This window comes from Amphiprion ocellaris, chromosome 23, assembly GCF_022539595.1.
Source record: "Amphiprion ocellaris isolate individual 3 ecotype Okinawa chromosome 23, ASM2253959v1, whole genome shotgun sequence".
Classification (NCBI taxonomy): Eukaryota; Metazoa; Chordata; class Actinopteri; family Pomacentridae; genus Amphiprion; species Amphiprion ocellaris.
Genome location: NC_072788.1, coordinates 21061050 through 21133138, shown reverse-complemented (window position 1 = coordinate 21133138; position 72089 = coordinate 21061050). Strand labels below are relative to the sequence as shown.

General features: G+C 39.1%; 2 protein-coding genes across 9 annotated transcripts in view; both read left to right on the top strand.

Annotated features, from left to right (window-relative positions):
• Positions 1-15150, top strand: part of LOC111578288 (hepatocyte growth factor activator) — a 19314-nt gene extending 4164 nt beyond the window's left edge. The window contains exons 4-15 of one of the 4 annotated variants that reach the window (XM_055007464.1): positions 94-167; positions 276-419; positions 3137-3268; positions 6004-6114; positions 6639-6813; positions 8107-8204; positions 9149-9190; positions 9331-9589; positions 11624-11763; positions 12145-12285; positions 13070-13212; positions 14722-15150. In XM_055007464.1, coding sequence (XP_054863439.1) covers positions 94-167; positions 276-419; positions 3137-3268; positions 6004-6114; positions 6639-6813; positions 8107-8204; positions 9149-9190; positions 9331-9589; positions 11624-11763; positions 12145-12285; positions 13070-13212; positions 14722-14895 — 1633 coding nt within the window. In that variant the 3' untranslated portion in view covers positions 14896-15150. The remainder of the gene's footprint in view (positions 1-93; positions 168-275; positions 420-3136; positions 3269-6003; positions 6115-6638; positions 6814-8106; positions 8205-9148; positions 9191-9330; positions 9590-11623; positions 11764-12144; positions 12286-13069; positions 13213-14721) is intronic. The other 3 variants (XM_035955033.2, XM_055007466.1, XM_023284958.3) reach the window with 3 other exon arrangements.
• A 2915-nt stretch (positions 15151-18065) lies between these two features.
• Positions 18066-52865, top strand: LOC111578257 (protein Dok-7-like). 5 transcript variants are annotated; one of them, XM_055007920.1, is made up of 13 exons: positions 18066-18325; positions 18415-18460; positions 20682-20912; positions 24464-24664; positions 28511-28630; positions 32937-33035; positions 33390-34180; positions 36615-36663; positions 36851-37417; positions 40003-40091; positions 43039-43108; positions 47748-47903; positions 49229-51559. In XM_055007920.1, exons 1-13 carry the CDS (start codon positions 18272-18274, stop codon positions 49393-49395), a joined length of 2640 nt encoding a protein of 879 aa, XP_054863895.1. In that variant the 5' UTR covers positions 18066-18271; the 3' UTR covers positions 49396-51559. The 5 variants fall into 5 exon arrangements, with proteins under 5 accessions (XP_054863895.1, XP_054863894.1, XP_054863893.1 ...); XM_055007919.1 differs by having other exon boundaries at positions 18067-18325; positions 36854-37417; positions 47724-47903; XM_055007918.1 differs by having other exon boundaries at positions 18068-18325; positions 47724-47903.
• Positions 52866-72089: the final 19224 nt, after the last annotated feature.

The window sequence follows — 72089 nt, the reverse complement described above, 5'->3', positions numbered from 1 at the left end:
TTTTTGAGTTCATATCACATTGCCCTTGTTTAATTCCACTGTCAATATTTATTCCGTTTGTAATGCAGGTGATTTCTGTTTCCCTCATTTTAGGTGCTCTCTCACACACAATTTTGATCGGGACAGACAGTGGAGCTTCTGTGCGCCCGAGAAAACCCAGCCAGATGGTTTGTTTACAGGACTGGCTGCCCATGTGCATTCCGGTGTTTTATATTGAGAAATTAAAAAAGTTGCTTTCCCTCTAATTGTGTTTTGGCCTTGTTGATGGATTTCAGGTTTTGTCCACACGTCACGCAGAATCACAGATCTGTGTCAGATGAAACCATGTCAGAACGGAGGTGTTTGCACGCCGATCCCACTCAGGCGTTCGTTTGAGTGCACCTGTCCTGAGGACTTTACTGGGAGATTGTGTGAGCAAAGTAGGTTTCGCTGGCTATTACTGTTATTGTATTAGTTTAAAGTGTGCAATTTTTTTTTACATGTACTTGTAAAGTGCTTGTAAACTTGAGTTTTGAATGTCTCTTATAACTCAGAACTTTTCTGATAGAGTCATTGTCCTACAGGTGCAAAAATGCTCTGGCTTGTTTGCATTTCTTTAAACCAATCACAGTCGTTGTGGGTGGAGCTAAGCTAAGGTGCGCCTTTGGTTTTTCCTCAAAATAGTGACTGGTGGAATTTGTGTGGTGTAACGCTTGCATGTAGGGAGAGGAGCAGTGTGATTAAAATGGATCATCTAAGACCCAAATCCTCTGCGAAACTTTCACTTTCATTTTCACTGTGGTAGGACGCAGTCTGAAGCTTAATGTTGTTGTTAACCCTGGCAAAAAAAATTGTAACACACAGACAGCGGAACTGGGGAGAATGCCGACTAATATTATTGACCAATGGCAAGCTTCTACTCACAACCTATCAGAAAAGAAAGACTAGGATGGTCAAGAGTCAGCTAAAATCACCAAAACACAGGTCTGCAATGAAATAAAACCTGCTGGAGCATAGGTGTGAGTGTCCACAGTCAGGTGTGTTTTACATTGCCATGGACTGAGAAGCTACCATGCAGAGGGAAGTCCTTCCTCTAGAAGCGGCATCTTAAGGGCCGCTGATCACACTGAGAAAAGGCCTTCTGGAGGAAAGGTCTGTGATCTATTGTATTTGTAATGCACTTTTCATTTAAGCAAAATCTCAAAGTGCTACACTGAAGATATAAAACGGATAAAAACAAAACAATCATGTAATAAGAAGAAAATAGTCAGATAAACTACCAATATAAAAATAAAACAAATTTCAGGAGCACGTTTAATTAAAAGCTTTGTTAAAAAGAAAGGTCTTTAGGCCTTTTTTTAAAAAACATCCACTGTTTGTGGAGCTCTCAGGTGCTCAGGGAGGGAGTTTCATATGCGAGGGGCAAACAAAGCTTGTGCTATTTGGCCACAATGACCAGAAATAAGACAAAGTGAGGCCCTTAACCCCAAGAACATCATACTACTGTTGAGACAGGTGAGGTGGTACGGGGCTGTTTGATGCTCTGGAGCTTTTCTGGTGTCAGTGGAACTGGTTCTTTACGAAGTAAATGGAACAATGAAGAAGGAGGATTACCTCCACATTCTTAACCCTTTGATGTGCAACATGCGTCAAAAGTGACCCAAATCCAATGGAAAGTGGGTATCTCCTGACCCACAGTGCGCATCAAAGGGTTAAGGAAAACTTAAAATCATGAGCCAGATACTTTGGTCTTGGATGCAGTTCGATGTTCCAACAAGACAATGACCCCAAACACACACCAAAAATGGTAGAGAAAGGGATAAATTAGGCCAGAATTAAGAGTTTAGACTGGTCTCTCCAAAGTCCTGAGTTAAACCTCATCAGGAACCTGTGGACTGTGATGATGACACAAGTGTCTGTTAGAAAACCATCAAATTTAGTTAAAGTGTACCAGTTTTATCAAGAGGAGTAGTTGAAGATACAATTAGAAGCTTGTCAGAAGCTTGTGGACGGCTACATTAAAGCGTCTAGTTATAGTGACATTAAACCAAATGTTACCGTTGCTGTATGCATATTTTTGACTGAGCACATTTTCTCATATATACATAAGACCTTTAATAAATCTATGAAAGAACCAAAATACACAAATGCTTTTGTTCGCAACTGTATGTATGTGCAGCTATTTAACAATTACCCCAATCAGAATATTAACTGTTGAACACATAAAGCCATAAATTTGGTTTTGTCAGATTCTCTTTGGTCTCTACTCCCTGAATAGAGTGTTTTGATATCAAGAGTCAATCTGCTGTACCACTACTCTACTCTACTTTGAACATGATGAAAGGTTGGACTGAAAGTTCACTCCTGACTAACAGTTTGACAAAACTACCTCAAATCAAGCTCCTGTTTGCCAGCTTATTCCTCAGCTTTCAACCACAGCTAATAATCTTTATCAGCAGATAGAATTTGCTTAATTATTTCACTTGAATGTCAACATATAACCCTTGTCATTATAGCAAATGAACCAACAAAATACAACACAGGGAACTCAGTTTCCTGCTATAGACATTGAAATGTGTTTGAAAGCTTGTTCAAATGCTGATTAGCAGACCTTGAGTGAGATTATCATATCTCAAAAAATATGGAAACTGTCTGTGAGTGACCATAAAAAATTATTGGACGTGACGTTCTCCACAAAATAATGAATATAAATAGATAATATTAAAATGTCTTAGTCTTTTCATTTTAAACCTATTTAGCTAAACTGAAATATTCCATATCGACACTTCAAAATGTCAAGTAAATTTGAAATGAAAACTATCAGTTAGCATCGTCATGCCCTCAATGTTGCTTACTTTTATACCTTCGAAAACTTATTTTATATACTTGCAGATTATTTTAATCATTTATAATTGCCTGGTGATTAATAATCTGCAGTGAAAAAAACTGCAGTTTTTTTCACTGAATAGTGGGTTTATGTTCATTTCTTACAGCCAAAACAATCAGACATGAGCAAAAAAATCACAGATTAAAAAAATATGACCACTTTGACTCCATCATGTACTGGTCAGGTCAGATTTGTCCACAGCGTTGAAGCTCTTTAATCTCCACTCATGTTTCAACCTGCTGCCTTTTGTGTGTCCTGTCGGCTTTTCAGAGAAGTGCTATGAAACCGTACACCTGCGCTATTATGACATTGGAGAGTCTTGGGGACGAATTCATCTCCGTAACGTGGAACAATGCACATGTGTGGCGGGGGAAACCAAGTGTGAGAGGGTTCGCTACACAAGTAAGACATGCTTTCAGCTTTCATTGTTCAAGGTTCAACAGCATCTCGTTTTTGTTTTACGGTCTGCTTTTGCTGGAATAACAAGACTAAATCCTAGCATAGAGCAGTACAATGAGTCAGCTGCTGAGCTGTCAGTCAGTTAGCCAACCAAGAATACAGCAGACATTTAACATCTACAAATTTTTGGCGGAGAATGCAACTGGAAATGAGGAAAGTGCAACATGAGCAAACGTATACATGACCAGTCAAAGTTTGGAGACAATTTCATGTTTTCCATGAAAACTCACACTTTTATTCATGTGCTAACATAATTGCACAAGGGTTTTCTAATCAATGAGCCTTTCAACACCATTAGCTAACACAATGTAGCATTAGAACACAGGAGTGATGGTTGCTGGAAATGTTCCTCTGTACCCCTATGGAGATATTCCATTAAAAACCAGCTGTTTCCAGCTACAACAGTCATTTACCACATTAACAATGTCTACACTGGATTTCTCATTCATTTAATGTTATCTTCATTGACAAAACTGTTATTCTGTCCAAAATGAGGACATTTCTAAGTGACCCTGAACTTTTGAATGGTAGTCTATATTGTTTTATTGTTTTTGTAACTTGATTTAATGCCTCAAAAAACACAAATATTTGATATTTCCCTCTCCAAAATTACCTCCTTGCAGAAGATTTGAAAGATAGGCCCTACCCTTTCTTTGATCACAGCTCCATAGCTACAAGAATAACCTCTCCATGGAAGAAAAGACAGATTATATGACTCACCATGAGTCAGAAATGCTGTTTCAGGACACACCCCATGGGTCTGTAAGGTGCTTTCATCTCAACTGGGGGGATGTTCATAGGCATTTATCAGATTCCTTGGAATAAAGGTGAAAGAGGCAGTGAGGTGGTATCATACTCCCTGAAGTGAAATTTGCTTTTGTCATGATGGCAGGAGCTCATCTTACAGTGATCATGGGAAAAAATTCTTGCTTTTAGCTAAATGGATGTACGTATGTTTGGTTTTTCACCCCAAAATGTAACTAGTTTTTAGTTTGTATTGAGATCAACTTCTTCTCTGGTCTCATCTGAACTAAAGCTTTCTTAGAGATGGATTTCTCTGCCAAAACACTTCAGGCACAGAGGGCTGTTCTGATTCAATGAACCCAATGTGCATTGAGCATATTTTTCAGATGTTGCAATGTTACCTTGGGGAATACTCAGGCCAGATACATTACATGTACATTAGAGCACAGAACTTGTGTGTACTGTGCTGTTTATGCAGGAAATTAAGAGAGACATTAAGCTGTAAACACAGTATTTACACATTGTCACCTTTTTGTATATTTGTGATTATGTTAGCACACAGCTGTCCTTTCACATATCTAGCGAGCACAGAACAGTACCATTTGTTTGAAGTCATATTTGTGGCCACATTCCAGCATTTGCCTCTCTTCTAGTGATTTTTTATACTGCTGATTAATCACAAGGAAAGCGTCGTGACTTTGTCTGCTATGTGGTGCTAGACATGTGGCAGAGCATTTAGCAAAAAAACCCAGCTGCCTGTAAGAGCAGTGAGAGTGAACCAAAACCAAACCAAAGCAATGAGATGGAAGATGTTGAAAAGATCCGTAGAACTGGACAGAAATATAGAATTGTGTGAATGTTTGCCACGATGATTGACCTTCACATTACACACACTTTTCAATTCATTATTAATGTAAAATATTGACAAGTACTCCTTTAAATTGGGCATGCTCAGGAACAAAATCGTAATGTAGTGATGACGAATTAAAAGTACTGATTTAAAAAAATATTGATTTACCAACTGACAATCTAAAACATCTGCTTTAGATTGTCAGTTAGAGGAGGACAGAATTTTTTATTTATTTATTTTTTTACAGAATCTGGTTAATTCCAAAGGTTCATTTTTGGCGTTTGGTGAGTTATGTGACGATTGGCGTTGGTTTGTCTGTCTGTCTGTCTGTTCACAACATTACTCAAAATCAGACTAACAGATTTGGATGAAATTTTCAGGGAAAGTCAGAAACAACACAAGGACCAAGTTATTAGATTTTGGTAGAGATGCGGCTTATAGTCTGTATCAGCAGATTTGCTAAAGATTTCTGTATCATTGTGAGATAGTGGCACGGTGTCATTGTATCTATGACAACAAGTGAACACTACGTCAGCTGCCTGCTGACGATCACATGATTGTGATCCTACTACAAATCAACCGCTGCAGACCAAGAATTGTTTGAAGATTTCATCTGTGGGAAATCATACGACTGAGCAGCTTTGGCAGAGTACTGCGCTCTCTGAGTTCTTTTCGTGTTGTAAATGTGACATACATATCAAAAGCGATTTCGAGAAATGTTTAAATGAGACATGTAGAATCAAGTTATTTTGATAAAATGTCCCATTTTAGATTTAGTAAAGTTTTTCGATGGAACAGCATGTGACAGATGAACAGTGTGATGACAGAAAGTTAAAAATCAAACGATTATGCGTTTTTTTGTTTTTTTTTTTACAGTCAATAGCTGATAAATAGCAAAGTAAATACAATGCGTGTGTTTTGAAGTTTAGATGTTTAAAGAGAAATTTTTATTTTAAAACCACATAGTAAGTCATTAAACTAAAACATATTAAAAGAACTAGCGATGTGCAAAAAACACATACAGATTTTATAGTTTCTAGTTAATGGTGGTAAGATATGACATTGTGTGTCTTGATGTCTCCAGTGTGTCGTACAAACCCTTGTCAGAATGATGGAACGTGTCGAATGATCACATCCACTGGCAGAGAAGTGTGTAACTGCAGACGTGGCTACACCGGACCTTACTGTAGCTTTGGTAAGTAGCAGCAAGACTATGATTCTGTTTATCTAATTCAATTACAAAGCATAAGTAAATTCAAATAATGTGTCTGTCAGGCTGAAGATACTCCTGAAAATCAGGTTTTCTGATGGCTGCAGCCTGCATACATTCAGAGTAGTTCTTACATGCATTTATCTGCCAGGTGAAAGACATTCTTTATGTTACCTCTTGTGTGTTTCTCATGCATTCATGTTTATAGAGTGCATGCGTGTTCTTGCTTGTGTGTGATAATAGTTAGCTAATGGTAGCATGTGAAAACATGAGCATGCTGCTAAGCTTGTTCTCAGCTGTTGTCATTAACGCACAGACCGAGGTTAAAGACTTGCTCTAACTGATTTCCAAAGAAAAGCGATTTGTCATCACAGAGATATTCAGCTGCATTCAAAAAAAGTTTGAATTCATATCGTTTACATATCCAAGTTTTACTGTGGAAACGAGACACGTCTGAGACTGTTTTGTATGTTTCTGCCTGTGGTTTGTGGGTATGCATGCATGCACAGAGGCAGAGGCAGAGTGCTACAACAGCAGAGGCACAGATTACAGAGGGGTGGTGGACACCACAATGTCCGGCGCCCAGTGCCTGCCGTGGAACTCAGACCTACTGTTTGACGAGCTCCATGTGGGCACAGTGGTTGCATCAACCTTCAAGGGCCTTGGCGAGCATGCCTACTGCAGGTGTGTGCTGAAACATCTTGCTCAATAACTGCTATTATATGACTACCCAGCAGTATGACATATCCCTAGGATACGGTGTGCATCCTAAAATATACTAAACATCAAGGAAAAGCCAGTTTCAAGCAAACACTGGTATTTAGGCCCACACACACACAGACAGAGTACATATATTCGTTGGAGCTTCAGTAAAATCAACTGGACTTCTCTTGTAGGTTCTTGAAGATGTTTCACTTCTCATCCAAGAGGCTTCTTCAGTTCTAACTGTCTAATGGGGAGTACCAGAGTATATAGTCACTCCAGGTCACATGGCTAGTGGCCCATTAACAACCCAGAACTCATATGTATCCAGGTGTGATTGTTGTGAAATCAGGTGGTCCACCAACAACGACAGCAACCATGGTGATGGGGCAGTCAGTTTACACAACAAAGGGAGTGAATCTCCAAGTCAGGAGTTACTCAAGATGTTAACGATGGCAAAACTTTCTGGGTAGAGACCTAATCACTGCATTATATATATGGCTGTTTGACCTCGATGGCTTCCTTCACTCCTCTCTCAAACCATCTGTGCTCTCTGTCCAAAATGTGGACATTGCTGTCCTCAAAGGAATGTCCTTTGGCTTTCAAAGTGAGTGACTATATATTCTGCTACTCCCCATTAGTCAGTTAGAACTGAACAAGCCTCTTGGATGAAGGTGAAACATCTTTAAGAACCTACAAGCGAAGTCCGGTTGATTTTTACTGAAGCTCCTATGATCACCATGACCTGGAAGACTGAGAATCTTCACACATACGCTACCGTTCAAAGGTTTGGGGTCACACAGGCAATTCCATGTTTTCCATGAAAATTCCCACTTTTATTCATATGCTAACATAACTGCACAAGGGTTTTCTAATCATCAATTAGCCTTTCAACACCATTAGCTAACACAATGTAGCATTAGAACACAGGAGTGATGGTTGCTGGAAATGTTCCTCTGTACCCCTATGTAGATATTCCATTAAAAATCAGCTGTTTCCAGGCAGAATAGTCATTTACCACATTAACAATGTCTAGACTGGATTTCTGATTCATTTAATGTTATCTTCATTGAAAAAAAAAAGATTTTCCTTCAAAAATAAGGACATTTCTCAGTGACCTCAAACATTAGAACGGTAGTGTATGTACATTTATTGTTAGTTTGTTGCTGAAAAAGATGTGTATTATGGCTTTGACACTAAAACATTATTTAAATAAATAAGCTTACTTATAAAAAAACTGATGCTACACTATGTTCACTGTGTTTCTGTGTGCAGAAACCCAGATGGGGACAAAAGGCCGTGGTGCTACACACTAAATGACAGCGCCATCTCCTGGGAGTACTGTGACATCCCTTCATGTATAATGCCTGTGTGTGAGTAAACAGGAGACTAGTTTGCGGTCTTTTTGTTGTTGTTGTTGAGTTATTTTGGGGCTAACTTTGTCAAATTAGAAATGATACAGTGTTTAATGACTTAAATGTATCTGCAGTTATTGGTAAGTTAGTTGTTTTTTCTCACCAAAGAGATGTATTGTGTGTTTTGCCGTGAGATTAAGTCACACATTGGCTACCAGATATTTTTACCAAGCAGCTTGATGTTGCTTTTATCAGTTGCTTCTACTGGGGTTTACCTGCATTTAAGACTTGCTGATTTTAAGGTTTTAGACAACCGCAAAGAAAAATGATGAGCCAAAAAAATAAGAATTGGGAAAAAACATAATTCATTTTTTAAACCAGTTTTGTTGATTGAGGGTTAATTTCGTCTAAGCATAATATACATTTTTGTTCATCAAATGGACAGAAATAATAAGAAAATGCGTATTTTGTCAAATCAGGTAACACAGACTTTTTTCAATATATACTATCCTTAGAACAGGCCACTCTGAAGACTCATTTCAGTTTAAATAACGGCTATTCAAGGTCACTCTGTATATTAATGTCTTTACTCTGTCAGCCTCTGACTAATGAATAATCCAATGTTTGTGATAAAAACAAAACAGTTGAGTGTAGCTCCTCTCAGCTGAGTCACTGCTCTCAGTAGTTAAACTTAGCTTGGCTGTCAGCTTGAGTGAAAGAGCTTTTTTTTCGACCAAGATGCGGCAGGAAAGTAAGGCATGACTCACCCTGAATCAACATGTCATCTCAGGTGGAGTCACATGTTTATGTGGTGAGTGGGATTTGGCGTAGTTGGCTGGTTGTCATGATGCCAGGGGTATGCATAGAATTCACAGGCTGTGTCCTTGACGTATGATCCGCAGCGAGATGCTCCCTTACCCTGACGTTATCACCCTCCAGAACAGCTTTTGTGCTTCTTGCAGGGGGAAATCAGCCAGGGGCAAAATCAAAGATATTCAGAAGAGGTATTTAGGAAGCTAGTAAAAACTTGTAGCTGTTAAACTGATTTGTAGTGGTTTAGTTTCTTGTAGTTTAGAAAGTAGTAGTTTATGCTAGTAACAGTGCTACTAAGTCTTAAATAATCGTCTGTTTTAACTTGTCTAAGCTTCTTCTCGAAGGATTAACTCACTGTTGACCACCATTAAAAAACCCAACTCCTCCAAGTCAGCAAAAAATCCTGTGTGTGGGACAAAGCACAAGAAGAGGTTATCAATAGCCAGGGGGCGGATTCTGGGTGGACACTCGGCCCTGCCTGGTTCTCATCCATGGATGGCAGCCATTTATATTGGCCAGTCAGACTTCTGTGCTGGCAGTCTGATCTCCTCCTGCTGGGTCATCTCTGCAGCACACTGCTTCTTTCGCAAGTATGTAAATGAATTACCTTCGGCTGCACTGAATGTTACATCTGTGCAAGTTGTTCTTTCTTAACAAATGTAAAAAGGTATCAGCAAGTGAGTTAAAGTACATTTTATGTCCTTGGAACCGTTTTCAGTCAGTGTATGAAAAGCAGAAAGAAATCTGACTCAGCTAAATAAATGTAAAACATTTGTTCTGTTGCTGAATAGAGCAGTTTTCTTACCATTGTACACCACCATTCAAAAGTTTGAGGTCACTTAGAAATGTCCTAATTTTTGAAAGAAAAGCTGTTTTTTTTCAATGAATATAACATTAAATGAATGAGAAATGCAGTCTAAACATTGTTAATGTGGTAAATGACTATTCTAGCTGGAAACAGCTGATTTTTAATGGAATATCTCCATAGGGGTACAGAGGAACATTTCCAGCAACCATCACTCCTGTGTTCTAATGCTACATTGTGTTAGCTAATGGTGTTGAAAGGCTGATTGATGATTAGAAAACCCTTGTGCAATTATGTTAACACATGAATAAAAGTGTGAGTTTTCATGGAAAACATGAAATTGTCTGGGTGACCCCAAACTTTTGAATGGTGGTGTAGCTGAGGACAGTCACAGCTTAAAAGTCAAGTGACTTCAGAGGCTTTCACTCTTCAGCTCCACAGCTTTATGGACACAAATAGTTCTTGATGTTTACATGAAAATTCACACTGATGTCAGTTAACAGGCATCTGTTGCCACTGTTCAAAGTCAAATATCGTTATCCAAAGCACTGAATCATCAAACTGGTCTTAATATAAGTAGCAGCTGTTTGAAGAAGATACAGTGTACAATATTTGCAAAGTATACAACATTGTTCAAAAGTTTTGGGTCACCCAGATAATTTCATGTTTTCCATGAAAACGCATGCTTTTATTCATGTGCTAACATAATTGCATAAGGGTTTTCTAATTATCAATTAGCCTTTCAACACCATTAGCTAACACAATGTAGCATTAGAACACAGGAGTGATGGTTGCTGGAAATGTTCCTCTGTACTCAGAGCTAAACCTGTAAAAACTGCAGAAGATCAGGGACGTTTCAGCTCCACTGGGCTGAACTGCAGGCTGTGTTACACAGAGCGGAGTGGAGACAAGGATGGAAACAAATGTAAAGTTGTAAAAAAAATCTCTAGTAGGTAGACCCACCATCTTTTTGCCTTGACTGCTAACAATGTGGACACATGGGAAATTGACATAGTTTAATTTTTTTTTGTTTAACACATAATCAAAGAAAATTCCCTTCTTTTTTTTTAGGGATTTGTGATATTACAACTTTTCATACTGACTGAGCTCGTTCTACGTTTAGCCGTGCTTGTGCTATTTCCACAGAGGTGCTGGACTTTGTATTGAAGCAAAAAATGATCCTGCATTGAAGGAAAATGTCACAGGAGCAGAAGAAATACCAAGAAATTGTTTGGGGTTCACAGGGTTAAAGGAAGCAATATTCATTACGCCCCTAATACAAAAATGTTTCATATAATTGGTGCCATACAAAACATTTAGTCATTTAGTCCGCCAGCTGTTGTGCCAAAGGTATAAGGATTATCCTGAAAGTAGTGCTTGAGAAAAGGCCATGAGAACTACAAAATTAGGTTGAAAGGGTAGTAGATATATTTTAAAGCAATCACCTCATTAGATTTGACCAATTCTTGTGTAAAATTTTAGAGTGGGATGACCCGATGGCAGGGGTTTTAAAGCACATATCAAATAGAGGACATTGTCCTGTGCTGTCATTCCCCACCTTTCCTGTCTATCTCTACTGTGACTTTCCAACAAAAAATGTAACTAACTGTGTTGCTAAAAGAAATGTTGTGGTGGGGTGTTCTGAGGATGAATGTGGATAATGCACAAAACATTTCGAGGAACTTTATCCAATAGTGTTTGAGGCTCTTGATTGAAATGCTGGACAGACTTTTATTATTATTATGAAAAAGTTCATCTTATATTGAGTGTTATGAGTGCATACATTGGCAGATGAGTGACAAAAAAATGTCTCTCACAGCCCCCTGAGGTCTCAAATTCGCGTGGTGCTTGGCCAGCAGAATTTTAACGTCACTGGTCCCAACACCAGGACGTTTGGAGTGGAGGAGTACATCTTTCCAAAACAGTTCTCAGTGTTTAATCCAACCCTACATGACATTGGTAATCATTAAACACACACACACACACACACACACACACACACACACACACACACACACACACACACACACACACACACACACACACACACACACCAGTGACTCACATAAACTTGAAGACCTCCTTTTCGCTCAGAAACACACAAACTCACTTAAGACTCCACTCTGTGTGCACAGCTGTGCGTCAGTGAACAGCTGTGTCGCTGCGCCCCCCCTACATGAACACACACACACACACACACACGCACACACACACACGCACACACACACACACACACACACACACACACGCTGATATTTGGGTGGGGCAGTTTCATGGGGCAACGGAGTCTCCAAATCTACCACTTTGCCAGTTTCATAACATTGTGTTACTGTTTGCCAGTTCTCGTGAAGCTGAAGAAGCAGGACGGGCGGTGTGTGAAGAGAACCCCGTTCATCAGGCCCATCTGTCTACCAGACAAAAGCACAATGTTCCCTGATAACTACTGCTGTGCTATTAGCGGCTGGGGACATATGCATGAGAGTGAGTGATGAGGACATGGTGGTGCTGTATCACTTCACTTTTATCTTGACAACAGCTATTTACACTTGTACGTTGAACATGATCCTAAAGAGCATACTCCAGTCAGGGAATTCCTTAGTTATACCACTATAGGCGAGGATGACAGATTTACTTGCACTGTATTTTTATTTTGAGAAATATCCATCCATTAACTATACACCACTTAATCCTCATTAGGGCTGTGGGAGGCTGGAGTCTATCCCAGCTGACTTAGGGTGAAGGCAGGGGACACCCTGGACAGGTCACCAGTCTATCACAGAGCTACACATAGAGACAAACACTCACATTCACACCTATGGACAATTTAGAATCACCAGCATGTTTTTAGGCTGTGGGAGGAAGCCGGACTATCTGGAGAAAACCCATGTATGCACAGGGAGAACATGCAAACTCCATGCAGAATGCATGAAGTTGAATTTATTTATTTTCAATACATGTAAAATGAATGCTTTGACAATTTAAGAAATACTCAATTATGTTCACATTGAGAGTTAGATGTTAAGATCAGTGTTGCTGTCATAGCCAGCAGCGGATTGGCTTAGCTTAGCTTAGCATAAAGACTACAAACAGAGGGTACATCCATTCTTTAGCAGCAACTCTAAAGTTCACTGAGGACACTGGTCTAGATGTCTAGACCTGGAGTTAGGTACTCATGACCTCAGTATTTCCAAAATCTGGCCCTGATCAAGTTAATTAGGTTTCACTTTTCTGTAATTTCACGAGCTCATTGTGTTTCATCTGACAGAAGCAAAGGGGTACTCGAGTCTGCAGGAGGGGGGAGTGAGGTTGATTCCTCACGACGTTTGTAAGAAACCAGAGGTCTACGGCAACCACGTCACTGCCGACATGATTTGCGCAGGACTAAATGGCTGTGTTGATGCATGCCAGGTAGGAAAACGCAGTTTTTTTTAAAAAAAATTAAATTCAGCTCTGCCGGGTAAGTGCTAGAGTCTTAGAACAGAAACTAAACTGAACCTCTTTACAGTTTAAATGTGATTGCAGGCTTGAGGTTGTTTTTGGAACTACAACAGGTGCTTCTCCCACCTGTTGTAATTCCAAATTACCGCCTGATTCTATCTTAAACTCCACTGTCTTATTGTTTTGATTTGAGGTTATGCTTAAATATTTTTTTTCTGACATTGTTGGCATAGTGCTGTTTAATTCAAGGTATTTCATTGTTTTAAAAAATGTAATTTATGTTCCAGTTGTTATTTCTGTTTTTCATTCTGTTGCTTACTAGCATTTTGATCAAGTTGTAGGACTGATATGTCCAGTATATCCCCTTTTACCTCTTACTCTTCAGTCTTAATAGGTTATTTGTTCATAAGTCAACATTAGCTTTGGTAATTGGTTCCATTAGCAACACAAGAAAAGCACTTAGAGAGCTCAGTACTCCGCCAAGACTGCTCAGTCATTGTATGATTTCCGACATATGAAATCTTTCAAAAATTCGTGGTCCGAAGCCGTCGATTTGTGGTAGAATTGCAATCATGTGATCGTCAGCAGGCAGCTGACGTAGTGTTCACTTGTAGTCATAGTTGCAATGACGCTGTGCCGGTATCTCACAATGATACAGAAATCTCTTTTTTTGCCTTTATAAGACAGGTTAGTGTAGGGAGGCAGACAGGAAAGTAGGGAGAAGAATGGGGGGCCTGCAGCAAAGGGCTGTGAGCTGGAATTGAACCCAGGCCACAGTATCGGGGACCATAGCCCTTGTTTACGGGTTGCCCGTTCAACCAGTTGAACTACCTGAGCGCCCTGAGAACTCTTTAACAAATCCGTGGATTCAGACTATTAGCCAGATCACTGACAAAAACTAATGAGGTGGTCCTTGTGTTATTTCTGACCTTCCCTGAAAATTTCATCCAAATCCGTGAGTCTATTTTTAAGCAATGTTGTGAACAGACAGACAGACAAACCAACGCAGATCGTCACATAACTCCAGTTAGAGCTGGTGCAGCCTGCTCAAGTTTTTTACAATTATGTTTATTCATCAAGTATTCTGAGCAGAATAAACACCCTGAGGCTATATAGCTGTAGTGACCTCCTGCCTCGGCTCTCCAGGGATTGATATCAAAAAATTGAGCTACCAGAATAATGACACATCGCTTAGGAGGGCAACAGGGATTCCCCTGAGAGAAGTGCTGGAGGAAGTCAGTGTGGGTCTGAATCTGTAAGATTCACAGATGTCTGCACCATCCACTCAGCCAGCTGTGTGAAATATTTAAGCTCTTTCCTCTAAATTGAATGTCACAGCTGACTGTTTACCTCATGGCTAGAGTGCAGTTTTTAGTTATATATTAGGTTTCAAGTGTGTGACTCAGCTGTTTGTGTGCCTCCACTTTGATCTGTGTGTATGTTTATGTGTGTGGGCTAACTACTTCTGTGTTTCCCCAGGGTGACTCTGGCGGCCCTCTGGCTTGTGCAAGGAATGATGTCAGCTTCCTGTATGGGATCATCAGCTGGGGAGAGGGCTGCGGCCACTCTAGAAAACCTGGAGTTTACACTAAAGTTGTAAATTATATAGACTGGATCAATTCAGTGATCAAACGCAAACCTAAGGCTTCATAAATGGACAAAACCTGAACATTAGCTTTACAATGTGAGTGTTTTCTTTGTGTTGTTATTGTAATGCTCTTAGAAGTTTATATGCTATGTTTTGTAACTGTGAAATATTTTGAGACTGAATAAACCTTTACTGACTTGATAAAACTTTTGGCATCTTGAGATCAGGGAAAGAACACTGCTTATGACAGTTATACATATTTGACAAAACACTCAGCTCAAGGCCCACTTACCAGCCTTTCAGGAGCACTGAGTTATGGTCGTAATCTGCAGAGGGAGTTTGTTTGGTTGTCGTGAAGACAGATATTCTTAGATGCGAGCTCAGTAGCTGTTTTAATTTCATCCATAAATCGAATAATATTAGATTTAAAACAAAATAAGTCAAGTCAGTGTTCGCTTACTGTACTTTTTAGGATGTTTTAAAAGCATTACTGTCATAAAAACAGGTCTACTTGTAAAATTAATCAAAACTGTTAATAACCCACACTAGCAAAAATCTATGTGTTTTTTTTTTTCTTCGTTAGTATGTCAATATGGTGCTTTTCACAAGCTGGAAAACCATTTTCGATGTGTGTTTTGGGTTCATTGTCTTGCTGGAACACCTGACTGCAACCGTCTTGGCTGATGAGTTTAGGTTTTTCTAAAGAATGTGGAGGTAATCTTCATTCCTCATTATTGAGTTTACTTTGTGTAAAGCACCAGTTCTGGTGGCAGCAAAACACCCTCAGAGAAAATGCTACAGACACCATGCTTGATGCTAGATTTGGTGTTGTTGGGGGAAAAGGCCACACGTTCTTTTCTCCAAACACATTTCTGGTCATTGCAGTCACTGACACCTGTGTTCTAGCAGCGTCTAATTGCAGGCCTGTGTTTTGGTGAGTCTTGTTTGACTCTCGACCTTCCAGACCATTTGTCTCTCAGCAGCAGGTGATAGTTTGTGTTTTCTTCCTCAAGGTGGCAGTCACACGACTGTACCATGAACTTTATTCTCACAACAACAGATGATTTTGGGAACTGGGGCTGCTTTGAAATGTCTCCAAGTGACTTCCCTGGCTTGTTCAAACCAATGATTTTCTTTTTAAGATCTGTGCTGAGCTCCATAGACTTTCCCATTGTGGGGTTTGTGGCTACACCTAATCAATGTATTAAATGAGCTCTATTTAAATTGGCTCTGAGAAGTCATCACCTCAATTGCAATCATTTACAAGAAGTTAACAAGCCATGTTACTAGTCAAATTTGATTAACACAACTGTCTACATCACCAAAACTGATAATTCAAGTTGCTGTATAAGACCCAGAAGATTTTGTCATATTTCCAGAAGACCTATATCATATTCATGAAACAACCAAAGTGAATTTTGTAAGGGGAAGGTGGAGCAAAGACCTGTCAAAATTTACTTTTTTAAAGGTGAAGATATCACAAAATTATACACAGAAAACCAACAAATCCAAAGTTTCCTGTGAATTTCCTTCTGAGCAAGCACTTGGCAACATTGAGCAGAAGAACCCTCCAACAGGTGACTTGGGGCAAAGGTATATAGAGACAATCACACTCACATTCACACTTCGGGACAATTTAAAGTTACCAATTAACCTCAGCATGTTTTTGGACTGTGGGAGGAAGCCGGAGAACCTGGAGTAGACCAACACATGCACAGAGGGAACATGCAAACTCCATGCAGAAAGATCCTGAGAAGGCGAGGACACAAACCGGGGATCTCCTAGCTGCAAGGCAAAAGTGCTAACCACCAAGCCACTGCACGGCCAACCAACAGAACCAGAGAGACAAAAGCAGCCAAGCAATGCACACGAAAACAGTAAACATTTGGGTGGTCAGTGAGGCTAGTAACTGCTGATCAGAGACAAGTAGTTCCAGTCAGATACCTGCAAACAGGACAAAACACAAACTACAGGAGAGGTGGTGACATCTAATTTTAAGGCAGAAAGGGATTATTTTTATGGAAAAAACTTCTAAATATGTAACTTTGGTACACAGAGATGAGCTTTTAGGAGTTTCAGTGCAAAGAGGGATTTTTAAAAATGCTTTTATACAACTGGGTAAACCAAATTCTTTATACTTACTACATGCAGAAATGCTTAGAAAGCATATAAATTTAAAGCCATACATCCATTATTTACATTTGTAGTTTTTCTTTTTGATTTAGTGTAGTATAGTATACTTATCTAAATGTTTACTTTAAATGATGATTTCAAGTCATCCCCAGTAATCTACCACTCCAAAAAATAAAGATAATAAAGAGTACAGGATATTCTGTGTGCGTGGCCTTGACAAGAACTGGGATGAAGAAGTTGCAGACTGGATTTACTGTATATTAATGAACATGGGGACCACACCTCTTGATAAATGTGGACTTTCAATGCCCAAGTGCATGTGATTTGTTCATCTCAAAGTCTCCAAACTTCATGGAGTTCCCTCTAAAATGCTATTTTTCTCTTGTCCCACTCCCCTGATGACCAAATTGAATCTCAAATAAAACACTTAAAATGAAATTTAAATCTCCTTTTTTGATATTATTTTTTCATTGATGTCTCTTGTAATTGTTCAACATTTTTTAAATCAACATAATATTTTAAATAATAATTATTATGCATGGAAGATGTGCCCACAACATGTTAGCACAACCTTTTTAGCAGGTAAAGAAGAAAACAGTGAATCACATGAAAGGCTGGAATTAACATCATCAGTTTTCCTAAAGAATGGGTAGAGCAATGCTATGTCCTCTCTTCTATTATTCATATTTTCCCAACATTGTCAGCCTTCATTGAGTGTCTCACTGTACTTCCTATTTTCAAGATAAAAAGAATTCTTCTGTTTTCCATCAGTCAGTTTGTCCTCTTGGTCTGCAGTAACAGCAGCTAAATATCTAGCTTCTACTGCTGAGAAAAAGCTAACATTAGCATGGATTAGCAACCCTGTTACTGTGATTAGGGTTAGCAAACAACAAATAAAACATGGAATAAGAATGGTACCATTCATGTGTAAGCTGAGCCTATCAAGCCTTTGATAGTTTATGACCTATTATTGATGAATATGGAGCAGAAAATTGTAAAAGACAAGGTTTATTTTTCAAAAATGCTGAAGCCCAAATGTCCTACAGTTATGGAATGACCCATGAAGTGGTTTCGTCGTGTAGTTTTCAGCAGCAGGTGGTGTAGGCCAGCCCAGGTGGCAGGTTGTGAGCCTGACAGACAGACGGACGGACAGACAGACAGACAGACAGACAGACAGTGGTCATGCCATTTTCCATGTGCCTTCCTCGCTGGGGGAGAGTTTGCGCCCCACAAGCGCAGAGCAGCTATTTTGAAAGTGACCCCTCATTCAGGCAGCGACTCTGCAGCTGTCAGGAACCATGACTGAAGATGACGGATTCTGTTGTTGTGGAGGGATATGCCAGGCTCAGAGACGGGAAAAAGGTACCGACTTTGACCTAATAACCGACGGATATGGCAGAAGTACTTCACTGCGCTTTTCCCTGTCGTTAAAAAGTTGTTTTTCTTCACAGTGGAAAACTAGGTGGCTCGTTCTTCGAAAGCCGTCGCCTGTTGCAGGTAAAAACAAAACAAAACATGCGTGTTTACTGGTCAGTTCTGCGCTTTTCTCAGCGGCTTTTTTTTTTTTAACCCAAAATGTGTGTCCGTTCAGTGTAAACAAACCAACGCTGCGCCACATTGGAGCAGAATAGTAAAGTAAACGGTACCAGGAGTTGTCCTGCATGGAGCCTCAGCTTCAGAGGCCTGGAGGACTTTCTGTCCAAAACCTGGGCCTGTGAGTCAGTGCACTCCGATATGGAACAAAAACATGTAAAGCCCGTGAAATAATGCACAGAAATAAGTAGAAAATCTGAAGCCAAGGACACTCAGAACCGACAGACTGAGAAACAGCTTTTATCCACAAGCTGTCACATGTTCTTTCATGATAATGATAATATCACATGCCTAGTAGTGCAATATTCATGTTTCAGTGTAATTTATATTATGTACAATAATCATGCGTAGAGCAGGTCTCTAACCACACAACTTCTGGTCCATATTTGCTCCTTTGTATATATTTCGGCTGTGTATATTATTTAGTCTGTGTTTAATATTGCTTTCTATAGTTTATTTTTACTGCTGCTAATATAGAGAGAGTGCTAAACTGATTTTCATCAACAGTGACAATAGAAACCTATTCTGTTCTATTCAAAACTGCAGTTTTGGTGCGTCTGCGCATGTTTTTACTTGCTGTGGCTCATTTCAACTGTTGTCTTTGGGCGATGCAACAGTTATGTTATAGGGTTAGGGTTAAATGTGTGGTAAAAACATTGAAAAACAACTTGTGAATTTCAAAATATAAGGTGTGGAGAAATATCAACCATAAGGCTACTTAGTGGCTCAGATAAACAGCTGATTGCAGAAGTACAGACTGAAAGCAAACATTTTAAGAACCATTTCAGCAATCATTTTGCCCCAAATGTTAGTTTCACTTTTTTCCTGCTCTGAAATGGAACTTTAACAAAAGCAGGCTTCTCTTTGTGTGGCCTTACTGTTATTATTTTTGACATTTTAATTTATTTTTTTCACCTTTTATTCCTACACATTCACATTGTTGAATTTGTCACACAAAATTTACAAGGTGTACTAAAGCTGATGTACTAGGAGAGGTTTTCAAATTATTTAGTTAAGTTAATGTGTTAGAGTGTGATAGTCTGAAGCTCGCTGTATTTTTAGATGCAACATTAAAGTGAAAAGTCTCGTTTCCCGAGGAGGCTTCAGCTACATTGAAACAGAGTTTAAGATCGTCTAAACCAGGGGTGTCGGACTCATTTTAGTTCCAGGGTCAGTAAAATCACAACATAATAACCTATAAATAATTCCAATTTTCCTTTTGTTTTAGTGCTAAAGAAGTTTAATTCTGAAAATGTTCACATCTTTTTACAAAACATTATGAACAACCTGAAGTTTGGTGAGAAAAACAAGTGAAATTTTAACAATATTATGTCTCAAGTTATCATTTACACATTACAACTTACAGATCACAGAGTATCTACAAAAGGTACAAAACATTTAGTCACAGGTATCTGGAACTGAACGATGTTGTATTTTACTTCATGGTCAAAACCAATTGTCAAGATCTAGAAATAGTTTTATATTTTTACTGTTTTACAAATTTACTATTTCATCCCAAGGGCCTGGTCGGACCCTCTGGTGGGCCACTTTAGGTCTGTGACACCTCTGGCCTATACCCTTAAACTTATCAATTGACTCTTTGTATTTTATGACCAAGAATCTGGATTTCAAGTTTCCAAGTTTCTCTGGATAAGTGGTGCTAAACAGCCTAGCATGCTGCTCCACAGGTTGGACTGAGCTTGAGTGCTGCTCCTCCTCAGATTTTTAATGTCACTGTTGTCACAGCTGTCTGTGCTCATGCCTCAGTTATGTGTGTTAAGACATGCGTTTGAGGGGGAGAGATGCACACACACACACACACACACACACACACACACACACACACACACACACACACACACACACACAGTTGTTTTGTCAGTTGACAGATTGTTTGAAAGGTGCCAAGAAACTAGAGGACACTTTAGCAGTTACTGTGTGTCAGAACACATCTTATTAGTAACCATCAGTGTAACTTGGAACAACAGTTCTGGATTTCAGCTGATACATCTAAAAGAGTACAAAATGCTATCGTTAAATGCACTTTAATGACAGACTTCTCTGAGATTCAAGCAGTGTTTTTCTGTCTGTGACGTGTCTCATGCTAATTGTCTGACTCCTCCAGATTGCCTTGTGCTGCTGGTGTTTAAAGACAAATTAGAAAAAGCCCAGGGTAACAAGGAGAGGGCGAATGTCACCTTGGAGGAGATCTGTGGTCTGGAAGCTGGCCAGTGGTATGAAGGTGTGGCTTTCACTCTGGCCATCCTCTGTCTGAATCAGGCCGCTCTACTTGGCTTTGACACTAAGGAGGCCCTGCAGGCGTGGGACGCCCGCCTACGATACAGCCTCGGAGAAGGTGAGGAGATCCCTGGTTGCTTTGGTGTCTTTGTTTTGCTCTTCAGGTGTTTTATTACTCTGCCAAGGAACGGCGGAGTTAGGTAACGATCGGCGTACGTTTGTCTGTGAATCTGTCTGTCTGTCTGTGTGAAACATTACTCAAAAGCAGACTCATGGATTTGAAAGAAATTTTCAGGGAAGGTCAGAAATGAAAAAATAAAAGCCCAGGACATTAAGAATATGCCTTCAAAATAAAAGCATTGAGAGAATGGTTATTTTAACACTAGCAAAACAAAGGCTTGTCAGAAGTGATGAACTGATCAACAGACCTTTGCAAGAGTAATTTAAATGCAATTGACTTGTATGCTTTTTTTCAGGGCTGATGTCGACATTGATTTAGTGCAGTAAAAGATTAACAAAACAGAAACCAGGGTCGAACATTGTTACTTATCATTTTCCCAAACACTGTTTCAGGGTAAAGCTGCCATGCCAATCCATTTAAGCAGTACGATATTGTGATGTTTCACTTTGGCGTGTGGAGGAAAGTCATACTGCTAACTAGAAATACAATGCTACCATGAAACAATTCCTCTCACTGACTTTCTAGATTACCTGTTATGGCCTCATACAGATGTTGAATAGAGATTCAGATTGGGTCATTGCACTTCAATCATAAGGGACCTTCCGATCAACCATGTCTGGTTTGCTTGAAACGGTTTTGTTTCTCATAAACTATGGATAATTAAAATGATATATGTGAGAGTATATGGGAAAGGTTGAGTTTCTCTGTTTAAAATTTGTGAGGTCTTCAACTTACTTCAACTTCAAGTGCTGTGAGATGACATGTTGTGAAATGGTGCCATCCAGATGAAATTGAATTGAAGTTGGGCTGCAGAGTGGCTTGGTGGTTAGCACTTTCACCTTGCAGCTAGAAGATTCACGGTTCCCATCCCAGCCTTTCCGGGATCTTTCTGCACGGAGTTTGCATGTTCTCCCTGTGCATGCGTGGGTTTTCTCCAGGTTCTCCAGCTTCTTCCCACAGTCCAAAAACATGCTGAGGTTAATTGGTGATTCTAAATGGTCCATAGGTGTGAATGTGAGTGTGATTGTTTGTCTCTATATGTAGTCCTGTGATAGACTGGTGACCTGTCCAGGGTGTCCCCTGCCTTCATCCCAAGTCAGCTGGGATAGACTCCAGCCCTCCGCGACCCTAATGAGGATTAAGTGCTGTATAGATAATCGATGGATGGATGTTTCAGGTTAACCTATAGCTGCCTCCTAGCTTGGCTGTTTGCTAATGTCTGGATTTTTGTGACAGTGGCTTGTTCAGTTTTAGCAGGTTGCATCACAGCTAGAGAGAAGTGAGAGACTGTTAAAGCTAATCTTACTTTATATAGATGTTACGGAACTCCAAACAGCATTAGCATAGGCTAAGAAGCACAGCAAATCTCTTTGCCTTAGCCTAGCACTGTCAGCAAAATAACTACAGTGACTGAAGTGAAGAGAGCTGGCTGCATCAGCGACAAAGTAGCTTATTTAATTTATTTCGCAATAATAAGTCGATAAAAAACTTAATGGTGCCGATCATTGGAAAAAGCCAAACAGCAGCCTTGATAATTGGTCAGGCTGACAATCCTCATCATGAACAGGACGGTGAACCAGGTACATAATTTATTCCAATTTAAGGATTCTTTGATACACTGGCTTGTTTTAAAATCTTTATTCAAAAGACACATAGTTTGTGGGCATGCAGGCTTCACATGTGCAGAGCTAAGGAAGACAAGAACAGTACAATCAGAATCCAAGAAAGAAGATTTGGCTGCAAAAAGAAATGCAACATTAGAGGATGTAAACATTTTGGCTACAGAAAGGGCGACGTTGACCGACAACAGGCAGTATCAATCGCCACTTCATGAACCAACATGTCTAAAGTGTTTGATGTTTTAAATAGACAGAGCTCCATTTGAGTGCAACGCCACATCTGAATGCCATTCAAAGTACAAAAAAACTATTTCAAATGCCTTTGCCAGAGTTTTGCTGGCGTTTCACAGCTTTTTAAAAAGATTTTTTGTTTTCAATACAAATACACTCCTCTACAAAAACACACTTCTAGAATGATGAACACCTTCCAAATATAATTTTTCAAAGCATTTGGCCTTATTTTTTAATTTCACCACTTACATACTGAAAAAACAAAATATGGCAATGTTGTTTTTTTAAAGTGTCATGCAGCTCTGTATTACACATTACACATGGATCGCCTTATAACAACCTTTGACAGTATCATCCACATGCTTGTGATTCACATCCTAGATAAAAACAAATCAGTTTGCATCATGACAAGTGCTGATAATAATGCTTTAAAAGTTTGGCATGAAGATTGTTCATTATACACTTTTTATTGTCAGGTATTTATTTAAACTATACATTTTTTGTCATTGAGAGAGATGGTGTGATTGAGAATGAGAGTATATACTGATTTTTGTTTAGAACTTCAATGCACAGTCAACCAGCCTGAGCTTAAGTGGCATGTATACACTCTAGTGTGTGAACTATTATATAAGTGATAATCATAGGAGCTAATAATAGCACTGGACTGTTCAGCAGGTGGCAGCTGAATTTTAAAGCAGTAGCCAATGATAGTGTTAGGGGGCTTGATTGTGTGGAAGAGGCCATCAACATATGGCTTCACAGTTCTAGTTTCCAATTTGGTGTTTTTTTATGTTAACATATAGGTGTGTGTTTGCTTGTATAGATGCACCTGTGTTTGTTCAGGCTTCCTTGTGTGTTGAGAGAGCTGTGTTTGTGTGTGTGTGTGGCTTTAAGCCACAGTGTGGACTGTGTCCAAGCCAGTGGAAATGTCACCTGCCAGTGTCTGGGCTGAGGGCCACCATTGCGCAGAGCTTTTGTTGTCTCGTGTGACACCACATAAATCTTTCTTAACCTGAGTGATGATCTGACACAGCTGGCCGTCATCACCTCCATCAATCTCACCTGGTCAAGTTTGTTCAGCGCTGCTGCAGGAAATCTACAGATGCTCTGTGTGAAGTTCTGCAGATTTACATGCAGACTTGTTTCCACAGATGTTTGTGACATGCTTTCATTGATTGCGTTCGGCTTCGGCTCTGAGCCTGTTCTGTTCAGAGTTCAGTTTTCTCATTTGTGTGCAGCTGTTTCTCCTTTTTATTTGTGAATGAAATCATTACATGTTGATGCAATTACTGTAAGAACCCTGTGTTCTGCCCCGCATAAAGTTGTTGCTCCAACTATTATCAGTTTACAATACTACCTTAACTATTGCTTTTAACAATTTTTGCTTTTAGTGGTCTATATATTGTAATATTTAATTTTACAAATAGAACTTACAAGTTTCTGTTTAATGGCTTGCATTTCACATGTATTTTTGGTTTTGCTTGTCTAACAATGTGTACACTACTTGGTTGTTTTAAAAAGCGCTTTATAAATCAGTTGATTTGATTTGAATTGTTGGATTATACATAAACATTTGGGTCTTCTGTTTCTGTGGTTGCCCTTCTTTCATTGCTTTTCTTAGTTTCCCTGTTTGGTCAGTTCACAGATTCAGTGTTGGAGTCTTACCAGGGACCAAGTTGGAGAGCGGACCTGCAACACTTCATTTGTGCAACAACTTACTGGCCCTTGCTCGGGAAGTCCCTCCTGTCATTATTGGCCACTGGAACCTCCCAGACCTGCGCAGATATGGACCTGTACCCAATGGATTTGTGTTTGAGGGAGGAACAAGATGTGGTTACTGTAAGTTTACTACTGCTTGTACAGTACGTTGTCATTTTCATGCTACATTTGGGTGTGCTTACTACAGATAAATAGGTCATTAGAATATTTTGTTGGCAGACGGTTCTTTTCAGAATTGAGATAATTGGTGATTAGGCTGCCTGCTCGCAACTGGAAAGCACAAAGGGTATTTAATAAGCTCTGTTTAAATCAAATCAGTCAATACACAGCCAAATGGAGACTGTAAAATATATAATAGTAGTGTTAATATAAGAAAATACGAGAATGAGCTTAACAATCAAGTCAGTGTGAAAATTAAATGAACTTGGTTTTCATGATCTCATAACAGTAATGTCTCTTGTGGAAAAACTGCATTGCATCATTAGAGAACAATGGAGAAGAAACATTAACTTGTGACATGTGCTATGTTTTCTGTAGGTCTTTAACAGATAATAATCACCTGCTGTGATTTTCAGCTGTCATTGAACTGTCTGTGAAGGAGAGGCTCCTCCCTACAATGATGCCATCTCAAAAACACAATCTAGAAAGGAAAATGAAGCTTGACTCTTTAAGACTGAGAATTACGTTGTTCTGACTTACTTTTACACATGTAGTTTGTGAAAAATAAGACTGGACTTTAACCTTTAGAAATTAATGATTTGGTCCAGCAGTCCGGAGAAATTTTGGTCCTGTTTTTAGGTCAAAATGTTTTTGGTGCCAACTTGTCATGCAGTGAAGTAATAGCTTAAGTGTGTTTCATTTTGCAATGCATTTTGAGGAATAATTACTCTGCGAAGGAACAGGGTGGAATTATGTGGCGTTTGGTGTTGGTTTTTGTCTGTTAGCAACATTACTCAAAAACGGACCTTGGATGAAATTTTCAGGGAAGGTCAGACATGACACAAGGATAAAGTGATTAGATTTTGGCAGTGATGCAGCTTATAGTCTGGATCCATGGATTTGTTAAAGATTTCTTTATCATTGTGATCCTACTACAAATCCACTGCTGTGGACTTATCGGGATTTATCTGTCAGAAATGATACAAGGAACAATTGATTAAGTTGTGGGGGTGTTTCCGAGTCCCATTAATTCCCGCCGTCCACTACATATTTAGGTCACACTATTCAGTATCCGTACATAACGTACACATACATAAAACACACCTGTGGTCAGCGCAAGATCATTTTGTTTGTGGATACATCTATATTAAATGGCAACATTCTATGTTGCTGTGATTTCTGATCATCAATAACTAATAAACAAATGCTGCATTTCTGACAATGCAGTATGGGGGAATGAACAGCCTTTGCGTAGCACTGCGCTGTCTGAGTGCTTTTCTTATTTAGTAAATGTAGACAAGAAGGACTAAAAGAATTAAAAACCATTCATCCCTTGCTGCAATCAGGATACCAGTGAAGGTTCTGCAGTTAAAGTCTGACAGCTACAACATTATGAACATTGACAGGTGAAGTGAATAACATTGATCATATTGGTGCTCTGTGGTGTTCTGCTGGAAAACCTTGGATTTTGGCATCTGTGTTGATGAGATTTAGACACCCAAATAAACATTGTCCCAGAACAAGCACAAATGCAAATGGAAATCCTAAATGTCACTGGCCTGCCCCCGCAGGAAACTGCACCCCACCACATCGCTAAAACATCAAACAATCAGGAACATCTTGGGGAACATGACGATTTGACTTCCAAACTTCCAAGACCTCATTCTGATCAAGCATCAACAGGATGCAGTAGAACAAGTCTGATTCATAGAGTACCCAAAAGATCCACTGCAACGTCCCAGTCCAGACCCCATAGGACACCCTGAGAGGTCCTCTGGTCCAGGCCCCGTGGTTCAGAGCTTTTTTGACGACATAAGGGGGACCAACACAATGTTATGCCTGATCGGTGAATGTGAAGTATATTAAATGTAGCTCCTTCTGGTTCAGTCTATTTCTTGGCACATTTTATTTGATGGTGTTCCTGTGTGATGCAATTCTCAGCATCAGGATCCATGATTTGAGCTCAGCCACTGGATGTGTTTTTCTCTGTCTGCTTGTACATCTGGCCTCCCTCAGGCGGAAACAGTAAGACAGATGCAGAGTGGAGTTTTATGAAACAAGAAAACAAGAGCTTTCAGATGTGTTTTATCATTGCCTGAAGGGTGAGCATCAATATGTGCACTTGTCGTAATAAAAGAGACTGTAGGACTTTCAGTAAATCCTAGTTCCTCTGTTTTATTTGTGAGGGTGATAGCAACCTTTATCAGCCAGCTAATAGCCTTCCTTTTCCCTCTGTAGCTGTGTTTTGGTACTGTTTAGTACAGATTTTGCCTCTGAACCCCAAATAAGTTTGGGGTTTTTATTGCTCCTGTTATATTTCTATTCACTGTTTTTAACAGCTTTAGAAAAGTCCCATCAATTCCCTGCTGCCCGCTACATATTTAGGTCACGCAATTCAGTATCAGTACATAAAGTACACATGCGTAACATGTCATTTTGTTTGTGGGTACATCTATATTAAATGGCCATGTTCTATGTTGCCGTGTTTTCTGATCATTAGTAACTAATAATAAACAAGTTTCTGACAATGCAGTATGGGGGAATGAACAGCTTTGGCAGAGTACTGTGCTCTCTTAGTGCTTTTGCTTTTTTCGGATGACAAACTAGGCATAATTTACTGTTTTGCCCTCTTCGATGTCTTTTGTTTAGGGAAATGGGAGTCAGTCTATGTCATTTCAGATATTGATATTGCTCCATTATCTCAGGTTTTGTTCAGAGTTCACTTATTTGTTAGTTAGGATCCAAAATTAAGTTCTGTAAAATAAATTAGGAACAAATATTTTTTTTTCCCAGCAGATCCAAATGATTGAATGAATTAGTTATTGGCCCTTAAAAATAGAAATATGGTGCACAAATGTGAAAGTTTTTTTTTAAGTGTATACATACGCTACCAGCCAAAAGTTTGGGGTCACCCGGACAATCTCATGTTTTCCATGAAAACTCACACTTTTATTCATGTGCTAACATAATTGCACAAGGGTTTTCTAATCATCAATGAGCCTTTCAACACCATTAGCTAACACAATGTAGCATTAGAACACAGGAGTGATGGTTGCTGGAAATGTTCCTCTGTACCTCTATGGAGATATTCCATTAAAAATCAGCTGTTTCCAGCTAGAATAGTCACTTACCACATTAACAATGTCTAGACTGTATTTCTGATTCATTTAATGTTGTCTTCGTTGAAAAAACTGCTTTTCTTTCAAAAATAAGGACATTTCTAAGTGACCCCAAACTTCTGAATGGTAGTGTACATATGTGGGTGAAAATTCATCAAGGCAAAGGTTTATAATAACAAGGCATGTCAGACAGGATATAAATGCTATACTAAAAGCCAAGCAATAAAACAATGCAAAAGAGTTGTAACTCCTCAGTGGATTTACATTTCATTTATTTGTAGAAAGGAAATTCTCAAAAGCCATTTCAAAGCCTCATTTGGTCACTTGAATAGCTGAGACTCACCATGACGAGGATGAAGAGCAGCAGGACGTGAGAGTAAAGTTCATGCACTCAAGTGTGTCAGCTGCATCATTCAAGTGGCCATATCTGATGATATGTTGTTCTTTAGGAAAGTGTAATAGACAATTGTCAATACTGTGAGATATTTATAGCAAAGGGAGCAACTAAACAAAGAACTGATTCTTTAACAACGAATATATGGTTGTTAGTTGCAGCCCACACCAGATATCACTCATCACTTTCTGTGAAGTAAAGTTGTAATTGTAGTCGTAATTACTGATTGTAGATTTTTCAGTGCTGCATAAACAGTTGGGTTTTTTGTTTGTTTCTTTGTTGTTGTTTGTACAGGGGCTGGTGTTTTTCTGCTCGCATCCGCTGAGAGTGAGCAGATCAGCTTTCTGTTCGACTGCATTGTCAGAGGCATCTCCCCCACTCGAGGCCCTTTTGGACTGCAGCCTGTTTTTCCAGGTCAGTACCAGAGGTCTGACATGCCGCTTAGCTGGACACGACTGGAACATCATCCATATTTCAGAGAATGTTCCAAACAGGGACAGTTTGGTTGTAAGAACTATTGCATTAAAGAAAGAAGGTGGGTCTTTATACGATGCTTCTTTGGATAAAAGAAATCTGCTTAATTGCAAGTATGAAGACTTTTTTTATTATTATCCCAGTAGAAAACCCTGTACAACCTCTACTGTTTCTGGAAGAGATTTATCATATCATCTGTGAATGAATGTGCTTTTATCTGACTGAATTATGACTGACAGCTGTTTGTCTGATTATGGAAACAAATTTAATTGTAGTCTATGTATAGTTAAGGGTGTAGTGCTACTGTAGTTCTAAATAGCCCTTAGGTTTTTTTTTAAAACTGTCATTACAGCAAGGTTGTTTGGCTAGATTTCAGTTTGTCAAAGATGCCAAGCACATTAGCAGGTATAAAAAGCTTTAGAGTTTGTAGGATAAACTATTGCAGTACTTAAACTGTTAAGCTACTGCTGTCCTGTTTTCTGCTCAGTTTCTTTGCTAAACAGCTTTCTCAGTGCACAGCTTGGCCTTTTCTTTGTCCAAGTCATCAGCAGGAAACTTTAGTCGAGCCTTAAGGTGCCACTTCCACTGTGCCATATACACTACCGGTCAAAAGTTTTAGAATACCCCAATTTTTCCATTTTGTTATTGGAAATTATGCATGTTCGTATCTCATTGTACTCTGAAATGAAAGCATAGAACAAATAAACAAGTTTAAAAAACTCAATTTAGAAACCAAAATGTATTCTATACTTTGAAAATATAACAGCAAATCAAATATTCTTCAGAAAGTTCTTCCCAACTCTGTTGCAGAAGTTCCCATAAATGTGTGGCACTTGTAGGTTGCTTTGCTTTCACTCTTCTGTCCAGTTCATCCCAAACCAGCTCCATGGGGTTTAAGTCTGGAGACTGTGCTGCCACTCCATGTTTTAAAGCTTACTGTCTTGTTCTTTTTTCCTATGGTAGTTCTGGCATAGCTTGGACTTATGGTTTAGGTCATTATCTTGCTGTAGGATGAACCTCTGACCAACTAGTAACATACCAGAGGGTACTCCATGGAGCTGCAGAATGCTGTTGTAGCCGTTTTGGTTCAGAGTACCTCTCACTCTGTACAAGTCAGCGACCCTGGATCCAGCAAAACAGCCTCAGACCATCACGCTTCCTCCTCCATGTTCTACAGTTGATGTCACACATTGAGGAACCATCCTTTTTCCTACTTGATGGTGTACAAAAATCCTGCATGATGAACAGGCGATTTCAAATTTAGGTTCATACCTTCTTCTAGTTTTCAGTCGTCCATTGGTGGCGTTTCATGACCCAGGAAAGCCTCTTTTTCTGACATCTTAAAAATGGCTTTCTTGCTACAACCCAACCTGTCAAACCTGAAGTTTTCCCTTCACAACTGAAACTGAGACTTCTTACTACAACCACTATAAAGCTGTGCTTGAAGCTGTTGTCCTGTGAGCTCCTATCACACAAACTGTCGACTCTCAGAAACTTGTCTTCTGATTCTGTTTAGGCTTTGGGCCTTACAGACCTCTTCCTGCCAGAGTTTTCTCCAGTTTCCGAGTGACTTTTGATAGTGAAGAAAACTGTACTCACTGACACCTTGACTTTCTTTGCAATTTCTCTGTAGCAAAGACCTACATTTTTAAATGTTATGATGCTCTGTCTCTCTTTTATTGTTAATTGCCTTTTTCTCGCCATTTTAATAGCAACACACTATTTTCTGCAGTACAGTACTGTTCAAATAATTCTCTCAAGGGTATGGTGCCGTGGTGTGTTCCAACACTACTTTTATGCAGACAAAGGGGGTTGTAAGTAAACAAGAAAAGTTGGGACAGCTGTAGGATTTGGTAGCACCAATTTTCGAGGCTTGATCAACTTCAAGTTGTTGTTCCCTGAAAAAGAACTTTTTGTATAATTCTGAAATGTACATTATTTTTCAGCTTTGGGTAACCTTACCTTTTTTTTTTTTTAATCTCTGGCAGTTCACCACTTACCTTTGTACCATTTCACGCTATTCATTGGTCTTGAACTACTTGAATTTTAATAAAAAACTGGAAAAATTGGAATATTCTTGAACTTTTGACCGGTAGTGTACTTTATACACAGATGAATTTGAGAGAAAGATAATGTTCAACTCTTAAATTGCCTTCAGCTCTATAGACATTTTAGCATCTGTCAGCACATTGTTTTGGTTTTAATATCTGCAACATCTGGTCCATTTGCTGTCCATTCTGAGTGCTTAGGGATAGCATCTTTAATGAGGTGATCATATCTCAGTGTTTTCTGTGCAGCTTATTTCTGCTGCCCTCAATGGCCCAGACATCCCCTAATGTAAATAAACTATAAAGTGTTGCTTTGGACATGACAAAGCTGGTTGTATTTTCACACATAAATATTGTTATTGTAAAGCCCATACTGCATACTTTCTTTCAGATTGAAACACACATCCGTGAAGCATTGTATGCAAAACAGTAGAAATGGTCTAAGTTACAGAGAATCATACAGGAACATACTTTTGTCCCTGTATATATTTGATTTCTCCTGTTTGTTTTTAACACATCTGAAGGTTAGATCTAATATTACTAAAGCAGTTTAACCTTACCTGCTCTCCATCTGTCCACTTCAACACCTTTAGCTTCACACGCTTGCAGTTACCGAACAAATCCTCACCCAGTATCCAACTTAACTGGAATTGTACAGTGGGCAGCTGTAGGAGCTTGTGGATATTCTTGGTTTTCACACATCTTGCCGCCCAAATACAGGTTGAGCTCATACTCCTATTATTGTGGGGCATAGTAGAATAAATAGCAGGGAGGATGCTGGAGGGGGAGCGAGGGGTCAAAGTCATAGTTCACACAAGTAGAGCAGCCAAAGCCTCCTAATCACTCCGGGCATGTGTGTAACCTCATCCACAGGATTCCACTCCCCCACCCCCCCACACACCTCCCACTCTGAAACCACACCACCCACAGCTTCAAAGGGTTTCACAGCAATCCAAGAAATACACAGGAAAAAAGGGGGGAAACCTCAGTAGAGAATTACCATCATACATGTTGTATGTACTGACAGACTGAACTAATGATAGTAAAATGACGGTGTTGAGAGACAGAATGAAATATTAGGGAAATAAAGAGTGAATATACATAACAAACCTCTGTTCTTGGTTTGATTAAAAAGATGAAAGGAAGAATTTAAAGTCAACAGAAGGAAATTAGTGGTTTGCCATCATCTAGTAGTTTGTCCAAGTGTGTCCTTTTCACTTTGAGGACACTGCTATAGACTAGAAGTGTGTCATGTATGTACAATGTTAACCTTTGACAGTGTTCTGGTACCTTTACTAGAATGCTGCTGCAGGATCAGATAGATAAATAAAATGATTCAGTATATGAGTTGACCTTGGTGGTCTAAGGTACATTAGATCTTTACCCAGTGTTAAGAATCTTCAGCCACCAGCAGCAGCAGCAGCAGAGCGCGTACCAACAGAGCCACGTGGCAGCGCTATTAATAAAGCCTGTTCTGTTGCACAAATACTGCAAGGTGTTCCCCTTTGTGACCCTTTTTCTCTTCCCCTCCAGCAGCCTGTTGTGCTCACAGGTCAAAAATTGGTTTACACAACATTTTGCAACCATTCAAATGTTTGGGGTCACTTGGAAATGTCCTTATTTTTGAAAGAAAAGCATTTTTTTCAATGAAAATGACATTAAATGAATCAGAAATACAGTCTAGACATTGTTAACATGGTAAATGACTATTCTAGCTGGAAACGACTGCTTTTTAATGGAATATCTCCATAGGGGTACAGAGGAACATTTCCAGCAACCATCACTCCTGTGTTCTAATGCTACATTGTGTTAGCTAATGGTGTTGAAAGGCTAATTGATGATTAGAAAACCCTCATGCAGTTATGTTAGCACATGGATAAAAGTGTGAGTTTTTATATGAAGCATGAAATTGCCTGGGTGACCCCAAGAACGGTAGTGTACTGTTTAAACATTTTTATTTTCACTTGCATCTTATGGCAGTTTGATGCCACCATAGTTTTCATCAAAGATGAGTAAGACGGTTGGAGTTTTGAGTGTCCATTTTTCTCTCCTCTACTTCTCTCATTTCCTCTCTAGAGTACTTGGATGTGCTTTCACAACTGTGGCTGTATTGCACAGAATGTTCAGCCGTGACTTTTCACGCTTGTTAATATGAGCCTTTGTTTGCAAAGTTTTGTTTCGATTACTCTCTTTTACAGACCCCAATGTCAGCCAGATGAATTCAGAGGAGAAACTGAACCTCGAGGCCCAGGAGCTGGAGAAGCGACTGAGCTTGCTTTCTCATGAGAGCAACACAGGTAGAAAACATTACTATAAAAAGCTTTTATTCAACATGGCGTTTCCTGATGTGAATATCTATCTTTTTCATAACCAAGCTATTCCAAAGCACCTATAACCATTCTTCAGCTGCAGTGAGGCTTTCTCCTCTTCAGACATCATTAGTGATACATTGGCTTTTTAATATTGTTTTACTAGGATTTAATTTGAGTTTGCACATTTCACATTACTCACCAGGTGAATAATGGTTCCTGTTATGTGTTGAATAGGAGGGAGAAAAGCAGCATGTTATGATATTATGAAGCCCTATTGATGCAAGCAATGTTTTTGATGATTAAATGTAAAATTTAATGAAGTTCCGCTTTTCTCTGCAGTCCTGTCCACATACTGTCTGTCTGCTGGGGGGGACAACCGCAGCATATCTGGTTCTTCAGACACTTCAGACACCAGCCAGTCAGACTGCAGTTCTGGCAGCCGACTGGCCATTTGGACTGAACCTGCTTCCAACCCACCTGAAAATGTCAGTCACATGGGCTCTAAAGTGGCACAGCAGATTGTCGAGAAACTTTCCGCCAGCCATGCAGGCGGAAATCGGCCTGCTGCAAAGCCTCCCCGGCAGCTTCAGGAAATTGGCCGTCAGAGTTCGTCCGACAGTGGCATTGCTACTGGCAGCCATTCCTCATACTCCGGTAGCTTCTCCTCCTACACAGGCAGCCTGGATATCACCCCTGGAGAGGACTTTGGGTCTGTTTTCAGCTTGCCTCCTCACTTGGCTCAAGACCTGAGCCCTTGCATTTGCCTCACTGTTCCTGGACATGAGTACCAGGTGCCAACATCACTTCGGTATCTCTATGATACTCCCAGGAGTCTGGTACAGGAAGGAAGCGTGGGTGGCAAAGACAATGAACCCTCCACCGCAACTAAAGACACTCCTTCAGGCTTTTCAACAGAAGCAGCAAATAGGGATAAGAGCGGTGCCACAACCACCGAGTGTCACTTAGAAACTACTGAAAGACGGTCAACAAGCGTACAATTGCAGTGCCCTTCAGAGGAGGGGAAAAAAAACAAAGTTGCACCTTCTAGTGACTCCTATCATCTATGCAGCTCTCTCACATCCAGTCCCAAAACCATTGTGACCATTTGTTCAGTGTGTGGTGGATTTAAGGTAAGTAGGAACACATATATCACATACAAACACATATCTGGTTTTTTTGTTTGTTTGAACACAACATTTTGCTAGAACCAGGGTTAAACAAGTGTGGTTTTATCCTCACTGGCATGTGTGTTATTTTTCTCCAAGTTTAAAAAATACCTAACATTTTCATTCCTGTTCACATGGTCTTGTGAACATGCTGTGTTGTATAGCTTGCTGCCATGCAGTGGCAGCTTGTGTGCGCAGGCTTTATCCTCGGTGTGTCATCTGCTCTGTAGCTCGCTGTCAATACGACCTTTGTGGCATTGTGCAGGCCGATGGTGATGTCACTGTGTGTTTCGGTGTCAGAACAACTAAGAGTCCCACGGCCCATCTGTCTGAGTTAGCATTTTCACATAATTGAGTCTGACGCTGTCATTGAATGCAGCAGATTCAGACCTTGCAAGTTCTAAATAACGTGCAGTTTTCACTCCTTTTTACACCTCTACATGTGTAGATTGCACGTTAGAGAACAATGTGTGATTTTGTGTTTTAGATTTATTTACTAAATTTATTTACGCTATTTACTTAAATGTGGTAGTGATTCTCTTCTTTGTGATCAGTATGTGTAAACTTCAGCTTGATTGTACAGAATGGACTTCTGAGGCTCCTTTAGAATGAAAAACTGAATCTATTTGATTCAGTTGTCTTGTTCTATAAGGTGGTTTTACTTTTGCTCTTGGCTGGGCAATCACAGCACTGGTGAGGATTTTATATTCAGTTTTAGTCATTGTTTTAGGGGTGCAATTGACAGTTATTTCCACATCGATTAATCTGCTGAATGTTTTTTTTTCAGTCATTCTGTCCAGGCTGTTGCAGATAATAGTTAAAAATACAGGTCTTTTTTCATGAAAAAAAATGACTTAAACAATGAATTTGTTTTTGGGATAATTGCCCATTAATTTTCATTCACTTGACAGATCAACATATTGTTTGACTTAAGGATAAATCACTTGTTGCCTTTTAAATGTTAGTGTTACATGATGATGTCTTTTTGTATTTGTAGTACAACAAATCATATATAGAAGAGGTGTAATGTAATCACTATTATTTAAATAATGAGGTGCAAAACTAGCTTTTTTTGGAGGCGGAAGTTTTAACATAGAGCTCCACCTACTGGTAGTGCATTCAGTGCATTTAATTATCTCTGTATCAGTGACTGGACAAAATATCAGTTTTTATATTTCCCTTAAGTCAGTCCACAGTGAAATATATTCAACATGAGTCATTGGGCAGAAGCTGATAGATCAGGCATAAATACTGTGGGTGGGCATTTATCGCCTTTAGTCGGAGTAACACAGTCCACAACTGTAGTGTCTATGGGTTCACAGTTAAAGGGCTGGTTCAAAGAAAACACCAAGCATTAACCACTAGATTTGCAGTTACACAGATTCCATAAGGCTTGAACATGCTTGGTCTGGCTACTTCCTCAGCAAATTTACAAGGAAAGCCAAAATACCACTACATGATGTGTAAAAGCATCCGACAGTCACTGGGATAGTCTTTGGTGCATGTTTTCTGATCATTTCAAGTAGTCCCATACCTTTTAGGTTCTCAGAAATTTTACAGTGAACCAAGCTGGAGAGCATGATGCAGCTGCCCAATGCCTGGAGATAAAATGACTGACATCATGATGCAACAATTTAGCAGTGACACTGAAGAAAAAATATTTTTATAACAAATTGTGGTGAATAAAGACCCACAGCAGTTATAAATATTGTTGACTAATTATGAAGCACTCACCAAGGCTGCTCAGTCATTATATCATTTCCAGCAGCTGAAATCTTGATAAAATTTGTGGCAGAAATCACAGCACCATAGAATATGGCCATTTAATATAGATTTACCCACAAACAAAATGACCTTGTGCTAAGCACAGGTGTGTGTTATGCATGTGTATGTTATGTACAGGTACACAGTCACGTGACCTAAATATGTAGTGGGCGGTGGGAATTGATGGGAGTTGGAATAACCCCCACAATTTAATCAATTGTTCCTTCTATCATTTCCCACAGATAAGTCCCGGTAAGTCCACAGTGGTTGATTTGTAGTAGGATCACAATCATGTGATCGTCAGCAGGCAGCTAATGTAGTGTTCACTTGTTGTCATAGTTACAGTGACACCATCCCATTATCTCGCAATGGTGCAGAAATCTTTAACAAATCCGTGGATTCAGACTATAAGCCGCATCACTGTCAAAATCTAATCACTTGGTCCTTGTGTCATTTCTGACCTTCCCTGAAAATTTCATCCAAATCCGTCAGTCCATTTTTAAGTAATGTTGCTATTAGACAAACAGACGGACAAACCAACCTCGATCGACACAGAACTCCGCCGCGTTCCTTGGCGGAGTGAAAGTATAAATAAAAATACTGTATTATTCATATTTTCTTTATTATTTCACAGGGAACACCGTGCATCCCTTCAAGTTCTTCAGTAACACCTGCCATACCAAGTAAGAATAATCAGCTTAAGTCTTCTATCCACACTGCATGGATCTTGTTTTGAATGCATGACCAGAAGTTTTGATGCGTGTTGACAAACACCTTTGATGTAGCAGGCACAACTTGCTGATTTGATTTGGGACACAAATCATAGCTGTTTAAGGGTTTTTCCTGAAGAACATCATAATTTCAATCCAGCAGATCAAAGTGTTGACAAACCACCGTGCAGCCCCAGTGAATCCTGGGTCACTCCTGGCTCTGGACGCATCCACGGCATAGAGACACCGACAGTGGAGACAAGCCAGAAGTCACCGATACCACAAAAAAGAAGAGAGAAATTAGCCAGTCTCTTAGCTGATTTGCTTGGCTTTTCAAGCACAGATAGGCAGCCAGATGCAAATACACATAGATTATACCTCTATGAGTCAATGAGACCTGCTTTTGGCAATGAGCTCTATTTAGCACCAGCTGTACCATTACCAGATTCACTGCAAGAGAAAAGAACTGTCATCTATGAAAACTGCCTGAAGTGTCAAGGAGAGCGCTGCCATCCTCCACCACGGGTCATGCCTGCTGAAATGTACTGCAACAAGGACATTTCCCCTTTGCAAACCTTCCAAACTCCACTGCACCTGAAGAAAAGCCCAGAGCATAAAGGTGCTACTGATGAGGAGCTTCTCTATCACGGTCAGAGTGATGGATCCCAGAGTGTGGATGGGCAGTTACAGTATGAAGAGATGAATGGTCGGACAGTGATCAATGAAGGTAAGAGGCGTCTTCAGCAGTTTCCTCTTCAGCTGATCGAAAATCTTCAAATCACCCTCTGGTGTCCTTCTTTCCTTGTGGTCCTTTGAAATGAATCTTCTCTTTGTTTCTGTCTTTTAAATATAAGACACTTTCCTTCTTGATTTTTCTGTTTAATCAACCACTTGTTACCTCGCTGCACTCTAAACTTTCCTTTTGCCATGTTGCTCTGAGAGCTTTAAAGCTGAAAACATTGGTAAGTCTCTCTGATTGATGGGACTATCTGCTCAAGTTTAGATAAGGGCTACGAAGGATCTTGAAAAGCCAGTTATTAACAAATTACTAAGCATTTAATAACAATGTAACATCTAAAACTCTATTAGTACAGGCTATTATTCACATTAAATGTTGTTCTTATTAGTGGCTGATAACAGATTTATCATCTATAAATGATGTATACACTATTAAAGCTGTTAGTTCCAACTTTAATCTTTTAGAAAGTTTATTTGACAGTGGTACCAAAAAATTTGATAATGTTTTTCTGATTAAATTTCATGTTCTTAATAAAAAAGCAAAAAAAAAAAAAAATACAAAAACTTAATCTGTATACACTGAAGTAAAAGCGAATTGTTGTGGCTTTCAATTTTAAGCGACTATGTAAGGGTGACACTGTTTCTGAAGTATCTAAAACATACAGTAACTGCTGTCAACTCAATATTATCTGTGATAATTGGCAGTGCTGGTGCATCAATCTGTCTCTAATATACAGTGCTGTGAAAATGTATTTGCCCCCCTACTGAAATCTTCTATTTTTGCATATTTGTCACACTTGAATGGTGCAGATCATCAAACTAATTTTAATGCTAGACAAAGATAACCTAAGAAAACACAAAATGCATTTTTAAAATGATGATTTTTTTTTTTTTTTTAAGTAAGGAAAACTGCTGTCCATCCTATCTTACCCTATGTGAAAAAGTAATTCCCCCTTAGATGCTATTCTGCCAAATGCATTTGTCAGTTGGGTTCAATATCACCACCCACACCCATATATGATTACTGCCAGGCTCGTTGAACCTAAACATTGCTAAATAGAGCCCGTCTGGTATTGTGAAGCAGCTAAAGGGTCTCAAAAAGCAGCACATGATGCCACATTCTAAAGAGATTCAAGAACGGATGAGGAACAAAGTCATTGACATTCATCAGTCTGGATGGTTATAAAGTCATTGCTAAGGCTCTGGGACTCCAGAGAACCACAGTGACAGACATTATCCACTAATGGAGAAACATGGAACAGTGGTGAACCTTCCCAGGAGTGGCCGGCTTAAAAACATTTCTCCAAGAGAGTATCGATATCTGATCCAGGAGGCCACAAAAGAACCCAGATGAACATCAAAGGATATGCAGACCTCAATGGTCTTAGTTAAATTCCATCTACATGATTCCACAATAAGGAAGACTCTGGGAGAAAATGACATCCATGGGACGCCTGGCATTTGCAAAAAATATCTGGATGAGCTCCTAGACTTTGTGGACTGATGAGTCAAAGGTGGAACTTTTAGGAAGACATGGGTCTGGTACATCTGGTGTAAAACTAATACTGTATTCCACAAGAAGAACATGATACCAGCAGTGAAACATGGTGGTGGTAGTGGGATGGTCTCAGAACCTGGATGACTTGTCATCACTGATGGAGCCATGAATTCTGCTCTCTATCACAAAATCCTCCTGGAGAAGATCCATCATCAGTTCATGACCTACAGCTCAACACAAATGTGTTATACAGCATGACAATGACCCAAAACACACAAGTCAGTCCACCTCTGAGTGGCTCAAAAAGAACAAAATGAAGGTTTTGCAGTGGCTCACTCAAAGTCTGGACTTGAGTCCAATTGAGATGCTGTGGCAAGACCTTAGAAGGACAGTTCATGCTCGAAAATCATCTGAAGTGACCAAATTAAAACTATTCTACTGCGAAGAGTGGGTCAAAATTCCTCCATGGTGATGTAAAAGACTGATCACAAGCTATCACACACATTTAACTGCAGTTGTTGAAGCCAAGAGACCAACCAGTTATTAGGTTTAGCGGGCAATTACTTTGTTAGAGGGTTTTCAATAAATATTTAATAAATCACCGTTTAAAAACTGCATTTTACCAAGATCTGGAACATTGAAGTGTGAGAAGTGTGCCAAAATAGAAGACATCAACATGCTTCATCCACAACACTGCAGGCTTACAGCATCATAAAAGTGTTACATCTTGAACCTCTTTACCAGCATGCAGAGTGTGATGCCTGTCTCTTGCACATTATTCATGATTAATACAGCTTTTTCCCTAAAACCTGGCAACAAAAGGATGCTATGTACCCATTAGTAATAATATGATGTACTGTGAGATGATGAGTCAATCCACTTTGTCTTTGTTCTCACCTCTGGATCTGCAAGAATTCACACATTGACTCCCAAAGAACAATTTCTCTGCTTTACTTCAGAAAACTGACAAAACCAGCATAATGTGAAATAATTTTTTGCTCTGGATATTGCTATTTAAAAGCAGTTTGCTTTCTGTCTGCAATATGTAAATACACTATTTTTGTTTCTCCTACCAGACAAAAGGTTTAATAGTAAAGAGGAAAGACGCAGAGCTGATCCTGCTTATGAGATCATGGAAAGTCGGGTGCCAGAAAGGAACTCAGAGGTAGGCCACTCCAAAACTCTGAAGTCCACTTCATGCTATCATCTGCTGTCACATGTTGACTGCATAATTCATTCAGCTAAATGTTTTGGATAATTGTCTGATATCATGAGAATACCAGTTGATTAGGACTGTAAAGAATAAGTGGACGCTGACAGAAGTTGGTTTAAAAGATGTTTGAGTTGTGAACAACAAAATGAAAACTATATCCAATCAACATTTTTTGGTTTTGAACTTGTTCTTTAATTAGTTGAATGAGAACAAGCTGTTAAGAAGCGGGTATTGACTGTGATGTTCTGAGTCTTTGTGTCTATTATTACATGTCAAGTGGTTGTTGTGCTGTTAAACTGTGTTGTCGTTTTATAAGTCGAGAAACTTGTAAAGCCTTGTTCTTTCTGCGTGAAAACAGCACTTATTGCAGGCCTGACAGATTAGATTGCATTAACTTCAGCTAGAGTTGCACAATTTATGAAATGACCTCATTCACGTTGACACAATCAACTGTGATACTGATGTTTAAAATGCTTATTGCATTAAAATGTTGCAACCTGGGAATATCTGATGTTAAAACAACTTATTTTACTCTTTCCATGTACCTTGTCTGAGTTAGTTGCACAGCAGTAACTGACTGAGAACACCAGAGACTTCCCTTTGAATAGCCGCCTACCTAGTTTCTACCAAAGTCTGCAAGTGAAGTCGTTTGAGAGAGTTTATTTGCAAATTGCCGTGTCCATCGATAAGCAGATCTTCAGCTAGTAAGAAAGAAAACCCCATAAAATTACTTGTAAAAATGTCAGAAAACCTGGAGGTGATGTAGAAACGGGGACTTTTTGTCTGCCGAGAATAATATTGGTATAAATTTTCTGCATACCATTTACAATCCTGTAACTTTTGTCTTTAAAATAATGTAAGACCCGATTTGCAGCATTTGCTATGACTTTGTACAGTATATGAACAGTTTGTGCTTGAGCACAAGGCATAGGAAATAAAGGCAAATTGATGACATTTTTGCAACGACACAACACTCTTAAATCATGCCATGTCAACTCTGTCCATGTGTACTGACTAGGCATAACATTATGACCACTTGCCTAGTATCGTGTTGGTCCCCCTTTTGCTACCAAACCTGCCCTAATTCGTCAAGGCATGGACTCCCCTAGACCCCTGAAGCTGTGGTATCTGGCACCAAGATGTTAGCAGCAGATCCTTTAAGTCCTGGAAGTTGAGAGATGGAGCCTCCATGGATCAGACTGATTTGTCGAGCACATCCCAGAGACGCTCGATTGGATTGAGATCTGGGGAATCTGGAGGCCGAGTCAACACCTCAAACTCGCTGTTGTGCTTCTCAAACCATTCCTGAGCCATTTTTGCTTTGTGGCATGGCACAGTATCCTGCTGAAAGAGGCCACACCCATCAGGGAATACTGTTTCCATGAAAGGCTGTACTTGGTCTGCATCAATGCTTAGGTAGGTGGTACGTGTCAAAGTAACGTCCACATGAATGGCAGTACCCAAGGTTTCCCAGCAGAACATTGCCCTAAGCATCACACTGCCTCCACCGGCTTACCTTCTTCCCTTAATGGTGTCATGTGTTCCCCAGGTAAGCTACGTACACGCACCTGGCCATCCATGTGATGTAAAAGAAAACGCGATTCATCAGACCTGGCCACCTTCTTCCATTGTTCCATGGTCCAGTTCTGATGCTCACGTGCTGATTGTTTGCGCTTTCGGCGGTGAACAGAGGCACTCTTACTAGTCTGCACTGTGTATTCTGACACCTTTCTGTCAGAACCAGCATTAACTTCTTCAGCAATTTGAGCAACAGCAGCTCATCTGTTAGACCACACGGGCCAGCCTTCACTCCACACTTGTTCACCGCTGTTCCTTCCTTGGACCACTGTTGATAGATACTGACCACTGCAGACCAGGAACATCCCACAAGAGCTGCACTTTTGGAGATGCTCTGACCCAGTCATCCAGCCATCACAGTTTGGCCTCTGTCAAACTCAAATCCTTACGCTTGCCTGTTTTTCCTTCTTCTAACACATCGGCTTTGAGGACAAAATGTTCACCTGCTGCCTAATATATCCAACTCACTAATAGGTGCCATAATGAAGAGATAATCAGTTTTATTCACTTCACCTGTCAGTTGTCATAATGTGATGCCTGATCGGTGTATATTGACGTAGTGTGCATGGACAACCATACAGAAGGGAAGGAGATGGAGCCACAGATGTGGGCGAGCTGTTGGAGATTACTGGGTTAAAAACAACCCTACCACCTAAGTTTAGTTTAGCATAAATAAGACATAAATACACTATCATTTCATAATTATGTTTTTGCTAAAAAGAAAATATATGTCACTATTTTTTGTTAGGTGGTGCATATGAAAAATATTGTTGATTGCATTTGATTGGTGATCGTGTGTGAAGCCTTTAGGATTATAATGCTTATTATATGCTTGAAATTTGCAGTTCAAGTGTCAAAGTGCCAGAAAATGAGATAATATACTTAGTTGATTCATTTTAATGCTCTAAGCTCTGTGTTTCTGATCGTGATGAAGGTCCAATCAAGTAATTCTTCTTTGTGAGCATGATGCATACAGTCATTTCTTTGTAAGACAGAAATCAATACATTCTTCTTGACTTCCAATTTTCACGTCACAGTTGCTGTCTGGAACCAGAGGTTCTGGGGCCACAAACTGAAAGGCATGATTTTCCTTGCATAATGCTGAAGCATTGCAGACAGTGTTTCTATTTCTAAGACTTAGTCAAAGAATAGTAATAGGGTTCTCAGTAAATTGTGAATATTACCTGCTGTCTAAAAATAGTGATGTGTCCAAAGAGCCATAGAGAAAATCATTATCACACTGCTTATTTAAGAAACTTCTTTGTTGGGGTTAGTCACTGACTGCAAATTTTATTGAACAGTGTTTGTGTGTGTGTTTCAGGCAGAAGAAAAAAGCAAGTATGAGCTAATGGGCAGCTGTAGTCAGCAGAGATTTCTTCAAGAGAGTGAAGGTGAGTGAGACAGACATGAAGTAATCAACACAACACAGCTGTCTTTGATCTATTTTATTCTTTTTAAAGAAATTTCTCAACTGTATCTGCAGTTGCACAAATGAATTCTTTTATTTCTTCTTTTTGTGTTCTGTTTGTGGTTGTGCATTACTTCTTACAATAACCACAACCCATTAAGGGGACATAAATTCAATAGATGAACTTTGCACCAGAATCAGCATATAAGCGATCACCTGCTGGTTAGCGTGCGTGAACTAAAGTGAATAAATAACATGAGGATCATTCAGTCTATAAAAGCAGACTGACACAAGGCATAACATCCCCAAGGGTGATAGTAGGAACACATACACCACATGTCACATCTTTACCTGACTCTATTCAGGGAAATGGACTGGGATTTTGAAGGAAAAATGCTTTCACAAGGTGGCTATTTCTACATAGCTAGTTCAGTGCACATACTGACTTACATACTGTCCGGCTGCACCGGATGTTAGCCTAGCCAACTACAGTGTACAGCAGAGGGGAGTAAAACCCTGTGCAGTATCAGAGCAATTGCATTATTTCTAAGTTGAGCAAGAGGCTTTTTGATTTGATGTCAAATTAAGAACTAACAGTTTAGATTTTTAGATTGTTTCAGCATCTATTTACGGGAATGATTGTGTTGCTTTGTGTTTTTTGTGAAAATACCCCATGTCACATACTTGACCACATCATAGTTTTCACATTTTCCCTGACTTCCTGACTCCTGTGTGATTTATTATTATGTTGGAATAGTCCTCTTCCTCAGAGCCAGGTTCACGCTAAATGTTGCTGGACCCCATCTGAGCCAGACAAAATTATCTTATTGCCATCTGACCAAAGCATGTTCATTAGGCTTTTTATCTTTTTAGCCAAGTGTAATCTTGCAGGTTCATGCTGAAGAGCAAGCATGGTTGTTTTTCTTGGACGCTGTCCATTACCGTCAGTGTTTTGCAATGCCCTTTTCACTCTGAGGTGTCACAGCAACTCCAGTTTCTACTCATAACCCCTGTGCCAGGTGTGAAGCTTTTGCATGTCTATGCAGCACTAGATTGTGCAAGCAGCACAGTGCCATGAAATCCTGATCTTCCAGTATTAAGTTTTCTTTGGGAAGACAATCAGATTGCTCAGTCCATCTGGAAACTCTTTTTCCACATGGAGCCATGATGCCGACATGCGGACTGACACAGGTGTATTTTCTGCTGTGGCATTGAGTTTCTCATTTTGAGCCTCTGAATAACAGACATACAAGTCTACAAGCAAATAAACAATTAAAAACAAAAACTTTAGACAATCTATATCAAAAACACTTTAATGCAACAGCAGTGAATACACCTGTGATCACATACACACAGGTTAGAAAAGCTGTGACCTTTAAAACCAAACGGAGTTCAGCTGAGTCATTCCATTAACAATCATCAGACTCCTACTTGATCATCTTCGATTTGCTTGAAACTTTAATCATAAATGTATGTATCTATAAATGGTAGCAGTAAAATTTTAGATTGATATTTTAAGATAAAATAGCTTTTACAAAATCCCTCTTGGCCAACTTTCAGCATGTTTTTTGGCGCACTGAAATTTGAGGCTATATTTGAATGACGATATCTAAGGAACTGTAAAAAGCCTGAAACTGTCACTGTCATTTCTCATTGTGCCATAAATTTAGAATCTGCAACATTTGACAGTTGGAACAAATAATCTCAGAATACTGGTTTGATGAAATGAAACAGAATTTTGAAAACTAATTAAAAATGTGCTATTTTGAAACTCCAGAAGTCTGTTCTTTCATCAGGCCGTCTTGAAGTAGTTTTGTTTTTGTGGTTCAACTCTCAGAAAGTGTTTGATATATCAAGCAGTTTTTTTAATATTCATATTTCATGCTTGAAACATTTCAGGCAAATCAGAGATGATTGAGCAGAAAGTATTCAAAAAATGTGATGATTTGAGATGGAATGAAGTGTAAATTTCCAAGTGGCCTTATTGGATGAACATGGTTTTACTATATAATGAACATTGAATACAAGAACTTCCTCCATTTTAGACCCATAGGTTGGGTCTGTTTGTCTGTTTCATCTCATTTTGTGAATATGACGAGTCCTATTGAAAACCAGATACAGGCATTATGTTGCACACTGTGTTGTGTAGCTATAAAGTTAACTTACAGTAGAAAACTGTCATGGATGACCCAGTGCCCCTTTGTTTCTTCATCTGCATTTTATGTAACTCTGAGTATAAACTGAGTTATGTAACAGACTGTGTCGAGAGGAAACACAGATGAGTAAACAGAGAGTGCAGCTATATATGGCAGACTACCTGCCCTGATGTGAGGTGAAAGGACAGTTGTCAGGAGATGTTTGGCCACTTAAGCATCCCACACAGAGGAACATGCCCTCAGTCTAATGCACACCTGCTCTACAAAGTCCTAGCTGCTGTCAAGATGTGGCACCAAACGCATCAGTCATGTTCATGTACCTGCACACTCAACTCGGCTCTGAGGTCTTGTTTCCCATCATCCTGTTCAGGAGGAAGTTAATGGATAGGGGCATGCAGGAGGTGACCAGGTCCATGTGAGGATGCAGGCTCAGTTGAAAGTGAAATGAAGAGTTAAAACTTTCCATGCAATTATTGAAAGAATTTTTGAAAACAAGATCTTGCTCACAATCTGTATTAGACTGTACAAGACCTTTTAAAGCGCATGCGTGATTATGCAATGAATCTTTGCACTGTGTTATAAATAGAAAAACACCATTTGGCCACCAAGGCAGTGGGAGGCCTGGTTTGGAGCCAGTGCCTAATTTTGAACCCTTTTCTTGGTGTTTTGACTGCCAAAGAACTGACTTTTGGTCTGTCAAACAGGTTCCAGAGTAACACCAACACTTTGCTGGGCTAGAGCCAAGAAATTCTTACGTTAAGGGCTAGGATAGGATTATTGTGACCTACAAGAACAACAAAAAATTAGTAAAATCAAACAACAACAAAACATAGCTTGTCTGCCTAGTCCAAAAAAGGAGAGGAAAAGCCATAGCTTGAGTATGAATGTGTAATCAGGCAGCAGTCTGTGGAAAGCCAATGATTTATTTGTGTCCTTTCCTTGACGTTCAATTTTACTATCACCAGCTGGTGTTCACGAGCGGCTTACAAACAGAAAGACTGCTGAAAACACTGCTTCATAGAGCAGCATACGCACATGGCAACTGCTGTTTGCAACAACATTTATAAACAAGTGAAGATATAAAAATTCCAACTGGCATGGAAAGTGAATAAAGGAGGCTACATAATAACATTGGTGTTTTTACAGACGTGAATTGTGATGTAATGGCTCGTGGAAGGCCAAACCAGTTCTTAGAGTTGAACCAACTCACCCACCCAGAACTAGCACCCGCTTTGTGGAGATTGGTAAAAATGTATAAAACAAAAAGGACACGTTGGCTATCGCATTTCCTACAGTTGTTTTGTGGCTTTTTCACAACAGCAGTTACATGATGAGAATTAATCGTGAAGATAACTACCATTCGTGGACATTCCTCAGTGCCATCTGGGAGCCCTGTTGCAAACTTCCACCCAGTGATTTCATCTGATTTCTCTCATGACTAACTTTTAGAAAAGACAACCCCTGCTCACCCTGAAGGCACAGTTGTGATTAGAACTGTTTTTACTGTTTTCACTCAAAAGCAGATGACTTCGTGAGTTTGGGTGACCACCAGGTATTTCCTCTAGCGTTTCCCCTGGAGGCTTTTCTAAGTGTCTTATTGAAAAGTCGCCCTTCCTCCTCCAGAGCTGTGGGCAAAAACCACTGTTGTAATGGCAGCCATTACAAAACACCACACTTCTGCAAGGCCTATTTAGTGTCTGATCAATTAGGTTAGATGTTGCCAAAGGCTGTACCCACTGAGACTCTGCTGGCGTCTAATGGCTTCTCACTGATTGTATGAGTGTCCTCTGGGGTTGATGTTTTTCAGTTGTGGGTAATGGCCACTGTCTGCTGCCACTTAGGAAGACTCAATAGCAGGTGAAATCTTTCTGTTTTTCCCCCCCAAAATGTTTCATATTGCACAGCCTCTACAACATAACAATGTAATTACAGCACATCTGTATCACTACATATAAATATGAAGAGATGGAAAGGAAAAATAATGTGTTATTGCAGTGTTTATGAGCTTATCAGTATGATTCTGACGTATGACAGTATATTTACTTAAGGAATACAGTGATTGAACTTGATTTTTAGAGGTGAAGTGTTTGTGTGTCCAGCTTTGAATTATCTCACCTAAACTGCTTTCTGTTGTTGGGATTGACTAACAAATGACAGCAGATGAAAACCTCTTTTATGGGATTTAAATATGCTTCTTAATTGTCTAATATAAATGGAACTGGTTGTCATCTGCGTAACAATTCAAATTTAAAAGAGGCATGAGGGTGGAGTATAAGCTAACATGCTGCAGCTGCACAGACACATTTTCGCCAGCAGGATAAATTACTCACTAATTTTGGTTTTCTCAGGGAATTTGGATTAAAAATTGTTTGAAACTTCAAAAGAAGCACCGGCTCAATGAACAGAATAACATCTGTTCTTAATTTACGCATGCATTTTCAGGGGCAGTGTTTGTTTTCCCTCCAGAGGCTCCACTTCCTGAAAGACCTTGGAGTGAAAGTGTGACATACGTGAATATTCCTGTAAGTCCCACGTCCAAGAAACAGCTCAACTACATGGAGCTGGAGCTACAGGAGCCAGGGCATGGCACCAGAGGGACTGCTGCACATCAGCCAGCACAGAGTAAGGATGCATTTCAAATACCTGCTGAAAAGTACATGGGCTGGTCTCCAGCCAGTTAGAGAGCAAAACAGTGATGCTTTAAAGGCTGCGTATAGTCTGTTTTCTGGGGTCTTCCAGGTCTTTTTGTGTTGCTGAGCTCACCAGTGCATTCTTTCTTTTTAAGAACGTACCAAACTTTTGATTTGGCCACACCTAATGTTTTTGCTATCTCTGATGGGTTTGTTTGGATTTTTCAGCCTAGGGATGGCTTACTTCATGATAGTGATGCTCTTTGGACTTCATATCGAGAGCTGACCTCACCAGATTCCAAACGCAAATACCATACTTGAAGTTGACTCTAGACCTTTTATCTGCTCCTTTTAAATTAAATAATGAGGGAATAACACACACCTGGCCATGGAACAGCTGAGCAACCAACTGTCCAATTACTTTTGGTCCCTTGAAAAGGTGGAGGACACATATAAAATGTGTTGCAATTCCTCCACCGATCAACTGATTTGGATGTACATACCCTCAAATTAAACCTGAAAGTCTGCACTTAAAACATGTTTTGATTCATTTCAAATCCATTGTGGTGCTGAACAGAGTTGAAATGTTGAAAATGATGTCAATGTCCAAAGATTTATGGACCTGACTGTACATGGTCTTTACAAGTATATGAAAATCTTTTGTGTATGACTGTACTTTATTTTGTCAGCGTCACAGTAATCACAAACTTAGATGATTTCCTGTCATCTTAGTAAGCGATAGTTGAGCTTTTGTCATTGGAGACATGGCAGTGAGCTGTAATTGACAGGCAAGTCAGCTATTAGCGTCATTACCCTCAGGAATACGAGGACCGTTAGCGCTCTGACAGGAGCGAGGTTAATGTCTAATGTCAGCAATACAGTTCATATCCTGGCATGTGGCCTCATTAATCTGTCACCTCAGAGGAGATCCTATCTCAGAACTGAAAGAGGGTCACAGTGCATTCAGATCACAGCTGTGACTTCACTGGCTCTAATGGATCCCCCTCCTGGGACTATCGATGTGTTGTGAGGAGCTGGTTTTCAGTTCCTCCACTTTGACACTAAAATATATAAACTCAAGCGGAACACAGCGGTGCAGCGATATATAAATTTTAGTGATATTCATGCACACCAGGACTGACTCTGCAATTAAACCCTGACATCTTGCTCACTTGATTTTCAAGCAAGGAAGGGAGCAAAATTATGGTAATTTGAGTAATGTGCATATGGAAGACAGTACATGAACAGAATTTTAAAGGCTTCAGTGGAGTCATTTGCATATTTTTCCTGTTTGTGTTGTGACTTTCACCTACATAGTAAAAGCAGTCAAATCAGCAGTGAGGACAGAGATCCACTTCACTCTGAGGACCGGTGTCATGTTTGTTTGGATGTTGTCATCACTTGTCCAAGCTAAGTTTTGTTTTTTTAATTTAATTGGAATTATCTGTTTGCTGCAACAAGTGATTCCTTCAATTACCGATTAATTTATTGGTCATTCGCCCCTAATGTATTGGTCAAAGAATATTAGCATTTAGTGAAAAAGGAGCTCGGTCACATCTTCAAATGTCGTCATTTATTAACCAGAGGTGGAAAGCAAAAAGATGTGCCGCTTGTTATAATAAAGCCTTAAAAACAGCAAACCTTTACAACTAAGAAGATGGATGCTTTAAAGATGTGGCTCCAAACAACGTGATTTATTCGCATGTCAGGATGACGAGAGCCGACCACCAGCAGCCAGCTAACTTAGCTTAGCACAGAGACGTAAGATAATGAATTAAACAAGACATGCAAGATAATGGTAATTGTGGCTTCATATTTACTTATTTATCTTAGTCATTCCTCATTTGAAAGTCCTTTTCAAGTGGGAAAAACCTAACATTACTGCTTTATCCATCTGATGAAGTGATGGAATTCATTCATTCAGGCAAACATCACTTTTACATTAATGGTCAATATTTACATCAGGTGATGAATAATGAAGAACAATGCAAACCAAACAACCAAATGTTTAACCTAAACTAATAGCAACCTTAACTTAAAATGTATTTTCATTGATCTTCAGCCTAAAGTTGCCATATTTTGATCAGTATGTACTACCAACTATGTAATTATGGGAAGTATTTACACTCATAATAATAATACTACTGCAAGTAGCCTGCTGTGAGAATGAAACCGACATTCTTTGTAATAAAAGAAATGGACCTGACAAAAAAGTATTGCGACTTTAATCAATTTAATCACTGGATCAAACTTTTTTAGTAAAATAAAAAAATATTCTGGCAGCTGTGATGACGCTCAGTATCCAACCTGAAGATTTTCAGTTTGTGATCGCGTAGAAATTGAAGGAAAAAAAAGAAGTGAGGGAAAAACTCAACATGCATAAAAGATGTCTTGTGATTTTAACATGCAAACTGTCTCTGTAATGTTTATGTGCCAATATTGGTGATGGAATGTGTTCCATAAGAGAGTGTTCCACGTTACCAACCTTCAAAACTCACCTTAAACAGTGGCTGAAAGTGAACCAGTCTTGTGACCATTGACCTTTAACTTCTTTGTGTACTTTTTGTATTGTGCTTTTATTGTGGCCTATTGTCCTATGTTTCAGTGTTATGTTTTTTGTTACCTGCCTAGGGACTGCGGATGTAAATTAGCATTGTTGCTATTATCCGGCATATCAACATCTATTGCTGTATAAACAGACGTTCATTCATGCGCACTCACTGTCCCTATCAAATAGATAAATAAACAAGAAACGTACTCAGAGAGCAGTACTCCGTCAATGCTGCTCAGTTGTTGTATCATTTCTGACAGTTGAAATCTTTAATAAAAAATTACCTTGCGCTGAGCACAGGCGTGTGTAATGCATGTGTATGTTACGTGCAGATGCCAAATCGTGTGACCTAAATATGTAGCAGGCAGTGGGAATTGATGGGACTTGAAAACACCCCCACAATTTAATCAATTGTTCCTTCTACCATTTCCAATGGTAAGTCCTGATAAGTCCGCAGCGGTGGATTTGTAGTAGGATCACAATAATGTGATCATCAGCAGGCAGCTGCTGCTAGTTGTCATGACGCCATGCTGCCATCTCGCAATACAGAAATCTCTTAACAAATCCATGGATCCACACTATAAACTGCATCACTGCCAAAATCTAATCACTCAGTCCATGTGTCATTTCTGACCTTCAGTGAAAGTTTTATCCAAATCCGTTACTCCATTTTTGAATAATGTTGCGAACAGACAGACAGACAAGCAGACGGACAGACAGACCAACGTACGCCAATCGTCACATAGCTCCGCCGCATTCCTTGGTGGAGTAATAAATCAAAAAGCCCTCCCCAAATCACTTCACACAACTTAAAGTACATTGTAATCTTGAGCACGACTATCCAGCATGCAGGTCAGATTTGCCGTGTCGAAGGTTATACGGAAACAGCAAGGTCCAACCTAGCAAGACTGCTGTTGCAACTTTTACAGAAATGTTAGCAGGGTGCTTATTTGGAGAAGAACCTGACATCAGATAACAAAATGGAGTGCGTGTCTAAAAGGGCTTGATTGTTTTTGTTCAGCTAAAGAGAAAGTGTGGATAAACATTTGAATGCTAGACTCTGAAGTGTGGTTGGGTTAAAACCAGCTCTTCTGTTGTATCTTCCCAGGAAAGAGCTCCACCAAGTACGCCCAGATTGACATCACTGCCACAGAAACAGCTCACAAAGTCGGCACGCAGCATGCCCTCGGTCGTCAGGAGGGCTTACATACTCTGGAGTTGAGAAGAAAGGGGACACCGCATTGACTTATACTTTACTTAAATGTTGATCTTATCAGAATCTTACCCGCCTACACATCACACTGTAAAGGTTCACTCGGAGAGATGTGGATCTGAGGAGCTCACTGTGAGATACCATCTCTGTTCGGTTCCATCTTGTGAATGCGGATGTCTTTATGAGCTGCCTCGGCCAGTTAACGCACGCTCCGATCCTGAAAACACGTCCTCTGTTATCACAAAGCAGCTTGAAGATGGAGCTTCCAAAAGGTTTAGCACAGGGTCAGGACCAACATTTACATTTCGGTCTGCTTGGACATCTGGTTAACTTGCTTTGTATCAGTCTTGGAGCCTCAGGCTAACTTGGAGGAATAAGTGTTGGCCCTGAGCTGAGTCACCAGCCCTGATAAATCCCAAGAGCAGTGGCAGTTCACAGCTCATGGTTTTTGTTTGCACGAGGAGTCAACACTCGTAGTCTTGAGTGACAACTTTCAGTACAATCATATTTGGGTTAACTTTCAGTGGCAGTCTTAATCAGATCAAATTCAGAAAAGCTTGATGTGGTAAAAACCAAAGAAAATGGAATTATATTTGAAAGCCCGATAAGTAATGGTTCTGCATGATGACTTTTATTAGCCTGGTTGTATCTCATCAAGTGGTGGTTATCATATGAACAGAATGTCAAAGCTGCTATTTTTTCTTCTGCTTCACAGTTCATTATTATGAATATTGCAAAGCTGAGAAAAACCTCTAAAAATCACTGGACTGTTTTTTTTTTTTTTTTATCACTCCATGTTTTTGGTATGTTACTGCCATTATTTAAGAATATGTTTATCTTGTAGAGTTACCAATCTTAGTAGATACCGCTTTATTTTTTGTCTCATTGCATACTCAGATCACACTTTTTGATTAGCTGTAAATACATTTCTATTTAGGTGATGTGGATTGTCATAAAATATACATGTAAGGGCATGTATGTACAGTGAAGATGTATGAAAAGACTTCAAGGATAGTGTTTGCTTCCTAGTGCAGTATTTTTTCATGTATTTGTTCTTGTAAATTATTTATAACTACTACTTTGATGTGTTTTTTTTCTAGAACAGTAATAGATCATATTTGTGACTTTTTACCCTGTGCACAGTTGTAAACAACTTTGGTACCATATTATATAAAGCACCCTTACCATTATTGTGTCTGCTTTCATTCAACAGTAATGGAGACACTAGATGTAGTTTAATATAGATTGTTTGAAGGCAATTAATGCTGATCTATTGCCATGGAAAGAAATAGGATATTTTGAAGCCAATGGAATTATGCGTGTGCCTTTGGAATAATTGGACTTTTATGATAGTTAACCCATTGATGCTTATTGTTGCAAATTCGCAAAATACCACTTTCATTCAGACTGCACCCGAGATAGCATATCCATTCCCCCAGTGCCTGCTTGTGCATAGTCAATGCGTACCTCGGAACCTTTTGCAAGCACTAGTTTCTCGTAGGACCAGTTGGAGTGGGACCTAATTATTACATATCTGTTATTTTAATATATATGTTCTGTGTGTAATAAACAAATTAACAATCTCCACTTACTTTAGCATCAGCTGGAAAGCAAAAACACGCAAAAGTTTTTTTAAAATTTAATTTAAAATAATTGTAAATAAATTCAGGCATCAAGGGGTTAAATATATAACAACAAAGAAATTCTTGTTTTTGCTGATCTCCTGCATTACAGTGATGCATATCTGTACCTCAGGACCACTTAACATCATACACTACTGTTCAAAAGTTTGGGGTCACCCAGACAATTTCATGTTTTCCATGAAAACTCACACTTTTATCCATGTGCTAACATAACTGCACAAGGGTTTTCTAATCATCAATGAGCCTTTCAACACCATTAGCTAACACAATGTAGCATTAGAACACAGGAGTGATGGTTGCTGGAAATGTTCCTCTGTACCTCTATGGAGATATTCCATTAAAAATCAGTTGTTTCCAGCTAGAATAGTCATTTACCACATTATCAATGTCTAGACAGTATTTCCGATTCCTTTAATGTTATCTTCATTGAAAAAAACGGATTTTCTGTCAAAAATAAGGACATTTCTAAGTGACCCCAAACTTTTGAATGGTAGCGTAGGTGGGTGTGATTACGGGTTCAACAAAGAACACTTGACTGCTTTTGATCTGGGGATGGTGTTTGAAACTTTCTGAAACTGCTTGATTACTCTTTACTGATGTACTCTAAAATGCAGCCATTAGAATCATTTCCTCAGAGCAGACATTTGCCGTTTTGTCACACACAGGATGTTGATATATCACATACAGTGGTACTCTGACAACTACCACCACCTGAATGTGGACAAAACAAAGAACTGGTTATTCACTCATCAAACACATCCCAACCTGGACTCATCACACCTTTTTTCATGGACATTCAGTCAATAAGGTCAGCAGCAGCTATCTTGGACTCTTCACTGACGCCAAACTAAATTTTGATGTACAGATCACTGCTCCGAGACTCTATGTTCAACCCATCCTGTTATTCTTATAAAAGTAATTTGCCAAGATAACACATTCCGTCAAAAATCATCAGCTTTACCACTCCCAGCCAGGGACATGTAAATGACAGAGCTGCTGAACGTCTTGCAGGAGTAATAACAAATGACACAGATCACTGACTGAATCCATTTTTGACACTGCTACTGTCCAGTTACTGGACTGTAGAGTGTCAAAGAGCTCACTTTAACTGAAATTTTCAGTTCTGAAGGAAGTATACCTTGTTAATTTTTTTCAGTGATGTAGTGTTGACTTGTAGTCATGGTTACAGTGAGACCATGCCGCTATCTCACAATGATACAGAAATCTTTAATAATTCGTGGATCCAGACTATAAGCCGCATCACTGCCAAAATCGAATCACTTGGTCCTTGTGTGTTTTCTGACCTTCCCTGAAAATTTCATTGAAACTTGTTAGTCCATTTTTGAGTAATGTTGACAACAGACAGACAGACAAACCAGCTGCAACAGTCATATAACTCTGCTGCATTCCTTGGTGGAGTAATAACCTATGATACATGTCAATGTGCGCCTGCTTGAAGCATGTTGAAAACAGAAGTTTGGCAACTCTACCACTGCTCCACACACACCCTACTATGCACATTTGCCTCTAAAAACATTTTTCCAAAGATGCAATTTGAGATAGTGGAAAAGATCCAGTGCAGGTCGCAGATGGTGGTTGCTTAATGAATGGAAGGGGACATTTCAGTCGTAGCAGGAGAGATGTATCGCTGCACCAGGAGACTACCTAAAAGGGGACAGCAGCCAAATTTTGGCACAGTCTTCGAGCTTGCCTTGTCAGCTCGTAAAGACTTTATTTCTACACTGAGAGCAGTTGAGCTGCATTGTCTGTATGGATTTGGCCCCGGGATCAATGCCAGTCAGGAGAGATTCATCTAAGGTATTTTTGCTGAAAGGATCTTGGAGCTGCAGCTTGTGGGTGTGTTTGGAAGAGAAAACACAGAAGGTTGTGCACATTATTTAGACTGTTGTTACAGGTGTTACAGAGCAGGCTCTACAAATAACAACCTAAAACCACCTTGCAAGGGAATTAGCACACTAGTTATAATGTCCACAAAGTATTGATGCTTCTAAAGTAGTTTCTGTTCCAGAAGTTGTCTCCAGGACATTTTATATTATTATGCTCTTTCTCACACAGAGGAGGCTACCACCCATGCTATAACGACAAAAGGATTATTGACAAGTATTGCTTCTGTTCCACATATTTTGAAGACGATGATTTATGGGCTGCCAACTTTCAGAATGACATACCTCAACATGACTACATGCGCCGTTATTAATTTCACTGACCGACAACAAAACTGTATGGTGCAGTGAAGTCTTTCCTAGAAACCTGACTCTTAAAATTTATCTGAGGAGAACAAATTCAACATAGATTGGTTGTCTATGTGGTCATAAATTGAAATAAAAATTATGTAAAGTCCTCTGAGAAACAGGCAATGAACTGTGCAAATCCACAGACAGCTTGTGTGGAATTGCTTGCCAGCTTTCAAAGAAAGGACAGCAGTTTGATCTCTCCCACTGTGCCTACTAACAGTGAATATACCACAGGTCTAATTCAGGGCTACCATCTGTCTACCAGAGCAGCAGAGACCTGAGACTCAGTGATAAAAATGAAGACTTTGGAAAATCAAAGCTTCATCCAATAGAGGAAAAGCCGGCAGGAATATAAATATTTGGACATTGATACAACTTTCAGCAATTTACAAGCAGCAGATAACACTTACTTGTTGGAGTTGCTGAACTCACCAGCGTGTTCTTTCTTTTTAAGAATGTACCAAACTGTCGATTTAGCCACATCTAATATTTTTGCTATCTCTCTGATGGGTTTGCTTTGATTTTTCAGCCTAATGATGTCATGCTTCTGATGTGGAAACTAAGTCTTAAATCATGGGCCAGAGTCTAAGACTTGACTGCATCGGTGATAACCAGAATATTCAACATTATGTACTATATACACTTATTTTAACACTACTCATCAATTCAATAGCATTTGCCAAGATTTTAAGCATCTTTTACTTTTAGCACATCCTACCCCCCCCAAAAAAAATATTATAGTAGTAGTAATAGTGACAGCTCTTCGGACTTCATATTGAGAGTTGACCTCACCTGATTCCAAACGCAAATCCCACACTTGAAATGAACTCTAGATCTTTCATCTGCTCCTTGTAAATGAAATAATGAAGGAATAACACACACTTGGCCATGAAACAGCTGAGCAACCAATTGTCCAATTACTTTTGGTGCCTTGAAAAGGTGGAAGCACATCTAAAATGTGTAAACCAGCACCATTCCGTTGGGGTCTTTTTGCTGGTGCAATGATCTGAAATGTCTGCCTCAAAATAAATGACATCTACTAAATAAATAATTGGAACTTGCAAATCAGAATTTCTGGGTTGCTTCATCAATCTTATACTTACTTGTTGGAAAACAAACTCAGTCTGATTAATTATTAATGGAGGGTCATTTTTCCTGTCAGCTTTTTGGTACTTTATCACTGATGTCATTTCCATAGGACTCTGAAGAAATTTGGGCTGGATTTCATAAATTATGCAGGAACTGTGAGAATGGGTTATGTTGAGTTCACGGCATCTTAAGGGCAGGCAGGAAATTCCTGCCTCGGAGTGCATAAATAATTCTTCAAGAAGATTAAATACATTATTGTTCTGGAGCCTTAGCAAGTCCACTGAGCAGCATGTCATGTCAAATTACCATAACTTGATCTTTTACTTCACTTCCTTTAGTAAACTTTTGAAGACATTTAAGACAAATACATATTGTTTGTTTAGTAAGAAAGGAAAGAGCCACTTAAGTCAACATTTTAAGCTATAGTTAAATCTATAGTCTAAACAAAATACAAACTATCTTTGACAACTGCTCACTTTCACAAATTGTGCATCTTAAAGCATGCACTACCATTCAAAAGTTTGGGGTCACCCAGGCAGTTTCATGTTTTCAATGAAAACTCACACTTATTCCTGTGCCAGCATAATTGCACAAGGGTTTTCTAATTATCAATTAACCTTTCAACACCATTAGCTAACACAATGTAGCATTAGATCACAGGAGTGATGGTTGCTGGAAATGACCTCTGAATAGTCATTTACCACATAAACAATGTCTAGGCTGTATTTGTGATTCATTTCATTTTATCTTCACTGAAAAAAATGCCTTTCTTTCAAAAATAAGGACCTTTCTAAGTGAAGCCAAACTTTTGAACAATAGTGTGTATGTATCTTACGTGAACATGAATTCTGTATGAGTCATGTCAGATGGATTTTCATTGGCAATCATGGTGACAATGCAACATCATCAAACTGCATCTTTTCTTGCTTTTCTGATTTTGAGATCCCAAAGATTGTTTGTTGGATTTGTTCACCTCTGCTGTCTGAGCTAACCAACCCTAACAACCAACCCTCCAACCTCCTCCAACCTTAACCACCAATCACAGTAGAGCATCCCTCCCACTACATCCCCCTGACTGATACAATCTATCCAGAGACAAACAATCACACTCACATTCACACCTACAAAAAATTTGGAGTCACTAATTAACCTCATCATGGTTTAGGACTGTGAGAGGAAGCCGCACTACCGGGAGAAAACCCACATATGCACAAGAAGAACATGCAAACTCCATGCAGAAAGATCCCAGGACCAGGGATCTTCTAGTTGTAAACCGACGGTCCTGACCACCGAGTCACTGTGCAGCCCTGATACAATCTAGCATCAGCCATTTATTAATTCCCCGTGTATGTTTTCACACTCAGCCTGAAACTGCAGCAAAGATGGTGAAGCACCTGCATGCTAGCACTTCAAGTGTAATTTAAATCAGTTAACTTGAACACAGCTGACAGAACTGGCGTAACGTCAGATCAAATTGTTGGTTACAGCATGAGAAGATCTGACTTCATATTGTTCAAAGCAGTGGGACTATGTCCCAGTGGGGTAGGAATAGGGTCATAAAGAAGCTTGAGGTAGTCATCAGTTTTTGACTTGGCTCAAGTTTTGACTCTGGCTACTGAAAGTGTTGCATTAATGTCTTCTAACACTTAATGCACTGATGTTTGAACCTTCAGCCTCATAGCTTCTAAGTAAATGTGCATCCACAAATAGCAGCTGATGGGTTTATCTGTCGAAAGTGATTTGTTGCAGATGGTCAAACCCTCCGGGGTTTGGTAGCATTTCAACATGCCAACCCAATAATCTCCAGTTGCTGACCTTTTCTCTCTGGTCATTGGGCCTGGTCATTGGCGTTGTTCAGCCCAACTCAATTACAAACACTAATGTCTCACAGAAACACACAAAGAGACTTTTGCGGTCTCTGCCCACAAGGCATCTCACGAGGAAATGCCTTAATCATTTTTTTGACCCTCCCTAAGCAGCCTTTATTCTCATTGAACTGCAGCTGTTCTCTTGTCTGCTGCTTTTCTTGTTTCTTTGTTTGCCTTCCCTTTTAGATGTGCTCTTACGCTGATGACAGTGTGTTATAATTGCAATAACTACACTATAGTTTCATAACACTCTGATATCCCAGGCATTCAGCACTGGTTAACTACAGCTGGGGATATAAACATCATCATCTCCACAGGACCTCATTGCTGAATACAATTATGCTGCCACATAAAACACACTTGGATGTAATCCTTCTTGCCAGCACATTATTTATCTCTCATGTCTTAATCTCACATCGTCAGTCCAGCTGCTGCAGAATGTGCTTCTAATTTCTGCTAATATCGCTTACTTAGAGCTTAATGAGAGACAAAGATGGTGTCAAATATTGTATGCTCAACATATTTGAGTTTTAAACTTTGTGATATGCCTGCAAAGGTTGTGTGAATTTGAACAACAGCTGCTGTATTTTACTATGTTTAAAGAACTGGGGAATGTTTTACTAAAAGCACTCCATTTCTGACCTCTTCATGTCACATTCAGTGAACTGCATTGCTGTAGTTTGTTTGGGTGTGAGTTACGTAACACACCAAATGGTGGACTGTTCTTTATCTGTTAACAACACTGGACATTCAGCCAAACACAAAACCTTTGGTTGTCACAAATCTTTGCTCAACTGCTGACTGTTACTTAGAAGAACAAAGAAACAAGTCATCAAGTTGTTCAGAGTAAACAACAATCCACTGAGTGAATTATTTCCTGGCATAAAAGAACATCTTTAGTTTTTTTTCATCTTTTTCTTCTCCATTCATTACTACCATATTTTTTAAAGGGAAGCATCATCAACTGAAGGGACAGATAAAGGATATAGGTGGCCATTCAGATAAGTTTACTCTAAAACTAACAAACTTTTTTTTAACATTCCCATTAGCTCCACTTTTCTTCAGCTTATCTTCAGTCAATTAAACTCTCTCTGTGTTTTGCAGGGTGATAAAATGTATCAAAAAAGTTGCTTTAAATGCAGGCTAATTATCACAGTCATAGCTGTATGACACAGTATGACTCAACCCAGCATGATACAAATGATCTTTTAAATGACTTGCTGATTTTTGGAAAGTTATGACTTATTCAGAAATGATGTGCGGAGGTGCCTGTACCCAAATCATAAAAGCAGCAAATAGGAAACTGTGTAATTCTCTCTTGCTTTTTCATTCCTGTGGCTTTGCTTTGTGTGTTGAGTGATTACTTGGGATGTGTTTTTTTTTCATTTCAGCTGCTTCCTATAATTAGAATAAAGAGTGATTTGAAAAGCATTTAAAACAGTTTGATACGAGAATGATTAGTCTACACCAGTGATCACAAAATGAGGTCTAGAAAAGAGCATAATTTTAATTTCCTAAGACGTAGCATCCACATATGTTATCTTTTTTTAAAAAGTGTATTGTTATTATTATTATTATTATTATTATTATTATTATTATTATTATTATTATTATTATTATTATTATTATTATTATTAATAATAATAATAATAATAATAATAATAATAATAATGTGTTACATTTTGTCTGACATTCACTGATTAAATGGGACCTGCTCTGGAAAACAAACATCTATCTCTCCATGTAGCCCGAATATACCTCTCCAGGTATTTATGGTTAAGTGATACCTGCATAGCATTGTTATTATAGTCTCTGCTTTACTTAGGGGGACTTCATAGTCTCAGCTGTATGTGATCTTTTTTTGGGCATGACTGATTATTAGATGACATCATTAAAGTGTAATCAAAGCCAGCTATTTCATTAAAGCTACTCTGAAGTGCAGGGGCTGATTGGTAGGGGAGTTCTTTGGGCTGATGTCTTTCTCCTCCCTGTTGGGCTTTTCAGCAAACTGAAGGGGATCCCAGCACATCTGTGTGGGGGAAAAACATGACCTTTGATGAGTTCTTCAAAGCAGAATAAAATGAGGCACTCATCACACAGCCAGAGAGACGGTGGTGTAGGCTGTGAAAATAGAGAACCGCTGTTCAGCAAAGTGTAAGATCATCTCTGTGTAGTCAGTGAATGTGACTTGTGTGCAGATGCTGTAATGCTATTTGCAAATCTGCCAAAGTTATGATGACACTTTTAATCTGAGAGGTAACTTTAATGTACCGAGACCTCTTAGTATTTTGTGAGTGATTACAAATGACTACAGCTGCTGACTTCTCTGAGCCAATTTAAATTGGGCCTATTTGATGCAATGATTAGACTCTGCCACAAACACTACTACGGGAACTACTCTGGGTCTTAGGAACTGAGTACAGGCCTGAAGCAGCAAATCAGCCACTATTCAGAAAAAGTCACTTGAACCCATTTCTAAGATGCCTCAAATTAGGTGAAGTCAACTGTGCAAAAGAATGTATATACCTATAAAGTGCATGGCATAATTGTGTCACTGGCACAATCAGGAAGGAAATTCTAAGAATCAGGTCTGCAGTGAATTAGAAGCTGCTGGAACACAGATGTCAGTGTCCACAGTCAACTGTGTTTTACATTGTGATAGGCAATGTCTTTAAGGCTAGACTGAAGTTTGCTTCTGATCATATGGACAAAGAAAATGCTTCCTGAAAGAAAGTTCTGTGAACACATAAAACTGAACTATTTGGTCACAATGACCAGCAAAAATGTTCAGAGGAGAGAAGGTAAGGCTTTTAACTCCAAGAATACCAGTCCTTCTGTCAAGCATGGTGGTGGCAGTATTATGCTCTGGAGCTGTTTTGGTGTCAGCAGAACTGGTGCTTTACACAAAATAAATGGAATGATGAAAAACAAGGATTACCTCCATATTCTTCAGGAAAACCTAAAATTATCAGCCAGAAGGTTGAGTCTTTCATCAAGACACTGACTCCAACTACGCATCAAGTGGTAAAGAAATGGATCAATCAGGCTCGAGTTAAGGTTATAGATTGGTCTCCCCAAAGTTGTGACTTAAACCCCATCAAGAATCTATGGGATGTGATGAAGAAACAAGCCTGTGCCGGAAAGCCAACACATTTAGTAGAAGTGTACCAATTCTGAGACACTGAACCAAATATTAGAATTGCTTTTTGTATATTTTGACCCACTTTAGAAGTTATGCAAACTTTTGCTTGTGACCGTACATCTAACTCATGGTAAGAAAGCAAATCAATGCACTCTCCAATACGTCAGACTTTTTCTTTAATGCCAAAAGGGTAGTAAAATCATTTTATGTGATGTTCAATCACAGACATGTATCATGAAAGTGACATTATTTAAAGCCTTTTAGAGGATGCAGCCAAACACTGTTGAAAACAAGCGAAACTACAAAAGAGTACAATTTCATATTCATTTAACTGCCTTCAGTTGGCTGGTATCTACTGTAAACACTATTGGTGTGAACCACTGAATACAAAAACCAAGCAAGGGTCATTTAGCCACACGACTAAAAACATCACAAGCTTTATATTTTCTATTGTCTGTGTGCTTGCTCAATAAATAAATGCATCACTTAGACAAGATAAACAGTTATTTTTATTAACATCAAAATGGCTTTTTAAGATGTTTTCTCTCAGTTAAGAAAATCAAGAATGCAATTGGGAGCTCAAGAGGAAGCCATTTCAATCTTATTATTGCTTCAGTGCCACTTTGGTTCTATTTCTGTCCACTCAATAAGACACAACACAGATGCATTAAGGAAGCCTCCATTACCTGTCAGAGCTGGAAATAACAGACCAGTTAATGGTGTAAAAGAAAGATGTTTAACATGTTGTTTTCGGAGTTGTTGGTTTCTTTTGTCTCTAGTAGCTTAGAACAACAACCGAGTAAAACAGTAATGAGCATAAATGGCAAAAGAGCAGTGGAAGATACAGTTACACAATGTTGACCCATCAATACTGTCACACAATCACAGTCATCGTTTAGAGTAGCATGGCATTTGGTGTTGCTTTTATTTAAAACACGGTTCATCCAAACCACAGTGTTTTAAAAGCCTCTGAAATCTCTCTACTTTTTGTCGCTTTCTTTTCACTTGCACACAAGATGATGAGTGGGAGTTGTCACAGCACGACACCTCAAACAGATTTGCACAGTGGACCTACGCAACAAGATGGCACCTCTTGCAGGCTGTAATGACCGCTCTCATGAGTAATTCAAACAAATAATTTGTAATGCGAGGTTTCAGTGCGGGATGTCGACATGTTTTGTTAATTAGGGATAGTGGGTGTACACTTACAGTAAGTATGCCAATGTGGGGTCATGATACAGATATTCCATATTGATTAGCTATCACTGCAGACAGACAGAGTTGATGATCCAAGAGAGATATAGTGAATATGTCTGATAAAAACACAAATATCGACTGCTATGTCGCTTTGGATCCACAACTAATGATCTTTTGTAATAGTAGCATTGCAATGCTTATTTTAAAAAAAACCCACAAGTGTTCCTACACAATCCAAGCAGCATTGCCACATTCAACTGACCCAGGCCCGTTTAGGAGATGCTCCAGGTAGTGATCAGTGCTGATGCTACCAGTTAGCTAGTGCAAGAAGCTGAATCCCTAGTGCCAACTGCTAAAAAGTGACAAAGAAACTATACATATAGACTCTCCAAACCTGCTAGTGCTAACCCTAAATGCTAATGCTAGCTGCAAGACTACTACATTGTCCAAAGCCAACTGTGGAAGGAGAAAACTATACAAGCCAGCTCACCAAACTTGCTAGTGCTACATGCTAATGCTAACTGCTAAAATACGTCACTACTTCAGCCAAGTTCACCACAGACAGAGACTATACAAAGTAGGAGTTAAACAGTTCAAGAAATTTAGTTTCTTTTCCCCCTTAAGCATTAAATAACAACAGCCACTCTCATCAATGCAACTGGCGATAGAGCCAGTCAGACCTATGTGGAAATTGTAAGCTCAGGGACGTTAGACACAGGAAAGTTTAACAACAATTGGAAACCATAAAAACAAGGACTGGGTGGGCTATTGAGTTTTTGTCTGGCCTTCTGAGATTCAGGGCAACTGAAGCGTGACCAGTGTTTACATGCTTACATCTTTTCTGCCCTCAGGTTGCATATATATTGCATTTTAATGCAATAGAATTTCCAGTAAAGTTGTTCTCATTTACATATTTTTCTGTCTATGCTGCAGCCATACACGCGTTAAAAGGAGCGGCTGTGCTGTGAATATAGTGATGTTTTCAAGTAAAATGAGCGAGAAAGTTAGAAGCAATAGAAAGTCCTGCTCTTTATCTCATGTCACTAATTGTACACTCTTAATTCCTGTCCTCGACTCCTCTCCTTGCGTTTTTGTCCTTCTCACCAGAGATTTGAGCAGAGGAGACCAAATACAGGTGATGCATTTATCAAAATAAAACATCATCTCCTTGAAGCTGCTGCTCAACAGCAACGTCCATTAAATATGATGTGAGCCACACCTATAGCACCTGTATTTTGTTTTATTATAACCTACAACACCACAGTAACTTCTGATCTCTGTCAGATGAGAAAATGAGAAAAATAAATGATGGTCCAACTAAACTCAAACTGGATGGGATGTCATGTTGCTGCAGGATGCTGTGGTAGCCATGCTGGTTCAGTGTACCTTCAATTTTGAATAAAGCCCCAACAGTGTCATCAGCAAAGCACCCCCACACCATCATACCTCCTCCTCCATGCTTCATGGTGGGAACCATGCATGTACAGACCATCCATTCACCTTTTCTGTGTCGCACAAAGACACTGCGGGTGAAACCAAAGATCTGAAATTTGGACCAAAGCACAGATTTCCTTGTGTTTCTTGGCCCAAACAAATCTATTCTGCTTGTTGCTTTTCCTTAGTAGTGGTTTCTTAGCAGCTATTTGACCATAAAGGCCTGATTGGTTCAGTCTCCTCTGAACAGTTGATGTAGAGATGTGTCTGTTACCAGAACTCTGTGTGGCATTTATCTGGGCTCTAATCTGAGGTGCTGTTAACTCCATTAAGAAGGTCAGAAATTCCACAAATGAACCTTGACAAGGCACACCTGTGAAGTGAAAACCATTTCAGGTTCTACCTCATGAAGCTCATCCAGGGAATGCCAAGAGTGTGCAAAGCAGTAATCAAAGCAAAGGATGGCTACTTTGAGGAATCTAAAATATAAAACATGTTTGAAGTTATTTCACAATTGTTTGCTATATAATTCCATATATCTTGCTTCACAGTTTTGATGTCTTCAGTATGTATTTACAATGCAGAAAGTAGTAAAAAGCAAAGAAAAACATTGAATGAGAAGGTGTGTCCAAACTTTTGACTGCTAGTGCATATCATTTACACATTTACCAGACCTGATCCTGACATGGTTAGTATTTGCCAGCTGTGTGTCATGCCTCATAAAAGAAGAGGAATATGCAAGGATACACTTGTTCATTCTCACTCATAGCTCCTCCAGCAGGCCTCCTCAATCCTTGATCCTCTCCCTTTGCGATGCATTTTAAGAAATGAAACGTCCTTTGTGATGATGCACCACTGACTGATCTCCAGGTCACGGGTCAGAGGCCAGATGATAGACAACAAAGGAGTTGAGAAGGCTGATGATAGTGAAATAAACACACTTATTCTAACCTGTCAGACACAGAGAAACAACCCATTTACAACAGAACTAAAACCAGGGGTTATACAGTCATAATGAAATAATCAGTGGTTTGAGCTGAACAATTGAAAAACAGACTTTATGTTTAAAATTTTTTTTTTTTTTTTAACTTTTGGAGCTAGTCTCAATTTGTCCCTAATAGGATGGTAGTTTTTGACTTTGTATTTCCATCTAGAGGTTGGTTGACGCTGTATAGAAGTCTAAGAGAAAATAACCCTACGTATCACTTGATTTATTACATCAACAACATTTTTACATCAAACATTTTCTTAATGACTTCATAGTCTTAGCTAGTTTCACTAGTTGCTAGATTTTAGTGTCTTTAAACACAGTATAGTGTTCCTTTTTGTACATTATAGTCCCATATAAAGAAGAAGCTAATTTTTCCATGGTCCCACCTTCATACCTCTGTAGTAAAGATCTTTTCCTCCAAATTTCAAAAACAATACAAATACATTCATTAAAATGTTCAACTGTTCTTTTAACTTTATGACTGTACACATTTATATATTATTTTGTGCTCACAAAGCAGCTCCACACAATACTTTCTAACAAGACCAGCAGCCACAATTGGGAAACTCAGTCAGACTCATAGAGACAGAAATAATCCAACCTATAAAACGTGCTTTGTCAGAGAAATATACAAAGATAGCAAAGGGAAAGCAAAGTCATTCTAAGTAATTATCAGACTTAGCAGTGTGATTAGGATACCAGGCTGCAGGCATTTAGGAGTCATTTACTGCTCTGCAATCAACACTACCAGAACAACACTCGCAGCTCACAGGTATGTGTATGTGCATGTGTATATGTGTGTATGTGTACTGAAAAACAAGTAAAAGCTTTATGTATCTATGTGCGTGTCACAGGGGACTGCACTGATGCAGAAACCACCCTATTGTAATTGCAAAGTTTGGTCGACGTGTTCCAGTCTGCTTATAAAATGACGAATCAGATAACCGCGGGCTTCCCGTCTGTCTTGATAATGGATTGAAGCGGGTACAGAATCGATATTGCTGTCCTCATTCTGGGCCAGGAAACCATCACTGGAGAGCTCTGGTGCTTTCACAGGGAATGACCCGGCTTGCACGGTCCTCTCAGAAACTCCAGCACTGTAACGGATGCATGTAATCTGTCAACAGCATCAACAGCAAGCAGGAGCCATTTGCAACAATGAAAAATGGTCGGACATAATTCGTTTTGCAAAATGCCATACAATTTCTGATTACTGATTTTATCTATGGTCTGCTCTATGCTGTAAGTAGAAACCAAGTTCTAACATTGTTCAAACGGGTGTATTCTCTCTCCTGCTGCACCTCTTCTGTTCAACAAGCAATAAAAACTTTTTCAAATGGTGCTCATATCAACACTCATTTATAAAAGTTTCCAATAAAAATTACAGAAGAAACACAAGGAAATAATTACTTGAACAATAATTACTTTGTGATCCTTTTTAGAAAAATAATGAAAAGTTAACATGTTCCCAGAATGTGTCTTTTGATTTATGAGCCCTTAACACTGCAAAGATGATTCATTTCACCCTGACTGTATAAAGGTCATTCCAGAATTGGAGGACATTTAATCTTCTAAATCTTTCAAAAATAAACCTTCTCTTTCACAATTTTCTGCTACATATTCATCAATAATAGGTAATAAACTATCAAAGGTTTGATTGAATCAGCTTGCACATCAATGGCACCATTTGTATTCCATATTTTAGCTGTTGTTTGCTAATCCTACTCTAATCACAGTAACAGGGATGCTAATCCATGCTAATGTTAGTTTTTTCTTAGGAGTAGAAGCCAGATTTTTAGCTGTTACTGCTAACCAAGAGGACAAATTTACTGATGGAAAAATGTCAAGATAAAAGTCAAAAGAAACTGTATTATCCTGATAATATGCATAACTTCGGTTGCATGAGGTAGAGTGAGATATTCAATGAAGTCAAAAGACAATGTGATGAAAATCTGAAAAACAGAAGCGAGGACATAGCTTTGCTTTACCCATTCTTTTGGAAAACTGTTTGATGATGTTAATTCAAGTGTATCATGTGATTCACTGTTTTCTCTTTCTTCTAACAGCTAAAAAGGTTATGCTAACATGGTTGTTGTGGGACACATTTTCCATGCATAATAATTATTAATGAAAATATTGTGTTGATAAAAAAAGTCCCCACAATTACAAGAGACATCAATGGAAAAATTAATACCAGAAAAAAGAGATTCAAATTTCATTTTCACAGTTTTATTTGAGATTCAATTGCGTCATCTTTGGGGTGGGACAAGAGAAAAATTACATTTTAGGGGGAACTCCAGACTTATTTGGTATTTTAAAAAATATTTTCAAACATTCTTTCCTCCGAGTTTTTTTTAGATTTGGTCTCAGGAGAAGTACATTTACACAACAACTGCATGTTTTAGTATTTTGAACGTACATTATTTGAAGTTTGATGGGTGTGACGTAAAATGTCCTCCAAATCTGGAATGAACCATAACCACTTTTTCAGATGAGCTGTTTCAGCGTCAGCAGCTTTGAATGCAGCTGAGCTGCTGGTTTCAATGCCTTATTCAGGAATAAGACTCTTTCTGAGCCTGTGATTGACAGGATGGAGCTACACAGTTGATTGGCAGCCGTCATAGCTGTGGATGAGTGAGTGAGAAAAGGACTGTCTATAGTGCCTCACACTCTAACGATCACATGGAAATACCTCAAAATTCACAGTACAGCCAGTAAAAGTGGATTTTCACCATATAAGGCCTTTAAAAAGCTAGGGCACTATGCCATGCTGCTGCAAGGTCAACCAGTAACTGGTAGCAAATTAGCTTGTCCATTACAATTTGAGCATTGTGCAGGTAGTGGCTCTCTATTTGAAACCAGCAACTAAGATTTAAGAAAACTCTAAATTTTCTCTACATCAGAGAGGTGGTAGTGGAGATATCTCTTCAGGGATTGAACTTTAACTAACAGCACTGTCCTCCAGCTCAGCAATGTATCATTTTCTGATTATGAATAAAGGAGGAGGTGGCATCAAGCAATTTATTCCCCCTTTTAGAAATCATTAGTACTTCAGCGCAGGGAGATTTCGGTGTGCGCAGGATGCAAATGTTGTATCCTTTGCTTGTCCTTTGTTCAGCAGATAGCGATACCCACTAAACAGCAGGAGAGCTTTCAAGGCGACAGTCACTGCGGCAGGTTGAAGGGGCGCCTAGGGACAGGCACAGATGTACCAGCTCTTCAAAGAATGACCTATGATCCCTCTTTCAACCCAACCTATCTCTCAAAAGTCCTTGAGGTAAACAGAAGAGGCAGTGGAGTCAAGACCAGGGACATCAGGGAAAATGTTGAATGTACTTCAGCTTGAAAGGATTTTCTTATGCTCAAGTGAGGAAAAAAGCAGAAGGTTATTAGGAATCAGACTGCAGTAATGTTAGAAGGAGGGGATGTTTTCAATATGAGTATTCAGCACATCCTTTTGCACACTGACTTGTTAAACTTCTTAAAATTTTCATAATGTATTGGAGTAGATGTTTCATTATCCAGAGAAGTTCACTGCATTGGTAGACTAACAGAAGAGGTGGAATATGTGGAAACCATTGTGGTTGTCTCTAAACATGTCAGCAAAAAGAGCAGATGGACACTTATCCTCTCTACAGGGGAGCAAGGACCCACTTAACTACAGTTTTAGTGGTGTGACTTCTCTTTGCCCAGACATGGTTTAGCACTTACATCTAACTGCTGTTTGTACCAGGAGACGGTTGTATGGAGTCACAGGAATGCTACAATAAAATATAAATAAATAAATAAATGTGGAAATATAAAGAGAAATGAATAAATAAATAAATGTGGAAATATAAAGAGAAACAAATAAATAAATGTGGAAATATAAAGAGAAATAAATAAATAAATGTGGAAATATAAAGAGAAAAAATAAATAAATAAATAAATGTGGAAATATATAGAGAAATAAATAAATAAGTTAATAAACAAAAAAACAAACAAACAAATAAATAAATAAAAAGGAAAATTTTGTCTTTGCTTTTCCCTTTTCGCTTTTTTCCTTTTATTTTTCCATTTTATCATTGTCTTTTCCATTTTCCATTTGCTTTTTCATTTTGTCATTCCTCAGTCCACCAAGTAAAAGCAAAGACAAAAGCCTTTGCTTTTAATTGGTGGACTGAGCTGTCAATCAAATGGCTCTGGGCGGGGCTTTCTGTCCAGGGTGGGTTGTCGTTAGGGTTGCCACCCGTCCCTTAAAATACGGAATCATCCTTTATTTGACAATTAATTGTAGCGTCCCGTATTGAATCAATACGGGACGCAAATTGTTCCGTATTTTCATAAACGCCCCGTACACTTCTGTCACACACTCATCAAAACTGCATAAGGAACAAAATAAAACACAGGAAATACTAAGGGCAGCCAATTTAAACTTCGTAGGACCCACGTAGCGAGGACCTGATGCCAGGTCCAGCAGATCACGCTGCTCCCGCGTGTTTGAAAATGTTTACACCCGAAACTCCACCACGTCCACAGAAGCAAAAACGTTTGCAAATGTACAGACGTGAGTGGGAAGAGTGGAACCCCTGGCAGTACGAGGCAAACTGTGTTTTCTGTTGTTCATGGACTGGCTGAAGTAAAGCAGCATCAGGAGACAAACATGGAGGAAATATGAGAACAGAGAGAACCCAACCAGTAGGTCACAGTTTATCATCATCTAATCATCTCCTGAAGTCCATACGGTGAGAGACATCAGTATCTGGTTGTTAATTTACCAGAGGATGCTAATAATCATGCTGATGTAGTCCTAGACTCTACACTGTTTTAGTGATTCAATAAATGCCTAAGTTGTTGTGTTTTTTAAAAATGCTTTTTAGTTTTTAATAAACATTTAACAGCCTATATGTAATCAATAAATGGCCTTTGCCTATCTAAAGAAAAACTCACTCAGTACTCTGACATGTTAACAGCACTAAATAAAACAATAAATACATGCATACACACATAAATAAGTTAATACATTAACTGTGTTAAGATGAGATTTACATTTAGATGAAAAAAAATGTCTGTAGAGAATTTCTTTGTCCAGTATTCTGCATTCAGTTGTTTACATTTTTGCAGAATCCAGTATTTCACACTGGTTGGTCATTTTAATTCATTAGTCTGGTTTCACTGTTTAAAATGATGCCACTTCTGTTCAGGCAGAACCTGTGATCATAAAACAATACAAAACTCTTAGTTTCGTGTTAATAAAGCACTTGAAGCTTTAAGTATGACTAAATGTTTTTTTCAAAATTAAATATATCACTCCTTAGGTGGTAGTGACCCTGAGTTCAGTAAAGTTGGAAAGATATTCACAGATTCAGACTTCTGGCAGCAATAACTCGTTAGATATAGGTTGTCAAAACATAAACAATGCCTCTTTTCCATCGTTGTAAGGTAGACAATGTGCTACAAGCCCAGTTTTATCAACAGTAGCTGTCTTTCAAGCTGCACCAATAACACTGATGTCTATGTGCAGCCGGTTGTGTGTCGAATGCACAGGAACTGTCTGCAAAACCACTGCAACAGCGATGAGAGACACAAATATTCAATAACTTCAATCTTGTTCTCTGTAGGTACACAATATGCTACAAGCCCAGTTTTATCAAGTAGCACATTGTGTACCTTATAATGATGGAAAAGAGGCATCGTTTATGTTTTCACAACATATATCTAATGAGTTATTGATGCTGGAAGTCTGAATCTGTGAATATCTTTCCAACTTTACTGAACTGTGGCCCCGAGGAGCCGTTGTGGGCGTCCTTTATTTTCATTTCTGAAAGGTGGCAACCCCAGTTGTCGTACCGTAGATATGAATGAGTAGATAGGACATGCCTCTTTGAGCTGCGTGCTACAGCGAGGCTAAGCTAGTGGGGGAAAAGTTTCAGTGCATTCCATTGATGTCGACGACGTGAAAACGGAAACAACAAGTATGCCGTCTCACTGTGCTGCATACAATTACACACTACGTCGTACGATTGAGACAAGGAAACTTGGAATGACTTTTCATAGGTAAGAATAGTTTTTGGCTCTTTTTCCAGTATTAAATCTTGTTGAGAGCTTCCAGTCTATGAGAGCTAACTAGTTAGCCACTAGCCACTGCTATTACTGCCACCAATACTACCCATAGTAGTTATAAAGCCTAACTCATGTATATCCAGATTACCATCTATGTTCTTCCTCCAAATCCATTTTATGATTGGGATTACAGGCAGTTCTTTAGGACTGCTCTCAAATAATTGAAATGTTACTAAACAAGGTTATACTTATCAAATTAAATAGCTCTGATCTCCAGTATATTGGCTAATTCGGTTCTTTGTACTTAATTTATTAGCATGATTTCTTTTTAATATGTTTTGTACAGACTTAATTACTTCTCTGTCTACTTTTCTTACTCCATGTAGGTTTCCCAGAGACTATGGGTTGAGGAGGAAGTGGAAGTTTGTCGGCTTAGACCTGGTGTCATTCCATCAGTGTTTAACTTCCTGGCTCATCTTGGAAGAGTACGTGCCAGAAAGACCACGACCAAGCAGCCTTGAGATCTTAGGCAGCGTCTCCCTGAGGTGGGTGTCAACAGTGTTCATAGTCAGGTCTGTGGTAATCCTGTCAAAAAACAAAACAGAAAAAAATCTAGATTATAAGACAACATGTAACCAAAGCACTCTGTGTATAACGCCATAGTATAGGATGTAGTTCAGAAAATGTCAAAGTATATTATGCTTTACTCAAGAATAACATAGTATGGCCTGTAGTTCATAGTACAGCATGTTG

Bases quoted from the DNA above. Each gene is read 5' to 3' on its own strand.
- LOC111578257 (XM_055007918.1), top strand. From the start codon at position 18,272: ATGACGGATTCTGTTGTTGTGGAGGGATATGCCAGGCTCAGAGACGGG. The intron at 18,326-18,414 runs GTACCGACTTTG...TTTTCTTCACAG, and splicing joins GGCTCAGAGACGGGAAAAAG to TGGAAAACTAGGTGGCTCGT. The intron at 33,036-33,389 runs GTAGAAAACATT...TTTTCTCTGCAG, and splicing joins TTCTCATGAGAGCAACACAG to TCCTGTCCACATACTGTCTG.